The sequence below is a fragment of the Aplidium turbinatum genome, chromosome 5 (assembly GCF_918807975.1).
Source record: "Aplidium turbinatum chromosome 5, kaAplTurb1.1, whole genome shotgun sequence".
In the NCBI taxonomy this organism is placed as follows: domain Eukaryota; kingdom Metazoa; phylum Chordata; class Ascidiacea; order Aplousobranchia; family Polyclinidae; genus Aplidium; species Aplidium turbinatum.
In genome coordinates this window covers 24,451,078-24,513,248 of record NC_137476.1, presented here as the reverse complement: position 1 = coordinate 24,513,248, position 62,171 = coordinate 24,451,078, and the positions used below count along the sequence as shown (strand labels likewise).

General features: G+C 37.4%; 4 protein-coding genes across 4 annotated transcripts in view; 3 read left to right on the top strand and 1 right to left on the bottom strand.

Moving 5' to 3' along the window:
- Positions 1-4,716: 4,716 nt before the first annotated feature.
- LOC145771357 (palmitoleoyl-protein carboxylesterase notum1-like) lies at positions 4,717-17,131 on the top strand. Its single transcript, XM_082583111.1, has 10 exons — positions 4,717-4,849; positions 8,679-8,963; positions 9,469-9,617; positions 11,384-11,444; positions 12,839-12,903; positions 13,172-13,410; positions 14,647-14,848; positions 15,177-15,330; positions 16,233-16,280; positions 16,483-17,131. The coding sequence occupies exons 2-10, from the start codon at positions 8,695-8,697 to the stop codon at positions 16,988-16,990; spliced, it is 1,695 nt and encodes a 564-aa protein (XP_082439237.1). The 5' UTR covers positions 4,717-4,849; positions 8,679-8,694; the 3' UTR covers positions 16,991-17,131.
- Positions 17,132-19,497: 2,366 nt separating this feature from the next.
- LOC145770535 (uncharacterized) lies at positions 19,498-30,871 on the bottom strand. The gene is made up of 8 exons (XM_082582208.1): positions 30,740-30,871; positions 30,411-30,506; positions 29,743-30,231; positions 27,856-28,022; positions 23,251-23,394; positions 22,405-22,602; positions 21,438-21,612; positions 19,498-20,985 (listed from the first exon to the last, which is right to left on the bottom strand). Exons 3-8 carry the CDS (start codon positions 30,200-30,202, stop codon positions 20,567-20,569), a joined length of 1,563 nt encoding a protein of 520 aa, XP_082438334.1. The 5' UTR covers positions 30,203-30,231; positions 30,411-30,506; positions 30,740-30,871; the 3' UTR covers positions 19,498-20,566.
- A 19,604-nt stretch (positions 30,872-50,475) lies between these two features.
- Positions 50,476-56,271, top strand: LOC145771054 (uncharacterized). The gene has a single exon (XM_082582798.1). It carries the CDS (start codon positions 50,476-50,478, stop codon positions 56,269-56,271), a length of 5,796 nt encoding a protein of 1,931 aa, XP_082438924.1.
- Positions 56,272-61,896: 5,625 nt separating this feature from the next.
- Positions 61,897-62,171, top strand: part of LOC145771053 (zinc finger MYM-type protein 6-like) — a 1,023-nt gene continuing 748 nt past the window's right edge. The window contains exon 1 of the mRNA XM_082582796.1: positions 61,897-62,171. This exon is cut by the window's right edge and continues 748 nt beyond it. Within this exon, the coding sequence (XP_082438922.1) occupies positions 61,897-62,171 (275 nt within the window).

Genomic DNA, 62,171 nt, shown 5'->3' with positions numbered 1-62,171 from the left:
TTTGATTTGTACAGAGATTGGCCGTAACAACAGTTTATCCGAAGTTTCTAAACGGCAGTTCGTCAAGCCACGCTTCAGGAAAAGATAAATAACCGAATGACACGCCATGGAAGGGTCACGTGCAAATAGTTAATTGTGATGTCAGTGACATCTCGCCCCATTATGTTTTGAATGAAAATTTTAAAAAACGCATACTGTAGGTCTTTGAATACACTGTTGTATCCTAAAAGCAGAGTTAAAGTTTAAATTAAAATTAACCGCACCTCTGACCCCGTACTACGCCAAACCTTATTCCAACTCTGACGTACCGTCGCAATACAGTAGGCTACTTCAAGTTTTATAATAAAAAAAGAAAATGCATCAGCATTATGTAGTACGTCATAATCAGCATCAATTCAACAAAGTGCAATTCACAGAAGGCGGAATGCTGTCCGGTTCCCCTTCCCCAAGAAAGTGAACTTTAAAAACTAAAGACTTCCTTTTATGGTGTATTTTGCGTCAAAAATACGACATAGGATCAGAAGTGTGGTTAATGGCCTGGCTTTCCTGGCCCTTTTCAGCTACATCACCTTAACACGAACCTAGAGTTACTTCACTGCATTTCATTGATGTTTCATATTTAAAAACTGTGAGATGCCAAGAGCTTGGTTAAAAACCGACATGAAGTGTTTTAAGTCAGGGTGACTACTTTTGATAACTAAGACATCCCAGTATTTTCGGCATTTTTCTTTGAACTTTGAAATTAAAAGATGCCGCTTTGATGCTAGCGGTGAGAGTAATATACTTGTCTGGCTCATAAGTCTTATTAAAGCCGTCACTGTACGATCAAGATTCAAGAATGTGTTGCTAGTAGTTTTGCAAGAATATCTCCATCTTTTATGTAAAAACAGAAGATTATTGTGATTTCCACTTGGCGATTTAATGTGCCCGTAGATTTCGTTTCATGTATTTGCAAACCTTGAATGAAATAATGGTGAAGTATATCTCAGGAGTGCTAATGGTAACAAGTTCTTTTGAACTTGTTAATCTTCACAATAAAAACACTTGTTTCATGAAAGCACTCCCTCTTAAATCGATTTCAATATCTCAGTTAATCACACTATAATTGCAACAACTACCTAAAGCAATCAGAAATGTTTATTTAAGTTTTGCTTGCTCTGCATGAACGTAAAATACACTAGATGTAATCGCCCTTGTAGCAGCTATTGTGTTGTTGAGAAGTAACATAGCCTACAGTACAACGGATGGTCCAAGTTGAAAGGTTCACATTTAGAAAAAAAGAGCATCGAGTTGAAGCTGGAATAGAAACCAGCTCATCTGAGGTGCATCAACACACCAAGACGAAAAATGGTAAAAATTCAACAGGAAAAAATCGCCCGGAAAATGTTGCCTTGGACAAAATTCATTCCGCAAAACATCTACACGAAAAAAATCTACTCTGGTAATGTCTATACTCCATAGGAAGAATTTTTACCTGGAGAGATATTCCAGACAACCACTTTATGTGGTCCAGATCGGGTACGATTTGACCAGATTTTTACTAGATTTGAACCAGATAAAGTGGTTGTCTAGATATGTACACTGTAGTGAATTATTTCCGGTGGAAAAATTTACCTACATTCCATCAAGACAAACCAAATGCAGTAAGATAAAACTTCGACATGGTTCAGTTTTAGCTGAGTCAGAATAAATGTATTCACTAATCAAATCAAAAATAACGTAACAATTGGATAGTAAAAACAGAGAGAGACTGTTCACCAGGCATTTTATAATAAAAGTAATTTGCGTTCTTCTGGTGACTATTTACTAGGTTACCTCCTGATGTTAAAGATGATAACTAGCTTTTTTATTTCCGACGTTTCGTCAGTCAGCACGACTGACTTTATCAAGGTGGCTAAAACAGGTTAACACAACCTGTTCAGCAACGATGGCACAACACAAAAACGTACTGATAAAATGAATAAAGTAAGCAGCAAGAATCAGAATTAAAACACGCAACAAGATACCTAGAGGTTAAACTGAATGCAGTGAATGCAGTGAATTGGATACTTGTTGCAAACGGTAATCGGTAAAAATCACCCGAAAAAATCCAATCTGATAAATTTCTCTCTAAATAGTTTCAATTTTTACTGAGAGAGAGGAGATATTTACCAGCTGAATTTTATATGGCGACATATGTATCAGGGTGGATTTTTTTGGGGGATATTTTTACCAATAATAATAATAATGCTTGTTTTTATACAGCGCTGTATCCATCGCAGAAGGCGTTGCTCCTCAGCGCTTTACAAAGCAGACAGTGTCAATGCAGTGTCAATGCAGCCGTATAGAATCCATTCCATTGCTCAGTGCCAAGCAGGAATTAGATTCAGTGCCATTTTAAAAGTCTTTGGTATGACCTAACAAGGTATCGAACCCATGCCTATCGATTTAGAGGCGGAGGTAATAACCATTAAGCCGCCGAGCCTAAGCCAACTAACATGATTTTGTTCGGGTAGATACGTATTTACCTACATTTGTTGCAAACTCATCAAAAAGTAAACGTAAAATATACCTAGACACAATAAACAAATAGAAAGTGAAAACAACTAATAGCCTGCGTCACCAGAGAAAACAGGACTGACCGGTAACATGAATGAAATGCGACATGCAATCGACTGATTGGATCAAACGTCTGAACCTTTTTGTTTCATGCTCATCGTACTTCAAGAAATGACGTCATCAATGAACTGGCTTGACAAGCCTATGTGTAAACAAACTTAGAACAAAAACAACCTTATCTAGATCTCAGTGTAGAGATACTTGAAACAGATGCTTGCCGCGCTGCACACTTGCACAGGGTTGTGGAGAGGAAAATGTGGGGCCGGTACCACTGAGATCCAAAGGCACTAAGTAAAAACACCTTTACAAATACACAAGAGTCCTTTTCAAAAAGGCAAACTAAATGGATAACACTAACAATCATCGAGATAATTTTTTCTTAAAAAGTGGAAGGTTGTTTCCAGAAAACAAATGGATTAGATCGAGCCATGGATTATATGAAAAACACAGCATTTCTAAAGAATACGCTGTAGATTCATTAAGTCTTTAGGTCTTTTGTAATCATTGCGGGCCCAGGTCTAAAAGTACTTTCCGGATCACCTCGTCAATGCCACTGGTAGCAGCTCTGGAACGTGCTTACATCTATTGCAACCCACTCCATAAGCACAACGAACGAGATGAACACGTCTCAGGTATGAAAGTCCTGTGGCTCACAAATCTTCTCATCATTTATTAAAACAATTATTACGCTATGTTCATTCAGGATTTGCTCAGTTTCTTAAATCAATAGACCTTGAACCACGCCGAAGCAAAGCATAGCCTTCTAAGAATTCGCTGAATCATCTTTACAACCATAGACCTTTGTCACAGAAAATTGAATCAAGTACACAAGCATTGTTCTTGTCTCAGAGGTTATTTTTAGTTCATAAACATCAGCTAAATTTAGAGTTAACAAACAAGTTTTTGTTTCAGCTTATTCCAAGCGACCAAATGCAAGAGAAACTAATGACTGTTTTTGGTCAATTAAACTTCATGAAAAGATGCCCTAAACATCGGTAATCGCATCAACACAAATGCATTTTCGCCTTTATATTGTGCCCTATTCAAAGTACTCATGGTGGATTTTAAATCGGGTAAACATATGCCTGTTACCTGTGTTCAATCATGCGTGTCGTGAGATCAAAGAAGTCCGCCATTGTGGTGACGTAGCGATTACTTTCATGTAACTCTTTGATGAAACCGCTACTTCAAAGACATATGGCTTCGTCGTAGGTGGCAGGGTCTGCGAAAGTTCCTTATGCTAAAACTGGATTTCAGTTGCAACAACAGCAAAAAAATTGCCTTTTTCTAGTTTTTAAATCGGAAAAAAGAGCTCGATGACGGAAGTTTTGTTGTTTCATAAATACTACTCACGCTTAGTCAGAATTATAGTATCCTGATTTTGATCTTACGTAGCTAAACCAGTCAGCAAAAGATCCAAAATTCTACAGAAGTTGGTTCAAACAAATTCACAGAATCGTTGTTTTTCTAGCTGGTTAATGAGGTCTTGTCTTGTGTTCCCTGCTCAAAGAAAGATAGTCTGGCGTCTTCCAGCTTTCCTAATGCGCCGTTTGAAGAAGAAACTTAAAAAGTGTGCGGCTCTGAGTAAACTTTGCAAAAATGTCTGAACTACCGCCGCTGGTCAAGTCTAACTTGCATCTAACAACCTTTTAAAAACAACAGACCCACCGGACTTGCAAATTTGTTTCCTCAGTTTGATGGAGTGGCAGATTTGTTTTTCATGTTCTTTAAATTTCACAGTAAAGTCATCAAAAAATCTGTTGGTGGAGTACAAGATAGATTTGGAACTCCAGCTTCTTAGCTGATGATATTTCGAGCAGCACAAAATCGAAACGTAATTTTTTCAAGGTTAATATCAGACAGCCTACAAAGGTATTTAATAAGGAAAGTCTTTATTTCCCAAGAAAGCATGAAATAAAGAAGTAGACAGATACTCAAAATCTGTATCCCCTGAATTTAATCGATGCAGTCAATAGCCTACGTTCAAAACTGAAATATGCATTGCACTTTATTGTTTGAGATTTTTTTAAATACAAATTTCGTTTTTTAAAGCAGTGAAATTTTTTGTAGACGTAGCGCTACTAAAATTAATATTTTCGTACTTTTTTTCAGTTAAAATATCGTTCTTTTGCTGTTATTATTTGTTATTTTTGTTAAACGCTTATTTTTATAAGATTTTTTGTCTAAACAAGAGATAGCCTACAGCAAAATATTGTTCTTTCTTTAAAAGAAGTTTTCTGCAAAATTGGTGGTAAGATTTTTTATTAATTCATCATTAACTTTTTTATTGTTACTTTTTGTAATTACAAAGCAAAAGTATGTTTGTAAATCCATTCACGGGTTAAACTAATTAAGAAGCTGCGTAGTATTGAAAAAGGAATGTTTGAAGACCTGTCGTTTTTAGTCTATTATATTTTAAATATGCATATACGCAGATAAATTGATATTTTGGTATTTCAAACTTGTTGCCAGACCAGGCAGTCAATCAATTCTTTTTTACATTAATTTAACGCATGCAATGGGAAAAAAATAGTGATTTCTACCTGGAAGGGTACTATCTCGGACAAGTCTTGTTCGAGTTGGCAAAGTGTGCAATTTCTAATTAAATCGAGTTCTTTATTTTGATTTTCAAGTACGAGCTACAGCTTTCAAATTTCATCTTTTGCATGCGTGATTTCGTTAGACTTTCATTGTGTTCAAACGTCTTTTTAACAATTCCTTGTTTGTTTATCTTTATCCTGCATTGCGGGAAAGCGGACGTGAGCGCTATGCATCGGTGTATGCCTTCCGACGTACACCTGACCCACGCTGTAGCCGACGGCAATGTCTGTTTCCGGTTGTCTACTCTACTTATGACTTAAATTTGGTACTACCCATTACTCGAAATCGATCACTGGGTAGAGGCAATTATCGTAAAGTTTCTTGCCCAGAGAAACAACAGCAAGTGCTATTTTGCCTGCAGTCACTTTCACTGTAGCTAACTAAGTTTAAGAAATTAATTTTTTATTAAGGACTTATTGTAGCCTAGTGTAACATCGTTCAATAACATAAAAATAACAACATGCCTCAATGTAAAAAACGGCAATGATACATTGATTTTTGTAATTTCAAACAACAAAAATGAAATAATTTCTTGAAGATTTCCTAAATTTGCAATCGCATTTAAACAAAGAAGCTCTCTTGTGGTTCGAATCGTTGATAACTTGCGGATACAAGAAGCCACACAAAGGGCATTTTGTCAACTTTCAGCCAAAAAGCGGTTTTCCTTGTACCTGGGTTACAACTGTTTATCTCAATAGATGGATAGGCTCCACGGCTTAAAGACTTAGCTTGACAAGTTGCACGTGTGCTCATTGGCAAAGAAATTAGTTGTTCAAACAAACTCGCGCTCCCGATGTCGCGTCATTCAAAGCAAACCGCAGCATCTGTAAACGTGATTAGATTGTTATGTTGGCTTCTGTTATTTGCTTTGTTTGAACCTGCTGCTTTGAGTGGCGTGGGATTGAAGTTTTGCAACAGGAATGGAAGCACCATAAATCGGATTAATTTAGAAATGAAAGAGACTCGCCGTCTCAGGATTGATTCGTTTTGTCATTGCCGTCATAATCCAATAGAAATTACATCAAAAATGAGAAATTTAAAAAGTTGCAATAAGTACGAAGTAAAAAAAGTTTGAAATATTTTTTTTTGTTTCATTTTCTCAACAACGGAATTAATTTAGAAAAACTCCTTACAATATATCTGGACTAAAATAAGTTTGCAGACAAGTGCTTTTAAATAGAATAATAGGTTTTGGAAAATTGTTTAAAAATTCAAAATATTATGTGACAAAAATATATAGCACTCGAGTTGGAAAGCATATGGTTAAAAAACATGAGGGCTGTTCGAAACGAACGCTTTTATGTCGACAAAGCGACATCCTTAAAGATGTCTTTTCCGAAACAAAATTACGAAATCAAGACAAATAATTTTAGGTCGAAACGAAATATTTCGTAATTTCAAAACGAAACAAAATATTTTACAGCCATCAGGCCATTGCTTCAGAAGACAACAGGAAATTTTAAACATCCTTTTTTGGACACAAAAGTGTAGCATCAGGAAAAGAGGTCGACAGCCAACGTCCTTTCTCCGCCAAGCAAAACAACACCACGGTGGCCACTTTAACAAGAAAAAATTCTGCCACTGAAACCTTGATCCAACAATCATAAGCTACGTTTTCCGTAGGTAAAAAGCAGATGATATAAAGCAAACTAAGTGATGTAGTCCCCGTCAGCTGTTTGGCTTAGGTGTTAGGGTAAGGGATAAAAAGTAGTAATTTTGATGATGTGGGTTCGATTCCCACCTCTACTATTACTCCTGTTTCTAATTACCGAATAAAGTTCAAAACAAGGATTAACTCTCTGGCTGAGTGCTAAAAGGGCCACAATTGGACGGTAGTCTCTTATAAAATGTTCTGATTGGTAGTTTTTTAAATTAAACAAAACTTTCACTTCATACAAAAACGATGCAGTAGCCTACAAACAAGAAAAAGAATGGGTGCAGTCAACGGAGGTTATAAAATCGTGCAAAAAAGGCACCTGGCCGATGGAGTTCCTGATCGTCGCTATGAGAAATGACATGTCACAAACCCTTGATATGTTCAGGGTGCTCGATTTGGTACCACAATGTTACCAGCAGCAGACCACAAACGCTCGCTTGTAGTGGAAGTGGTTAGTATAAGCAACAAAATCTGTGCCAATTAAGCCACCATTGGAAAGTGAGCTTGATCTATTGGTTTGATGCACTTTCCGCCATTGTAGTGGACTCTCGTTTGTTTGTATCCACTCGCGTTTCCAAAACCGTTGCAATTCGCTTTCCAACTAATGGCACACCAACACCAACAGCGCGTAGATGACTACGCAGTTTTTATTAGTCGCTTTTGTGATAGAAATATTAATTAAACAACATTATCTACCAATATCCAACGTACCGACCCCAAAGACACGCGGACCTCACAACGCTGAATGAACGCACAATTCACTGGCCAGGGTAGCCAGATCCAAAATAATTCTATAGCAAACTATAACTAAAAGCTAGCCAAACACGGTAAAAAGTAGCTAAATGTTAGAGGGTACAACACAAAAAATTTTTTGATCTTTTTAATTGATTTATTCAAATATTTATTGCATAAATCTTTCCAGATTTAGAAACTTGTTTAACTCAAAGTTTTTCTTCTTTAATGACCTTAAAGTTTGTCCAAATTTTTCTAAATCGAAGATAACATTCTTTATTTGACAACACTAATGGAATATTGATACCGGTCTGAGGCAAATATAATAATGAAAAAGGAGTACCTCGTAAGCTTCCATTTCTCGCTTTGTGAGTTGCGATTATTGTCAAACCTTCAAAAAACATGAGGGAACTCAGTTGACTTTTTAAATTCTCAAATTCTTGTTATCGTTTCGAATGCAGAACGAAACGAAATGGCTTGGACTTCGAAATGAAACGAAATTCTTCACTCAGAAATTATTTTGAAACGAAACAAAATTAAGACAAGGAATTTCGAAACGAAATGTTTCGAAATATTTTTGTCTCGAACAACCCTAAAAAAAATCCGGTGATTAGTTTGAGGTTAAATAAAAAAATGGCCAAGCCCGATTAATACGTCTTAGCAGACTTATGCCTTATAAGAAGGGTCCAGACCCAAGCAACAAATCAACCTCTTATTGGCATTAATTTAACGTCTGCAAAAGTTGAATCAAAGTAACAAAGGGTTGATTTGCTGGCTGGAGAACCACTGGTTTATTGACTTACTTTTGCGTTATTTTCATTCGGTTTTGATTTCGACACAAGATGTTAAACTCAATAGCCTAACAGCACAATGAATAACTTATTTAAATCAATTCCAAATTTGAGACAGTTCAAGGTTAAAATGAGAAAACTTTTTTTCATGTAGTCTTATTTTTGCAGACAGAAAATTGCCTCACAAAAAGAAAGAAACAGGCAAACAGAGAAGAAAAACTAATATCTCAATGGATCAAATTTCTTCATTTCTTTTAGGTAGCCAGGAGTTTGTTTAACGTGACGAACTATTTTTTAAGATTTCATCTTGTCATCATGAATTACGTCATCGCCGTCATCGTGACGTCAGCAGTTATTTTATCCGCGTCATCACTCCCCTCCAAGCACACCAGGAGGTCAGCGATCTCGTTCAATAACCTGCAATCGCGCTCTGAGATACCAGTTGGGATCCCTCTCAGAGAAGAACAAGTGATCACAGAACGGGAGCTGGGATCTCATTGCATCAATAACTCTTGGGCTCCGATGGGACTCTTCAGGCTCGGAGGAAGAGATGCAGCGACGTGTAATGATGGCAGTGAATCCGGGTAGGCATCTAACTAGAAATCGAACAGACCTAACTTATGAGATCGTCATTCCATATTCGTGGATGCTCATTTGAAACTTACACGGTATGATTGAAGTAAAACACACCTGGTTAGTTTCAAAATAATCTTGAGTCTTTATTAAAATTCTACTTCATGATTTTGGTCTTTTTCTTATATCGAGTCTTCTAAATTTGGTTGATACACCACAGATTGATGCATTGACACATTGTTTTGCGACGGAGTTGTATAGTGAAAGATCCTATACGTTCTGCAGTGGTGGCATTTGAGGGCACACAAAAAGATGGTGCGTTGTTTGGAGTTTGGTAGCACAAATAATGCTGGGTCCGTGTTGTGACCCCATTTCACCATTGTAGACTTGGTACAGTCAACACCGGTTCGTAGTCGATTCAAGGTTTTCAACTTTGCCCAAAGGGTGTTTGCTATGATTTTGGTGACAAACGTTCATTTTATTTGTAACTGTCTATTCACAATATTTTTCACTTAGGTATTATCTTCTTCGGCAACCTGAGAGCAAGAAATGGGTGATATACCTAGAAGGGGGCTGGTACTGTGCGAACGAAGTTACCTGTAAAATAAGAAAATTCAAAGAACCCCAATTGACCTCATCGAGGGACTGGAGCTTATGTAAACAGAGTAAGTTGTTTTCGTGGTAACTGTAGCTTGCATATCGCATCGTTTCGAATTCGCTCGGTGAACGATCCTTGAAAACTATAGGACGGAATTAGGCGAATGAAATAGTGACATGAAAATTTGTAACTCCACGAAATTCACAGTCCAATTATTTCCTCTTCTACAAAGTTTCTGTCATATATTTGTATGTTGCATCTTTATCACAGCCACTTTTACACGTTCATGTCCCTTTTGAACTAAATCGTAATTTTTTTTAAAGAAACGATTTGAACAGTCACCTCCAAGGAAACACAATTTTGAGATTTTACGTTGATCCAATATTACAAAACGTTGTTCTAACAGTTACATAGATCTGATGGGCAGTTGGTTTATCATCGGATCTACTTCTTTTAGGTGATGATTTCCAGTTGTTATGAGAATTTGTCATATATTTACGTCATAATGTGACGCAAATAAATGGTAAAATTATTCTGACATTACGGACATCTGCAATCCGCGAAAATATCTTTGATCGTTACGCACGTCCTGAGCCTGTTTTTGCTTAATTTCACTTCAAGAAACATTTTAAATGTGAGAAGACATTTTTAAATTTGTGCCATCTGCTAGCACAGCAAGATATTTTCGTAATAGCCGATTGCGCTACTTACGAGATACAAAAATAGTCTAAGTTACATGACTGGTTAGGTTACACTTTACCCAATAATCATAGACCGTTTAAATCTAATAAGAACGCAATTACATAGAATTATTTTTATCTGCTCGACATAGTTCTGTTATTTCAAGTCTATAAACCAAAGACTACCCAATTTGTGTTCTTAGGGTTTTTTTTATATATTTTTACCCTTTATTTCCTGTTTACTTGTTAGTGGCCACATTTTCAAAACACTATTACTGGTTACGACTTTTGCTTTCACACACCCCTAATAAAGTTTAAATGTATTTTTTAAGACAGGGAAAATTATAGTAAAGAGCATTTCTTTGCATTAATGACAAAGGCGCAACAGGGAATTTGCCGTAATTTTTTACAATCAGACACAGCTGTAGTTAGTAAGATTTTGCAACTACATGATGCTATATTTGCATGATTTCAAGTTTTAACATTAAAACTGAAAAAAGGGAAGGATGCAAAATGAATATTCTGACAGTATTGGGATGGCAAGCAGATACTTTTAATTCAGTACCCTGTTTGTGTTACAAAGAACACTTAAAACTATCGTTTCATTTATTTCTCGTTTGAATCGGTTTTGAAAGTATCGGCCGAGTGTGTTTAGTTTTGGTTTCTTTGGCCACTATTCGAGTTTTGTGACATGACATGAATCTAATTTTGTAAAACCTTGTGAGATCGAAAAATGGCTATAACTAAATAACTCCACTTTTATTAGAATGAATGAAAAGAGTATTTCTAAAATGTACTGCAAGTTAAAAATTTTCTTCGAAAGTGATTTAATCGTTGTATGCTGCACGTCAAAAAAGAAAAGTCTTCATTGATGCTGATAGGTAGCGATGAATCTTCAAACTCTGCAGTTTTTTTCTTGCCACTGTTGCAGATCGACCAGGCTCAGACTTAGCTTGGTAAACAAAATGGACAAATGTGACTACGAATTTTGCAGATGTAGCACATCAAAACCAATCTACTTATTCGTTCTGTTCAGCACGCAAATAAATTTTTGAGCCTACCGAAAAGTTGAAGTCATAGTTCACCTCACTCATAGTTGTAATTTGAACAACTTTATTCTTGACATATATAATTCAGGAATTTTTTATTTTAGGTGACGGCATATTTTCTGACTCGCAGTCTAACAACCCTCATCTTTTCGACTCCAACATGGTGTAAGTTGAAATAAAAACAAGACGTTTGTAAAAGGATCTTAAACTTGCGCTTACAAGAAAACAAACAAGTTATTTTATCTTTTTACGATTGATAAAGCTTTGGTAGAGAGCTCGCTTTGTTAAACCATAAATAGACAAAACAAAATAACTTTAACGGATTTAACATAATGTATCGCACACAAAAAAATATAACATAATTAAAATAAACTCTAGCCACTGTCTATATGTATAATCGTACATTGCAGATTTGTAATTCCTGATGAGGACACAAGTACGTGTCGAAAACGTTAGAGCTTATTTTAATTATGTTAAAAAAATTTTGTGTAATATATTATGTTGAATCCGTTAAAGTTAGCCTACTTTGTTTTGTCTTTTCACGATTATTTTCAAAATTCTATGATTTTTTAGCTGAAAATAAGTCAAAAGTAGAGTTTTGATTATTTTGAGGCGAAAAGGCATAAATTAGATTTTTTAAGAAACTAAACTACATGATTTGTATAACCACGAAATGCATACATACAACCGAAATTGTTGGTTGAGACATGGACGATTGATTTTTCCAATATAAACCCTTTATGACACTCACGTTTGGTAGACTGTGGCCGAGTGGTTAGCACGTTGGGTTCGCAGTCGAGAGCCTGTATGTTCGACTCCAGCCATCCGCACTTGCTGTTGTTTCTCTGGCAAGAAACTTTACGATAATCGCCTCTACCCAGTGATCGATTTCGAGTAATGGGTAGTACCAAATTTACGTCATAAGTAGAGTAGACAACCTGAAACAGACATTGCCGTCGGCTGCAGCATGGGTCAGGTGTACGTCGGAAAGCGCACACCGATGCATAGCGCTCAAGTCCGCTTTCCCGCAATGCAGGATAAAGATATAAAAAAAAATGTGAGCTTTGACAAAAAGATTGAACTGGCAACATAAATGGCCAACGGCCACTGGATTCTTAATAACTGATGTAGTTGTGATTGTAGCTTGAAACTCTTAGATACAACGACATGCACAGCTTAAAATGTACGATTTCAGCACTTCGTCCAGCTTTTACAAACTAGCTGACTTTAAACTCATAGACATGACATGCTACAATAAAAACACCTACGGTATTTGAATTGAAACAGAGTAAGTGATATGCAGCGTCGCAGCTAAAGATTCTGTTTGGGTCCCCGATGGCAATGTGTGAGCCGCAAAGCATGATGATGCTTTCGTGGAAATTTTCGGATTTTTAAAAACAATTAATTTAACTCGTCTTCACACTATTTTTTTTTTCACACTGTGTTCATGAACAATATGTTCTAACTACGCTACTGTCTATATGCAATTATGCTAAGCCTACTATATTAAATAGCTTTGGAAGTTTTGTGACACAGCAGTAATACAGAATTACTTTTAGGTATATTCCATATTGCTCCAGTGACGTGTGGTCCGGAACAGCTCGAAAGCGTAGGCTGGGTGATGGTAAGTATCGCATCATTCAACATTAACAAACATCTATTCAACTTACAGTTCCAGATTATGTTAAACCACAAGTCAGCATTGTACCACAACTACGGGTTAGAACTTCTATGGCGTCTTGCCATGAGAAATAACATTGAATTGAATAAATACATCACACTTAATTATAACTGTCGTATCAGCTGCAAAGAAATATGGTTGCGTGGAGTTGCTTGAAGTTTTGATATACCACAATACCACATGTTTAATCTGATATTTATTTTTGATGTAGAAACTTTCAGTTTTATGGGATCCGTTATAATCGAGCAAGTGATCATGAAACTGATTGAAAATCACGGCATGCAAAGCGCTTCGACCGTTCTCTTGGCCGGCAGCAGTGCCGGAGGAACGGGAGTGCTCATGAATATTGACCGGGTTAAAAGCATTCTTGAACGGGAAAGTGTTTCTGCAAACGTCCGAGGTATCGTTGACTCGGCTTGGTATCTCAAGCGACCTGCAATGGATACTGATGTGAGTTGCGTTAATTTGCTCAAGTAAAACATTATTTACTGTTCAATTTAAATGTTCAGCATTTGGCGTATAAAAACTTGGACGTAGTGTAATGATTAGACCAATGTTGTGCTTCGAAAAAACACCGAGTTAAGCAAAATCTTTACTTTTTATTGGAAAATATATTTAAATAATAAGAAAATTAAAATCTTTAGTTTTTGACTTCTTTTATGAGGCCTATAGAAAATTTATGCATACCAGCAAGTGGAAGTGGTATGACTAAGGTAACAAGTTCATAATTAATTACTCTTAAAAACACAGAATCTTTTATAAATCATGCCCTTCACTCAAATGCATCATGTTGTCAACAACTTGTATGACTTTTGCTCATATTGTTACCGATTTGTTGTTGAACATGAAAGGCTAAAAAACTTGGAAAACGATGACATCATCAAGTGTCTCGTTTACTATTGCAGTGACGTAGAAAACAACAACCCATGATTCTATAGCGTCACAAAAATAAACAAATAAACATGGTTTTAGTAGAAATTATCAATATAGTAAAACATTTAAGCTGATTTTGCACTTGTACTGGCGCGCCACATCAAAGCTAGGTATTAGTAGAATAATGGATGACCCAGCAGATGTAAAAAGTTCAAAACACGGACAATTTCAAACAGAAATTCTGGGCTGTCATCACTTGAATACAAGTGTCATGTTGTGTTAAAATCTCATTCCCGGTATTGGCTCTCTGTAGCTGCTGTTCAAGATTGTTGAAAGTAATATCTCCAGCTCTTGTAGCCTCGTTTCTTACGCCCGGTTGTCTGCAGGAGTTAGCGAGCTGTCTTTATTACATCACACATGAAAGTGTTCGCTTGAGGCCGATCAATTTAACTACTGTTTGTGATGAACAATGCTGGCCTGTTCTACGGAATAATTTTCCGCTTTCTTGAACAAACAAGGGATTTTGCTTCTACAATGAAGTCTTTATTCATATTTTAAAGAAAAATGTATTTCTTAACTTAAAACACAGCATTTTGTTTGAAGTTGAACCCAGTTTTTTTTTCTTGGGGCTAATATGAGGTTAATCATAGCATTTTGTAGAGATAAAACAGTAAAACTTTGTATAAACTACTTGAAAGCAAGCATAAGCATATAAAATCTTTTGATGGACGAACAAAAAAGTTCAAATTTTTTTAATTAAAGCACCTTCTTTGAAATTTTTAAAATTTTTGACAATATGATTTTGCCCACTAGAGGCAATGCCGATTTCCTCATGGCTGCTCTCCTGTTGCAATGATCAAACTCGGAGTGTCTCTATGGCAACCAAACATCCCCGAAAGATGCTTGCGAGCAACCAGAAACGAACGATACAATTCAATTAATTCGCCTCGACGGTTTTCACGAGATGAAAGATGGAAGTGCTTTTTTGGACCTGTTGTTCATCCACATCTGCAAGGTACAGCCATGACACAGCCTACGTAGTTCGCAAGTTTTTAATGTGATGACGATGATCACTGAAGCAATGTGCAAATAAAACGAGATAATTATTACTGTATGCGTTATAAATAATGTTTTGCCATCTTCTAGTGACTGCAGATTGGACTACCACAAGATGTTTTAAATGATAAGCAACTTCATCTTGTGATAGCCTAGCTGCAGTCACCAGAATACAAGAGATTATTTTTTAAATGAAATATCTGATGAATATTTTTTATTTACTGTATTATGCATGATGTATTATTTTGCTCAATTAGCAATGTAAAAAACTGTATTTTATTTATTAGCTGAAGTGTTCGTCATTCAATGGCTTTTTGACAAAGTACAATTGCATTCTGATAACATCAATTTAATGGGGGGGTATCGTCGCTCGTCAAACCAACTTCTGAAATATATTGAAGAATTGTACGAAGAACTGAAAGCATCTTTCAAAAATGTCAAGTAAGTCCGCTTGAACCACAACGGGTTTTGTGATTTTTTTATCCCGACGACAACTCTTAACTGACACGATCGCTTGATTTCACTGTAGTCTACTGCCTTGACAAAAATGTGACAAACGTCTACGAAAAAAGTCTTTAAGCTTGCATTGACTTCAATAATCTTCATATATTTGCTTTATGCAATAAATTACAGCATGTCGTTTGTGAAAAAATACGGTGTATGTATTATATTTAGTGGAATTTGCTGACGGATGGTTTTAGTGCGTCTTCGGTGCTTAGAAACTAGGTTTGGAGGTATGGGCAGTAACGTTGATAAAGGGGGCACTTTTAGACCCGGCCTGGGATAATTTTAAGGGTCTGTCCTCTTTCAAAAGGGGCCGAGAACATGAAAAGATCACCACGTATTCTTTGGATAGCCTACAGTACGTTTGGCTTAGAAGTGTCTTGATTTGGACTTGTAGAGCCTAAGGATTTCTGTTGTACTGGGCCCAAATTATCCACTGTTAGGCCCTGTTAGTATGGAATATATTGGTAAATACATTTCCACAATTGTTTCTTAATGTTGCACGTTCTCTAAAACTTCGTAATAAAACTCTTCGAATTACGAATAACTTCGTTTTGGCCAAATCAAGCTGAATGATGTTGTTCCGAGCGAAAATGCAACGCGATTGGTAACAGACATGCCATGGTAACAGACAATGCTTTGTAGTTTGCAGATATTTTGACCTCGCATCACCACCATTGAAACGTGAAATATGTTCAAATTCTATGAAATTAATGTGAGGTTTTGTTGATTGGTTTTCATCCTTAGTTTTTTTTATGTTTTGGAAAGATTGTTTAATAACTGATGCTGAAATGAAATTAAACGTCAACAAGTGTTACGGTTAGTTTTTCTTCTTTCAGGGGAGTTTTTGCCACATCCTGTCTTTCTCACGGTGTATTGGACAGGAGGTAAGTAATCTAGTAACAAATAGGTTAGTTGGTAATTCTATAGAACTTTTCAAATAACTTATTCAATATTGTTGATTCATAAGAAAACATAACGCTGTTGCATTTGTATGTCTTTTGTTAGGCTGAAGTTTACGGATCAACTTGTACAATGGTAGGCTACAGTTCAATCTGAAAGACAATCTTTAAAAAATATTTTTTTCAGCGACTGGAACACTGTGTCAGTATCTCGAGTATTGCTCCCGGACGCCATCCAGTGTTGGGAAATCAACCTTGACTCGACCAACGATCAGCCTCACAGCAGTGACGTCGAAGCAAGTCATTCGAATTACGTCAGTGTTCAAAGACGTCACCATCACAATAGGGCAGAACTTTACAACAATGATATCAGCGAAGAACGAAGCGCGGAGTTTCCGACTGAATTAGTTCCGGACGATGATGATGACTACGCAGATGGGTACTATACCAGTAACTATCTTTCTGACACACCAGAGCCACCAGTTTTGGAACCGACCCAGTGCACCCCGAAAGCCATCGATCCGTGCCCACTGCCCCAATGCAACCCAACTTGTCCGACGTTGTACGATCAGACTACCCATTCATTTATCAATGCGATTGACTTCCTAAAACTTCTTGGAGTCGACATTCAATCGATGGCATCACAAAAAGGCTCCAACGCTGCGCAGTTGCTGAAAGACTTGAGTCACGGTTGAAAACAAACTTTTAATACTTTGTAGAATCTACCTCATTGTTAGCTTCCCAGGATGTTCACTCAGGATAAAGTTAAGGATCCCATAATAATTGCAGGATAAACTAGAGATCAAAAACTTTGCGACATTGTCAATCGCCAAGTGAGCGAGACGTAATTGTAGGCTACTGTAATTACTAAGAAAACAAATCAATAGCCTAGCTTTTTTCAAGTCTCAACCTTGAAACAGCTAGGCTATTGGTTTGTTTTCTTAGTGATTGCTTTCTGTGTTAGGTAGATCGCCCATTTGAGGAAGTGTCATCGTACCAGATCACCTTTCCAGTTAGTTTTTCCCACTTTTGTACTGTAACTGCATTAATTTTGTGATAAAGAAAGACATAAAAAACGTTTCGGAAATAAGCCAAATTTGCAGAATAAGGAAATTTCATACCTTTGTAATTTTTATTTTGTTGTAAGCTCACAAGAAAAGTATTATTTCTCTAGTAAAATCGCTTGCAATAGCATCTCTGTCCACGGTAATTTTGTTGCATAAAGCTGTGCGAAGACTGCTTTCAAAATACAATTTTTTGCAGTCAGACTTAGGCTACCACTTTACCTAATTATTGCAAAAGACTGAATAATGGACTAAAGTTAAACATTGAAATTCATACTTGTTCGGTAGGGGTATTGTTTGTTAAGTCCAGTTTTCTGAAAAGCTTATGTTCTTACCTTGACTGCAGTGTTCGCGACGCAGCCGGTCATTGCAGACAAGACCACAAGTTGAAATCGATAAAAATAATTCATGAAGTGTAGCCTAATTGTTTAAATAACCACTTTAAACCTCATCTTTTTAATATGACTCAACTAAAATTTCGTTTTAATGCTGAACACAATACTTATTGCACGTCATTTCAGTCGACCTCAAAATGTTATCATAACAAGCAACAAAATTGGACCGTTTAGTGATGGGTCTATTTATTTACTGCATTCATTTTTAGATTCCCTTTTTGGTCCACGCCTTTCCTTTTCACCACATAAGTGTCACATAACCACGCCTAATCAGCAGTTATATGCTGTCTCATGGTTATCGATAGATACAAAGCTTTGTGATTCAGAGAAATTATTGTCTTGGTCGTTCTATCTTGCATTGATGAGAAACCGTGTTTACCTAGATGAGGAAACATGCCCTCATCCTGCCGATATTAATTTTTTTCTTTTTTGTTTTGAATGGTTAGAAAAAAATGATCACTGACGTAATTACAATTAAATACCTGACAGAAATTCCTCGGTTCACTCGGTCTGTAACCTATGTAAGAACATAAAGAACAGTTTGTTTTAGATTGATTTAGGGCTAGGCTTTCTTTCATGCATAACTTGCTTAATTCTTTCGTCATTTGTAAAGCAATTATATTTTGTTTATTCATTATCATCCATTGAGGCGCGCCTGGAAATTCTGTTTATTATTTTTGTATTTTCTTATCGTTCTATTTAATGTCAGTCTACCTAAAAAAGAAAAACTGTTGAGTTTAACTTTAGAATAAAATCGATTGCAAAGTACAGTAAAGAGCAATCTCGATAGGCTATAAAATAGAGATAGACTTTCACTATCTCAAGGAATGTGGTGGATTATTGCAATGTAAGACGAAACTGTTAATTTTTTTTGCATTTTTGTGTATGGATTTACATACTTTTTAGATTCTTTGTGGGTTTATCGTGTAAAACAAAATACATACAAAATTGTTAAATTCTCGTGAGACCAATTGATGTCTTTCCAACTTGTGAGTGAACGACGGACAAGAAGCAGTGAAGAGGTTATGTTAAACAGAATGCGGTAAAAATTTAAGTCGCTTGTGGAACAATTGAAACCACCATTATTACTTCAAACTATTGTACCTTCAATACTCGATCAATAAGGAAAATTTTCAAACTACTTTGGAGTAAAAAAAATAACAACGACTTCCTGAACCTTCTTGCGTGGGAGGTGGTAGGAGTCACATTTTTGGGTTCAGGCGCTGCAGTCATTGGAATGCGTTGAATTGTTGATACCAATAAGCGTTGTAAAATTAGAATATCGTATGAATTCTCTTCACCACTCCAAGGACAGGACCATGTGAGAGGGCAACTTGGGCCAATAAATAGTGGTAGCAATCCAGACAAGATGTTTAATTAATGTCTTCAGCGTGCTATTTTCAACTGCGTTTGTGTCTAAAACGACACATCGCAATTATTTTACGAAAATACCTGATTTTGAAAAAAATAGATATGGCATAATTTTTGCCTCAATCTTGTTAGTTCATCTTGATTTGTAGGCTGCCTCTATCAGAAAGTAGGCTCATTTACTCCTGAATAAACAAATGAGCTAGGTCATATATTATCTCCACCTACTTTGCCATTTGCTCTAGCAGCATTAGCATTACCGAACATTTTTAAGTGTTCACATGTACTGTACTTTTTTCAAAATGGTTAGTAATAATATAGGTTAGAAACAACAAGTGAAGGATGAATTTAAAAAAGTCGGACTGAAGGAGGAAGATGCAAGGGACAGGGTTAAATGGAGAAAAGGAATTAAACAATCGCTGCGCGGAAACAATCGGCCACCACCACTAGTGGGGAACAAACCGACGATGGATTATGATGATGATGATAGAAACATGAAATTATCTACTAGTTTGTCATGATGGCTGTTCGATGGAAACGAGGCTTGAGACGAGTAGTAGTGTACAAGGGCGACAGCCCCATTAAGTGGTATAAGTTAGGTGTTACATTTGTGAGGTGTTGCATTAGTTAGGTTTTACATGCTTTGTGCCGCCAAAGTGCTAATAATAAAATAAACAAAATATGGTCAAAATGTATTTTATTCTTGAAATGTGATACGAAAAAGTAACGAGCAATAAACGTTGTGAATCATGGAGATTGAGAAACTGAAAGATTTAGATGTGGAGAAGGATAAAGAATAACACTTGGAAACAGATTTCCCGCATTGAATGAAACGCGGATGTTGCATAAAACCGTTTGGTACCCTAAAAGAAAGTGAAATACATTTGCCAGTTTTGATGTAGAAAAGACGTCTGCAAGATATCATCAACGAAAATATTCAAAAGGGAGAAACAAGTGTTGCGTAGTTGGACGAACTGCAAAAAATGAAGTTGTCAAGTTAAAAGAATGTTATAAGTTTCATTTATTTAGTATCTTTTGGAAATAAATCGCATGAAAGAGAGAATATAGTGACGAAGTTAAAATCAGGGTTGTCGGAGTCGTGGAGTTGAAGGGATTTTGGCGTGTGCAGATTCAGAGGCGGCTGGTTATAAATTGAGGAGTCGAAGTCGTCTACTTTTCGTCCGATTTCACAGTCTTATCAGACTGTAGAGTCGAAACTGCAAGGCTTTTGGAGTGTCCGGAGCTGGGGTCGGCCAGTTATAAACTGAGGAGTCTTATGTTTTTTGCCCGACTGCACAGGCCCTGGGTAAAACTCAATGATCCGATTCTCTTTTTCTGGTGTTGGAAATAAGCGGTTACAGGTAGGCTAACACAACACCATTAACAAGTAAGAATACTAACAATAAGCAGCAATAATAACATAACAATTCTCTATATAAATGCTTTATAAACGGCGACACTCCGGACTGAACCCTTTTTCATCATTTTTGGGACCAATCGGATAACGGATAATATTGAGTGGAATTCTTCCTTTCCGTAAAATAGTCTCCGCACAGCCGTTTTCGGCAGCATGACTGCTCAATGGGTTTTCAGTCGTTGGTTTCGGTACCTCCATGAAATCCTTTTTTCTCAAATCGTTAATTGATATTTTCTCGACACTGCTTGATGATATCGCAAGCCCACTGTCGGACTCTACACATTTTGCATTGGTTGAAAACATTGGATCTTTTCTGTAGAAAGTCATGTCGGACTCTGAACCAGACCCACTGGCGTCATACTCTCGACTTTGCTCAAAGGCTGAAGCAGTGTTTTCAGTGGAATAATTGGAAACCGTTTCGAATCGATCGGAGAAATCCTCACCTCCTAAAAGCAGATTTGTTTTACTTACTAATGTGCTTTATTTTTTTGATACACAAATATTATTAGTATAATTTCGGGAGAGAATTTGCTTTTTGATACCAAAGACAGGCAAGGCACAACAACACAAAAGGACTGAACAGTGTTACGAGAATATACTTACACAGGTATTTACGAACAGCTTAACAGTCGAGCGTTTTTAGCTTAACCTAAAGCCCTCATTGCAAATACAAAATATTTGTAAGAAATGCAATAATTTTAACTTTTTAGGAAATTCAATTATTGCATTTCTTATCGAAAGAAGGCATCCGTGTATTTTGAAGCATTGGTTTACACGGATTATTCTATGACAAAACCAACCGGCAAGTATAAAAATTTCTAAAACATTGTTTTCGTTCTTTAATTTTACTATTTTGTAGAAACAATTCGCAAGCAGCTTTCCCAAGATGAAGAGTCACCTTTGTACTTTCTATAAAGCGTCCTCCGCAGTCTAGCTCCAGGTTTGAGAAGAGCAACTCTCAAGCTGTCGGAGGATCTGTTTCTCATGTTGATTTCTCTGCAAGCTCTCTGCGCCTCATCCTGATTTTCAAATTCAACCAGAGCGCAGTAGTTTTTTCCTAAGTCAGGTATCCACTGTAAAAATATAATTACATCAAATTTAGTTACTAGTTTACTAAAACCAGAGAACCAAGTAGGCTACCATTCCATACCGATTAAAACTTTTAAAGGTGTTTTGGTTGTTATTAAAACATCGTTTAGGTATGACTTCTGCCTCATCAGAATCAGGCTACGCATCTTTTAAAACACGAGAGCATTTCAAAATGCAAGTCGCTGAGTAATGCCCGATTTGTCTTCAAATCAACATTCTTTACCAACGGAGAAAAATTTCTCCACCGCATAACTAGAAGGAATGGGGGTTTTGTATTTAATAAAGAAACGTTGTAAACCGGCATCAGAAAACCTGAAGGACTTGATTCTATTTGGAAAAAAGGCCTCTGTATTTAATTTTTCTTTCCGTACCGACGTTTCATGCGATGACACCAACACACTAAAAAATTCATTCTCGGAATGTGACTGGTGTTAGTGTCACTCTTGTCGGTATCAACGTGGCTTTGTGTTTCCGGCATTAGTCAAATGATTTCTGCTTTATTTTTTCACACTTAGTTTTCATGAAAAATCTCCTAAAATAAGCCTGTTTTTAATTTAAATTGGAAAGTAGCGGATAGCGGGAGTGCAACTGAAGAAAATGTAGCGCCTTTTTGCTACCGCTACATTGAAGAAAGTAGCGCTGCTGCTGCAGCTATAACTCCAGCAAAAAAGTAGCGCACTACTGCCCACTTCTGTAAATGACACTTACGGGACACTAAGAAACATAATTCAATTACGAGCATAAAATACAAAAATAGATTATGTAAACCACTCAACTGCTTGATAAGCTTTTAGGTAAGTCGGAAGTTTCTTTCCAGGTTTCAAAACACGAACTTGAGTAAGATCGCCGTATGAGACGAATAGAGAAGTGACAGTTTCGATTGAAGGGTTTTCCATCGGTAAGTTGATGGCGATAACACTTCGTATAAAGCGAGGAGACTCCATGTTAACTGGTAAAGGACATTTTCTCCGTACCTGAGAACATGATAGTTTAGTAACTTTTTGCAGACTACAATAAATCAAAACTCTTTTAGTGGGGTATTTTTTATTTATAATTAAAGTAGTAGCAAGCACTGTAGCATTGCTAGGTTTCATACGTTTGTGACAAGAATTCTATTAAACTTTAATCTACCTGAAATCAAATATCTAAAGTCGTTCCGGTAGCCAACTCGCTCTGCATGGAGAAGATGTTCATCTAATTTACATCACGAAAATAAGTTACAATTTTTTAAAAAAAAGGTCATTCAGGAAATGCCTATCCCCTTCAAGACATATAAACTGCGAAGCCCATTTGACGTGTATTGTCATGAGCTGTTGGTGTAGCAACCATGCAAATAATGTGTTCAATAGCAGGTGCAGGGAAAGTAGACAGCATTACACAGTGGTCGTTTGCTATATGTACTGGTGAATACTCAATTTTTGTGATGATAATAAAACTTTTTTCTGCAGTGTAAATAATTATGTTAAATTTTAAGTTTTTTAGTAATTTTAGTCAATTATTTTTTTATTAAAATAGTTTTTGATATTTTTCACCTAGTCTGGTCGAGTTGATTCTAAATTTCCAATAATGTAAGATTTATAATATGCTACGCAAATATACGAGTGATCGCAAGAACATGTTACCATGGTTCCATCTTCACTGAGCTCAAGTTTTCGAGATTGACGAATGCTTTGCGCCACCGTGCGTTCATCTCGAGTAATTGCTTTTATCCGTTTGAGAGCAGCAATGCACTTCAAACTCACAAAACCGCTTTCCTGTTGTGATACCTAACAATCAGCAATAACAATCATAAATCATCATGTGTCGTCTCAATATGAGTTAACTACACCAAACTACCAAATGTCCTAATAGTCTGAATAAAGGCAACAATCATTTAAACCAAAACTTGTAAATAATTAATGACTTTATCACTGCAGACTTGGTGAAATCAATACAGTTAATAAATCGATAAAATGAAGCAAATAGTCTACTACACGGAAGTCAGTCTGCCTGCATGACCAGATCAGTGACTCGAAACAGCGCAGGGTTGTTTCTTTTGCTCATTTTTTATAACACCAACGCTTCCGTGTAGTACACAAAATATACGTCATTTGCGATTACAGTAACGTTTTTATATGCAATAGCAACGTATTGAGATGCTGTGTATGAGTTTGTTGCAGTTTAATAACAGTCTTTCTAAGCGACAAGGATAAATAAAAATACGAATAACACATTTGCAGTCTTGTGTTCATCTGGAGCTTAGATAAAGTTGTTTACAAGCAGTTGTACCATAAGCTATTTCTATCATACTCCTTATGCAGAACTCCTTATGCAGAACAAGTTCCAGCAAGCAACTTTGTGGGGGGGGCGATTTTCACCAAACACAATGATATGTAGGTCTACATTAATTCGACCTTGCAAATACACCGTGAATAAAGTTACTCGTCTGTGTTTTAGGGTGGTGGAATGATTGCCCCAATCGCCTTCCCCGCTGACGCCAAAGACATTTAAATATACGACTGAGAGTCGAAACACGGCACATAGCTTTCATACTGGCTATTAGACCACTTGTCTGGTAAAATTGCTGTATATTTGAAATAAAACATAGGCAACTTTGACTTGCCAATGAAATTAACTGAGCCTGTGAAGAATGGTGCAACATACCCCAACACTAGTATGGCCTGCTGCACTGTAGGCCGACGCACGTAACACGTTTTCGCCTCTGACAAAACGGACAAGGAGACAAAAAGCTTGGATGACATTTGAACGCGCTTCAGTTTGCTTGATAACCGGGTGTCCCTCAAGATAAGTCGAATTATCAGTATCTTTTTGTTTGTCGTGACAACACAAAATTGCAATATTATTGCTTGGAATAGACGCTGTGTTTGTGATCGATTTGCTATATCATCTAAAAAAGCTTTGTGTCACGTATGTATTCAACGTATAGTATGGAGATAAACCTTCTCCATTTCTTTTACCACTGCTTAGAGCTAAAGTAGGCTATAGCCTATGACTTTGGTTTAATTAAAATGCGTAGGTTACAATGCGTACATTCTGAGGAACCTTACCGCTATCGCACCCGAAACGTCAGTAAAGCATTAAAATGCAGTGACGTAGCCTACTTTGTATTTTATTGGTTTCACTGTTCACATCAGGACAACTAAAAAGTGAAATAACAAGTAAACGACAGAACTGAGGCTGAGATCTTTCAAACTGAGGATCTTTCAAACTGAGGCTGAGATCTTTCAAGATTCTGTCATTTTAAAAGCACAAAGTTTTGTAACTACAGAATAGGCAGTGGCGCCGGCAGGGGGGGGGGGCAGGCGGGGCAGCTGCCCCCCCAATGTTTTGGGCATCATTTTTTTAATTTTTTTATACGTATTAATATTATTTTTTTAATATTTGGATGCCAACCTCAAGTAAGTCAACTCAAGTTGCAAGGGGAGGGGGGGGGGGTAAAAGCTCTCTCTTTAAAAAAAAGTATGGAAAACCTTGATGACTAAATTGTACAGTAGATAAAAAGATTTTCTACAGAAGCAAAGATATAGACTTTTTAAAGTTTTAACTAACGTCACATTGATGTAGAAAAATAACAACCTGTTAAATTTTTGATACCTCACACTCCCATGACTTCTTCCGCGCGCATTTTGGCATTGGTTGTACAAAATGTTTTGTTTCAGCAGTTTTGAGTTGTTCAATTCTTAAGTTTTAAAGGAGACTCAATTTCTCCAATATTTATCATTTATCTTTCTTCTTTAATCTCAGCAGAGTATAAGACTTGTAAAAGTTTTTTATCCATACGACGTCATAAATGAAATTATATCTCAAATCGGCGTAATGACGTGACATCATCTAAACATTTTACCGAATAATAAATTAACAAATTCGATCGTCAAAAGTGGTTTGGTGGTGGTAAATATTACGTAATGAAAAAAATGTGATAAGGTTGGAAGACATTACGTCATGTATTTTCAATACAAATTGAAGTTTAAAATTTATGCTTTTGTTCATAGTCGTAACTCGTAATCCACCTTCAAAGCGGTACTACAAAGAACAATTTTCGATAAGGAGGCATCAAGCATAAGTCGACATGACTTTTAACCCTTAAAAGGTTGGGCTCCTGGAGTCTTGCTCAGTTTGGGGGGGGGGCTGTCGATTCGTCTTATGCTTTAGGAGTGATATCTCTGTTATTTTGGCAAGGTTTCAAAATTTGGGATTCACTTTGTAAAATTATTCACGCTGAGCATATCCGAAAATTAAAACTATGTAAATTTTAGAACTGCTCATATACGAATATTGAAATGTTGAGGTCACTTATGAGTGTAATTTGTAGCGTGAGTTTACACATTATTTTTTGGTAGAGTAATGAAGAACGTGCATTGTAATGTTCTGATTAATTTTTTTTTACATTAATTTACATACAGCCAATGCCCTTCACGCTGTGAAACAGTTAGGATTAACTAGACATGGGCCAAATTAATTACTTTCATCCAGCTGGTGGAAAAACGTTTCACAGTAGAATATGAAATATTTCAGAGGATGTGCTGAGAAATGCCTTATATCTTTCAATTATAACCTTTATTCGCTCAAAATTTCAGCTCAATAGAGGTGAATAAAAGTTAGGAAAAGTCAAGAAATCTCGTAGTCGCAGCCTCAGTGGTTTTAGAGATACAACTGTTGATACAAAAAAGTTGAATTGACAGGCCCCCCCCCAACCTTCAAAGGGTTTGCTTTGAGTCAACAGATCTATGCCTTAAGGTTTACGTCAGCTCCGGAGATCAGTAAAATATAAGGTTGTCATCTTCGGTGCAACAAGACCATTGATTGATTGGTTTAGTGAGGATTCGTAGTCCCATTGCTTTCATTTTGAGTGATCATACTGATTTTCAATTTATTCCTACAAGACGTTACGTAATGAAAAAATATATAACTAAGGTTGGAAGACATTACGTCATGTCTTTTCAATTCAAAATGATGTTTAAAATTTATTCTTTTGTTCATAGTCGTAACTCATAATCCTCCTTCAAAGCGGTATCACAAAGAACAATTTTCGATAAGGAGGGCATCAAGAATATGTCGACATGACTTTTAAGGTTTACGTCAGCCCCCGAGGTCAGTAAAATATAAGGTTCTCATTATCGTGATTGTAAGCCGTGGGAAATTTTTTCTCTAAAAAACAGATTCCCGGGAAGCTAAACATTTTTTCCAGCCCTGGTAGAAAACAAGAGAAATTAAATAATATACCACTGTCTTGCATGTCTTGCACCAGTAGCGTAGCCAAGGGAGGGGGGTTCGGGGGTTTCAACCTTTCAAATTGAATTTACGGGTGTTAATACATTATTTACAAGAAAAGCTTTAGCCTATGATGTAATTTCTCGTCAAACTTTGTAAGGATGCAAGCCATCTGTAACTGCTGAGATCGCTTGTTCGATCTAGATTAACATCTAAACAGCTATTCGTTATGCAAAACTTGAATATATCAGAAATAGCCTAAAGTAACCATTGTCTCAAAGCTTTTTGTTTGACACTCATCAAGATGTATGACCTTTATGACGTTACATTTTCTAAACTTTGGGTTTACTTCAGAGCATAAAAGTTAGTGACTTACCTGAATAAGATCGCTTTTTGAATCAACCAAGGAGAAAATTGATAAATAATAAAACTGTAATAATCGCGCAAAAAAAAAGCAATCAACCTACGTCTCTAAAACACAGTTTACCTAATTTTAAACGAAACTGCATTAAAAGAGCGAGTTTTGCCAATACCAAATATTCAAATATCTCAGTCTGGAATTAGTAACAAGAAAACATAGAGACTTAGCTTTATTTCCGAAAAATGCCGAAGAAAACGTGATCTTATCCTTTTGCCACGCCACCGGACAGCACCATTTTACAGAAATATTCATACCCACAATTTTGTTGAAAATGCTCTCAGAATGCACCAAACTGAAAGTAATTTTTCAAAATTTTCTGGAGGAGGCCGCCCAGACCCCCCTCCGCTAAGTGTCGCCTTCGGCGAACACCCCATCGGGCTGCGCCCGCCGGCTGTCAACACCCCCCCTTTTCAAAAATTTTGACTACGCTACTGTCTTGCACTGTCAATATTTTGCCCCCCCATTGTTGAAGGTCTGGCGACGCCACTGAGAATAGGCTATACGTGTTAGCACAAATAAGTTATTACTTATTAGTAAACAATAAGGTTTTTGTTAATTTCTAACAAAAATTGATTTCCGTCTTCACTATATTTACCTGTTTCAGTAAATAAGCGTTTTTCGACAAACTTTCGTCTGATAAACAGTATTCAGCAATTTCCATGATTGCAGCGTCACGTGATTTTACAAACGAGCTCTCATTGGATAACTGACCTTCGTAGCCAACGACGTCATCACGCATGGATGGTTTCTTGATTGGAGTTACTTCAAACAATGTAAAATCAAGCATTAACCATGATGCATTTGCAACTAAATAAAATCGCAAAACAAAAAGTTTTCGCTTCAAAATAGATCAACAAAAAACAACTAGTCTACCAACCACGATTGTTTAGGATCACTTGATAAAGCCAGTCGTGCTGACTGACGAGACATCGGAAATAAAAGCTAGGCATCACCTTAACATCACATGGTAGCCTAAAACAATGACCAGAAGAACGCAAGTCATTTTATAACCTGTTTATAACGTTATGTGACCAACAGACGACGTTAAGGATTGTGAATGGGAATGAGGCAAGAATCAGATTTTGTTTGCTCTTGGGTTGATGTCATTAGAGTCGATTCATGAGTAGATCCAGGGATAGTCGATGTCATACGTATCGGCAAGTGTGATACTTTGTGTTATAATTTCGTTACAATCAAAATTGACAACCTATTCTTTTTGCTCTCAATATCAATACTCCAATCAAAAAACTGCTTGTTCGAAAAAGTTTACCACAACCCTACCTCAATTCTACCCAATCCTGGACAGTTGTCAGATAAGCTCATACAAGCGCACATAATCGGGAACGGTAATAAATTGTTCATTGAATCAGCGCAAGTTTCAAGCATCCAAACGTAGCTTCTTATTACACGTAACGATGTATTTTCATTTAATGGTTGTGAATAGCGATAGTTAAATCACGCATGAAAGCAATTTGCAGGCTACGTTCTATGCCGGAAAAAGTTTTCTAAATTGTAAAGCACCAGCTACAATTCATAGTAAACAAATTTATAACATGCATGACACGTACCCTTATGTCGATGCGATGTGTGATGTTTTATAAACGCAAACAGTATGATGACTCATACGGGTGTGACGTAACAATTGCAACTCTTGTCATTAAATTCAAAAACGGAAGCCACAGCTTTTTAGGATGTTATGAAAAGTTGTTTTCAATTTCAAATCGATTGACAGTTTTTAATACGTTTTGATCAAATTGGTTAGACTCATCCCAGGGCTAACAAAAACAATTTGCAGCGTTTTGCAAAAGGAAACAAAATTTTGGTTTTTCTTTCCACAAAGAACTTCTTGGCTTTGGTTTCGTTTTGAATTTCAATGGTTTCGCTACGTGGTTGGCTAGAAACAAAACAGGGACGCACGAGAATGTTGCTACGCCAGAAAGTGACGTAAAAGTGACAACAGAAAGTGACAACAAATATTTAATGATTTGTGTCCTCAACAAAAAAATATTTCTTGAGGTTAAAACCTCTATTTTTTTGATTTTGTTTCCAATTCAATATATATTTGAATTTTTTTTTCGTTTAATTTTGGTCTGAGAACGTTTGTTTCAAATTTTCCTTCGTAATAGACAATCTAAGAACAGGCCAGACAATTCAAAATAAAATTTAGAAACTTTAATACAATAAGAGACTTTACAAAACATAGCAGGCTATCACACAAATCTTAATATTTGTCTGGTTTTATTTTAAAACACTTAACAATTTCGATTGGTTTTTCTCGATTTTTGGTGGTCGTCTTTCATTATGTTGCATTCTATCTGTTCAAATGAGTGCTCAACGGTTTACGCGACCGAAACGATATTTTTACGGTAAAATTCTACTTAGTAGTACAAAAATAATAACCTTTCTCAAAGTTTAGCATTGAAATGTAAAGTAAGCCGAAATACTATGCAGTGGTGGCAGTTAGGCTACTCAGTTGACTCACGGATACTGTATTCCTCGCTGGGTCTTCTGGAAGCCGTTGAACTCCCTCTAAGAGTCCTCCCGCTTGAGTTAGCACATATCCCTACACTTGGCCTTCCTGGAACTAAAATAGGCCGCGGAGGCAAAGATTCGGTGACCTCCCTCATATTTAAATGACCCCCTTCTAGCGCAACTGCTGGTCCACTGTTTAAGTTTAAGGCCACTTGAGGTTGAAAAGCAACGTATTGAAGTGGTTGGGGTAAATATGCTGGTTGGGATTCTTGAGAAATTCCCTGAACAACCCAACCGTCATTGACGATCAGTGGGATTCGGAAAAGACCTTCAACAGGAGGGGGTTGCTGCAGAATAACTCCATGAGGCGGGACGGCAGTGATGTAGTGTTCTGGCGGCTTCATCACGTGCTTTGAGGATGATGACACGACCTGTTGCCATAACGTTTGTTGAGGAAAGGGCGCTTGCATCTTCGTTAATTGGCTTACGTAAGATCCGACTGAAAAGAAATTGGAATTAGAAAAACTTCGTCATGTTTGTAGTTTAACTACGTTCTGCCTCACAGGCACTTCACAATGCAAAGGCTTTATTCGACCGAAAGTTCATAAATTATTAATGCATTGAAAGGGAATAAATCACCAAAAATTTTCGAGCCATAATTATGCATTCTCCATTTACCTGTGTAAGTAGTTGAAATCGCGTGTCCGTCAATTCATCAACTGCTCGTATCTCTTGTTTTTCTCCTCACAAATATTACTTTCAAATATGTCCATGCTGTAAACATCAAATTTCACTTACGTTTTTGTAGCACAAGGTTAGATAAATAATGTACACACATCAGACTTCGGTCTTACAACTATTGCCCTCCTTTGATTGAAATTATTTTGACCAAGTCGCTAAGTATTACAAACTTGCAACTAATAAAATATATCTGTAAATCTGGGACAAATTATCAAAACACCAAAAAAAAGTAGTTTAAAATCTCTACTCTGTTTTCTTTAATTTACCTTCAAATCACTTTCTATCACCATACACGCAGTGATGCAGTGATAAGTTTGAAAATCTAAACTCATATTTTCTTGTCTACAGCTGCGTGAAATCAATGTTTCTGCTTTCGATAAGCTATTAATATAGTTGGACGTGTGTAGACTACATTTAGTAAAGCTTTTCCTTCAGGTAATAATTTACAAATATGAAAAAGCAAACAAAACTTTGATAACTCTCCAAAAGCTAGAGTAGGCCCACTCAAAAGCTTTTGTCTTCGCTTCTTCTGATCAATTTGATTGACTGAGGTAAATTAAGACGAAGCTGAGCTCGGGTTTATAATTGACTGAAAGCATTTTTACGTCCTTTTTTCACCATTTGATGTCAATTTGGGGAAAACGAACTTGGCTTGCAAATATGGAAGCTGGCATCTGCACAAATTAATTTTTTTATTGAGTTAATGCTTTTGGCTCCATAACTTAACCTTTCGTTTTAAGAATTCTCAATAATAATATAAAAGGCGAGCTCGTAGACTTTGCTTAAATGATGAAGAAAACCTTAACAAATCCGTATATCAGGGTAGAGATAGGTTAATTAACTTATTTACACAACTCGGCTGCTGTTGATCGACTAAATAGAGATAAAGCGGATTTTAGATAAACAAAATACTCTTTCAGTTTGCTGCTACCAAATCGCTCGCAAAAGACATTTAACTCTGTCTAACACTATACTAAAAATGTGGCAGTCTTTCCGACAACAATTCCTTATTTCAGAAATGGCAACCCTCTCCTACTCTTGCGATTAACTTGTTTCCTCATCGAACTTTCCTTTGGGGTGAGGAATAATACATTTCAAGTTCTTTTGACTGTCGTTCAACGCAAAAGTTTGGCAGATAAATGTTGATTTCGACATCGCAAAGCAAAACCTTCCTCAAGCTGTGCAATTTTTCACATTTAACATTCCTAGCAGAGAGCTGGATATACGTATTGAATGTAACACAGTCTTATGGCAGTAGTTGAAAATTATAATGCCAACATCAGCTTCACGTTGATCCATCTTAAAATAACGTCAAAAGCTTTTTTTGTTGGCAGCCTACGCCAAAAGGAAGCATTTCAGCCTCGCATGTCACGTGCGTTGGTTATGGGTTGAACCGCCTCGGTTGAACACTGGATTTCATAACTTAATAGAACAATATCTTTCGTTTCAATTTTTTTCTTTTCAATTTCTAGTTACTAAATGAAAAGGGTGACATTGTTAGAACGGCCTTTAATGTTGAATAAAAGAAAACCTAAATAAATCACCACACACTTACATTCGAGGCCTTCTAAAATTTCAAAAACCTGTTCCTTTTTGCCTCTCTGGCATTTACATGCTTTCTAATGCCTGGCTAAAATAGGAATCGTACGTGGACGTTTTCTCTGTATTGAACAACTACTCTGCATAATTAAAATTTATTAGACAGCTAATTGTGTTAATTTTAAGTCTATTTTACGACATGCAATGTTACATTAATGAAAAGGCTTTAAAGAACATTGTTCATTAGAAACTATCAGTTCAATTCCTTGCACATAGAAAGTTCGTGAACTTGAATTTTAGAAACATTCATAGGAAAAGATTTATTTAAATAATTTTAGAACTAGTCATCAAAATAAAACCTTTTAACAAGATTGCCTATAAACAAATAAAAAACGTCGAAGTAATTTTTCTATTGTCTAGAGCAGGGCTTCCCAAACTGGGGGTCGCAACCCCGCAAGGGGTCGCAAAGAGTGTACCAATTTTACTCAAAGTACTGAATATTAACACTTCTGTGCAAGTTATTAACTGTATTGAGAGTCGAACATTCAGTACGCCCATTTTTGCAAATTGATGTGGTAAAACGGAATGGAAATTTAACACCCTTTTATTGCAATGTGAAGTAACATGGCTTTTAAAAGTTGAAGCTAAAAAGATTATTATAGTGTTGAAAATTGAAGTCGTGATTTTTCTAACGAAAAAATCCAGACTTTGCCCATCATTTTCGCAATGACATGTGGTTCTCGAAATTATATTATTTATCAGATTTGCTTAAAAAAGTGAACGAGCTTAAGTTGTCCCTCCATAGAGAAAACATTTATGTTTTTACATTGAAATCTAAAATTAAAGCGTTCATCTACAAATTAAACGTCTGGAACCAAAAAGTTGAAAATGATTCATTTGAAATGTTCTCCTCTACTGAAAAGTTTTTATGTTATTAAGCCTTTGGTTATTAAACGTTTTGGTGTCACTGTTTGGTCACCATTTGGTGTCACTGCGCAAGAAACTGACATCCCGCGCTGCACTACTGAAGCGCCTGGCAGACTCTAGCTGGGGGGCGAGGGCTGACACTTTGCGAATAGCAACCTTAACCCTTATCTACTCTTCTGCAGAGTACTGTGCACCTGTCTGGTGCCGCAGTGCTCACTGCCACAACATCGACACTGCCATAAACAGCACCCTGCGCACAGCGACCGGATGCCTGCGTCCCACACCATTGGATCATTCGCAATTTCTCCCCATTCTCGCTGGCATCCAACCTGCTGAGCTTCGTCGCGAAGAAGCCACTCTGTCCCTCGATCGACGGGCACTGGAGCCTAACCATCTTCTCCACCACAAGATCTCTGCCTTCCCAAACGGGCACTCCCGCCGACTGAAATCAAGACACCCATTTGTGCCAGCCGCTCGGCTTCTGATCAACGAAGCTGATGAACAAGACATAGCTGATGAACAAGACAACGAAGCTGATGAACAATCGGCAGCCGTGGCCGAGTGGTTAGCGCGTTGGGCTCGCAGTCGAGAGCCTGCATTTTCGACTCCAACCACCGCACTTGCTGTTGTTTCTCTGGGCAAGAAACTTTACGATAATTGCCTCTACCTAGTGATCGATTTCGAGTAATGGGTAGTACCAAATTTAAGTCATAAGTATAGTAGACAACCGGAAACAAACATTGCCGTCGGCTGCAGCGTGGGTCAGGTGTATGTCGGAAGGCCTACATCGATGCATAGCGCTCAAGTCCGCTTTCCCGCAATGCAGGAAAAAGATAAACAAACAAACAAAACATCTCTGCGGCTACTTGGGCGGACCATAAATGGAATTCTGAATGGAGGTCAAGCACCACCAGACTCCATTCATTCATCCCCGACGCCGACACACGCCCCATCGGCCTGACACTACAGAGACAGGCATGGGTGCACCTCAACTTTTCTGCTCAACCATGCACCAATGGGGAATGGCTTCTTCCTCCTCCTGTGAATGTGGTGCCGAGGAACAGACCGCAGACCACATCATCAATGACTGTACCATCTTCAAGCCACCTAACGAAAACGAAGTGGAAGGTCTGCGCGTCATGGATGATGAAACTAAAGACTGGCTGCTCTCTAGCAGCCTTTCAGTGTAGTCCGGGAACATCGTGAATCTGGGCTGGTAAAAGGATAGACCCTCGGCCCCAGAAGCTCAGACGACGACGACGACGATTAAACGTTTGTCGAATCTGTTGAAACAGTTCCAAAAGTATTTTCTTCAAGAATTGGACTAGGCCTATACCAAATTATATTGAATTTAAAACCTACTTGCAACGCAAAAACAAAGCAGCCTTCACACTCTTTGGTTTAACATTAAAGCGGAATATATACCATTACCTGATTCAGCAGTAGGCCTAACCGCACTCCTGTCGTTTGTTTTGACGTAGCCTATTTGTTTGAAAATTTCCAGGAGAGGAAACTGAGGGAAATACTGGGTACTCGTTGAAAGGATCGTCTCACCAACGACGCAATTACAAATATCAGGTAAAGTTTTCCTCAACCCAGCAAACATTGATCTAAAATCGTGAGAACAACTTGCCAGTAATAGGTCAGTCTGGAGGAAGAGAACGAGGGAAGGCACAAAACTTAAAAAAAAAAACAGGATACAAAAGGCTCAGAAAAAATAAAACATTAGACAAAAAGCTAATACAACTACATTCCCAACTCTCCATACAATGTGATTTCTGCCCACGTTTTTTTCATTATCATGGACTAGGCCTCCAAAGTTACATCCGACTGGAAAATAAAACCAATGCTCGGACACGAGCTGGAGCCTACGACGACAATTTGTGCAAGTCAGCTTTTTCAACGTTGATGAACAGACACCATCAAAACTACGCAACTTTGAAACCGCCTCGGAACCAGCATTAAGCCGCGGCTGGACTTGCTCTGTAGCAAAAAGCGGTCGCATTCATCACATTCACATCCATCTGAATAAATGTGTTTGGTTCTTTGTTGTGTTTCCAGTAGACTACGTGTCAACTGTAAAGTGGCAGTCTTTGAGTACCGTTAGCTCGTTTTAAATTCTCATTCTAATTAAACGTTTCCATCAATATCACAAATGTAGGTTATATTTCGCACTGTTCATTATTTGAACCGTGGAGGGTCGCGGAAAATTTTAGGAGATTAAAAGGGGTCGCGAGCAAAAAAGTTTGGGAAGCCCTGGTCTAGAGCAGGGGTCGGCAACATGTGGCCCTTTTCCACTTTTGTGTGGTTCTTTCTTTTCTTCCCACTATTTTTCAATAAGGTTATGTGAAGTGTTCATAAAGTTGGAATTTTTGTATTTCAGTTTTCTTTTCAAACACAATGACATACTTCGCACTTCTCATTAACTTCAATTTGAACAGTTGCATGTGTAGCTATGTATTTGCAATGATATTTCATGTAGGCCTATGCACACACTTACAGTGCTTTTCCAACAAAAGCTGAAAAATATTTTTTACATAGCAGAGTGGTGAGAGCCTTGATGCGACGATCGAAAAGGCGCCGGTTCGACACTGCTCAAGGGCATGTGTCTTCGTCTGTGGCAAGACACTTAAAAGCATGCTTGAAAGCGATACAGATTGGCTTCCTTGCCTTCCCGTCCATTGAATCTACGTCTTTAATGACCGGGCATAAGCCCAGGGGCGCCGGAACGACTTTTGACTGGGGGGGGGGGGGGCAGGATTATAAAAAAAAGGGCACTTTTATTGCTGAAAGGCCATTTTTTTAAGTTATAAGATATAGCTATAATGCTCATTTATCAGCTCATTATTGAGTAGCCTAATGATACAAGTGTCCGTTATACAAAGAACAATGGCACGGAAGGGTATCAAACTATGTTATAATGATGTAACCTACTGTGATACAGAATTTTGTGTCGTAATATTCTTTTAAGGCAAAAATGAAAGATTATAATTAGGCTAAAAGCGAATTGCAGAAATTGTTATATTGCAAAATGTGCAGTAGCTTACATGACCTTAAAGGGCACCATTGCCCCCCTACTCGCATCCACAGAAAAATTGAGGGCAGGTGAGCATCCGCCCCCTCCGCTTCCGGCGCCCCATGCATAAGCCTGGATACAAAAAACTCAAAATAAAATAGCCTACAGTGTTTATTGTCAGTCCGACCCCTCCCCAAGTAGCCTAAATATTACAGTTTTATATCTGCTATTTGTTTTAAAAACGCTGCCCACCCCTGCTCCAGCACCTCAATCAGTGTCGCAAAGCTGTAGCCTACACTAATGAGCCATGAGAAACCTTCAAGCGTGCCAGGAAACTGTTCGGATAATTTGAAAATAGCCTATTTGTAAAGCCTTCAGTAATTATTAGATGCCCATTGCACTCTAATTGATAAGACACTGACATGGGTTCTTAACCAGGGGTGCATGCACCAATAGGCTAATGGTGTGAGATCTGTTCCCATGGGGCGTGAATGCTGAATCAATGGGGGTAGTCATAGCCCACAATGATGCAAGAAACTATGCTTGTTTATTGGCCTTTTAAACAAAATTCTGAATGTGGGTGACTATTATTTTTGAGGTGTTTTAGGAGGGGTGCCAAAACTAACTTAATTGGTGATTTTAAGGTTGTGCCAACAAGGAAAAAGTTTAAGAACCACTGTATGTTACCGAAGAATTTCCTATTGCCTTGTCGACGTAATACTGGTGATGATACCATTCGAAATAAATTTATATGTAACCTGTCAGAGGCGTCCTATCAGTCCGAGGATAAAGTTCCTCCTGATCAGAATTTGTATCCTATAGGTAAGCTATCTCGTGCAGTAGCCTATCAAGAGTAAATTCAAGACGATTTATGAACCAATTAGCCTACAGCGTAGGTCTATGACTATATGAACTAGCCTAAGCAGTAAGCACCCTTTGTAATTGGCCGTATAAAAGCCAGGTATATGTAGAACAACTGTTGTTCTAGATATCCCTAGAACTAGTTGTTCTAGATATCCCTGATAAAAGCCTAACGATCTCTTTTTGTGCAATGGATCATCATCTGCTTTATTCTGATCTAAAAACTCTGCTGCTCTAACGCCTTCAGATCTGATTATTGCCAGTGATGGCACCAAATAGATAGCCTGTCAAATAGGGTAGCCGACAGATAAAAGTAGCTTAGCTTTTACAAATCGGGGGCCGCAAATAGTAGGGCTACATTAAAAGCCAAATAGGTGACCTCGGTCATATTTTTAGTGGTAGGCCTGTACCGACTGGTACAGGCCTATTTTATTTGTCACAGTCATTGTTAATATAGAAAAGTTTCCTGATCCATCGTTTCGTTTTTATACAACACATTTATCAGCACAGTCATATTGGGTCAACCAGCCAACAACAGCAGCTGCTTACTTTTTTATTCGTGGACTTATAGTGTAGCTAACTTTGTTCCGTTTGCAAAGTTTATTGATGATGGAAACCGGAAACGTTTGATTTACCGAAATGTTGTAGTGAACTAAAATAATAGGCTACTAAATTATGTGGTAGTAGGCCTACCGGTAACTGGTTTTATTTAGGCTATGATTAGCCTACGAAACAATGCTGTCACTCTGTAGCCTACTCACAAGTAGCTAAAAATAATAGTGTTGCCTAATTTTGGAGGGGTTCATTGCGATTTACGCAAGACAAACCACGCAAGACAATCCCCAAACAATTGAGTTTCTGTGAGGCTGTGCTTACAAGCACGGTGCATAAACTGCATCAGCCTACCAATGAAAAAATTCTGAGGCCATTCAAGAAAACAGTTTAGTTTCTTGCAATAGCCTACCCACATAGGCTACTTTACGTTTGTAAACCAGCTCGTAAGCCAAGTGAATAAAGTGCACGTTGTTGAATGGACAGATAGCAGTTTCACACGGTAGGCACTTTAACATGCAGATATCCAATCCAGCACGAACCAACCAATCAGAAGCTACGCTTTTCATGACGTCATCAAGATTTTGTTTGGGACGAACACTTTAAGTTTTGCGATGGTCATCAAATCAAGACAACATTGTTCAGTAGGCTAGTTGGGATTGAAAGATTTTGTGTAGGGAAAGATGTTTGAAACCAGAGTTTTATGCCTGGTTATAAAGCGACTGAGTCGGAGTTTAATTTCAGGTCTAGTCTACCAAAGACTTAAGAGCCCAGCTACAGTGAAATTTACCAGAACGTCTTTGCTTTAATTGATCAATTGTTTTCAGCCCTGGCAAATTTCTATCGTTTTTGTATATTCTACTTCCTTTAATTTTCCATGGATTAGCTTAGCCTACTCTAACTTACTAATCTACTCAACTTGTTGTCTTTTTAAACGTCTAAATTCTTTGATGGGTGATGATCGTTGTTTGCGGACTTGATTCACAGCATTATTGATTGTAGCAGACGCATAGGTAGGTTCCACGCGTGAGATCCCAAACAACCGATTCGTTTTTTTTTTAAACGTAGACGTTCATAGTAGCCTAAGTTAATAGAAGACACAGAAATCTCCCTACGCAACATCGACCAAAGATGACCTCGTTCTAAAATTACCCTTAGAGATTTCTCAGGGGCCTCTAGAAACACTACGGGCCATAAAAAATATTCCAGGTCCGCCCAAAAGCACCCTCTGTGAACGCTACTGGATCTGTGCAACATACAGACGTCATTTAAATATAATTTTCTAATTGAGAGCAAAAATAAAAGCACATCAAAGTAAGATAGTAGCCTACAACAAAGTTTTTCAGAAATTATAATTTAGTGAATATTTAAATGCGTAGTAGCACATCAGAAGTGTCTTACTAGATGTCTGGTGCAGTATTTACGAATCACAATGTAGACGCAATGCGCATCGTAATCAAGGAAAATTACAACTACTTTGTGCTTAATTTTGCATCTCAATTGCGGCATTGGATCAATGGACGAAACGGTAGCCTACAAATAATATGATTTCTATATCCTACGAAATTTGACAAAGAGCATTGTTTTGAAAGGAAAGCAATTTTATCAAACCAGCATTGCGATTAACATACTTACCTTTCAATTTAAAATTTGTGCATATAGCCTAAAGCAAGGTAAAAAATGTTGCATCGACAAAAAACAAGCAATGTCAAACTAATTGACCTAACAGGGTTGCTTCTTGGGTAAAAATTAGATTACAATAAAATATAAAAGCATTCATAAAGCTGCGTTTTACTACAACAAAACGTGATATAGGAGCAAATTGAAACTGATTTCGCTGAGTTAAAGGTGTTTGTTGATGCGGATTTCTTGATCTTTGACAGTAATAATGTAGGAAGATGTTATCAAGTGCACATTGTAATTACCACCATGACAATAAGAGTGTTCAGAGCGAAAAAGGTCAGTTCAAAACAGGTTCGATTTACAGTAAAGTTAATTAAATGACTATAGTATATACACCTTTAAACTACGAAAATCTTCTCGGAAGGTCTACTTTCTCAAAGAGAAAATGACAAAGTCAACAGAAAATGAGTCGACTCTCAGTGGATGCAGCTTTAAATAAATCTTTCTATGTGAAAGCACGTAGAACTAAGAAGATTTGTACCATTGACGCATAACGATCAGGGAGATTGCAATTTAAAGCTTTCGCTTGTAGTTTTACGTGAAATATTCTATCCATCATGAACCGAGCTACTTAACTGCATGGGCCAGGGATGGAAATATCGTTTCATGAGCTTGCCATTTTTTGTATACAAAGCCTGGTGACGTATATATTCCAATATGGGAATCATATTAAAATTTGTACCGGATAGTTGTAACTTAGCGTAAATTTTGAAGGTATCCAGCAATATGACGCAGTTAATTGCCAATTCAAACATAGTCCACTACAGCTGGATCAAGAGCACTGCATTACCTCTATGTATATTTATAGCAAAGCCAAAACCTCATAGAAGAGAGCGATTATATTCAACTTCTATGAAGACAATATTAAGCGATTTTGAAATTTTAACAAATATAATTTTTAAGTACAACCGACATTATAAAAACGTTTACAGATTTCCGCACAACGATTAACTTTGCAAAACAACGTAAAATAGCTAGACACAACAACTATTTTTTCTTTGTTTTCATTAAAGGAAGCAAGTACACTAGTATGAGGCAAGGAACAAGCCCGTTCTACCTCAGTGATTGATTTCAACTCACAAGAAACGTTTAGTTAAATTGCATGGTCGCAAAGATAAAAGTTTTATGATGTATCTCATTAGAGGTTTTGTCTTCAGAAAATTAGTGGTGGTGGGAATCTTTACCTTCACACTGAGAAAACTGCTTTGCGAGCTTAATCAAGGCAGTTTCGAATACTTGTAGAGGTTTCGAGCCACTGACGCAGGCGCGGTCACGGAGATTGACAGCGTGAATTTTCCGCTTTGGGGAGCAGTCCTTAAAATGCGTTGCTAAACGTATACCCGACAGTCGAACCAGCGTTACTTCATCTTGTGGTTTCTTCGTGACTTCAAGTCGGGCGTTTAACCAACTGAGCTATTGGGGCAGACATTACGCACAGTGGTTCAATAGCCCTTGCAAGGGATTCACTTGCCTTTCAAAATCAGTCTCTGAGAAAGATGTGGCCTGCTTCATGTCAGGTAAAATGTCAATAAATAAACAATTAATACATTATGGATTTTGCACTAAGAATATAGCTGCTTCAATTAGTATCCACTATAACTTCTTTGAATATAGCACAGTCTACCAAACTAGTGGATAATATTAATACGCACAAAACAAAACTAGCGCATTGCTATGTTACATTTACGTAAACATCAAGACTTAGTTCGTTGAGAAAGTATGTCGCAAATCAAAACATTGTCAAGGTATTTTTGGTACAAAAAGTTTAAGCTTAGTATATTATAACTTCTATCTATCATCACAAGATGTTAAAATGTTACTTTTGCATATAAATCACTAGTATTATAGACAGCACAAAATCGCAATTGATAGAAGATTGTCAAAAAAAGTTGTCAAAAAAACCATGAGACTCAAAGTTTACGGTTTAACCATCTTTCGCACAACGTCAAATTCGCTTGCACTTTTCAATCATGCAGTCGGAAAATAGCAATGCTGTGATACAATTAAGCGTAGATGAACCGTAGCATAGTTTGCAACCGATTAATATACAGAATATTGTACTTGTTCCATGAGATAAAAACTTAAAACAATAACTAATAAAGCTTGAAAATTAAAAGCCGTTGCGTTCATATAGCACATAGAATAAACTCAAGCATTCAGTTCCAGAAAAGTTCATCACAGCAAAATCAGTAACCACACAATAATATGAAACTTTTGTTGGCATGCATTTCAATTGCATGTAATGTATGTTGGAACATGCAATCCTACATAGCCTACCAAATGCTTACATGTTACCAGTCAGGTTACTGATGTATCAAGTTAGTAAACTGCTCGTACGGACGTCATACTTTTCTGTTTGTATCATATATTTTTCTTTTATGTTTACCTGTGAATTATTTTTTAAACTGTTCGTTTAACGTTTAAAAATTTGTGTGTTTTTATACAAGAAGCACTTTGACTAAAAAACAACACAAGATTGGTTTGTGCTTTTTGCCTAATATGTTTGTTCATTATTGCATTTGATTTCTAAGGTAAATAATCTCTCTCTCAGGAATTTCTACAAACCTAGAATTTTATAACCTAGCAATTTGGGATGTAGGCTTCAACCATATTTTTCGCGTTTTTAAATGCTGATAGTAAGTTGTGTGACTTAGACCGAAACTTGGGTTGCAGCACATAGCCATAGTAAAAAGTTACCACCGATGTCGACTCCTTCGTAGGTTGAGAATACTTAGTGCAGTAGTTCTCAAACTGTGCGTCGCGACGCCCTGGTGCGTCGTTTCACTTTTCCAAGGGCGTCACAGAATAGTTTAGTTTTGTGGCTGAACTCGGTTTATTTTATAAAAATTAAGTTAACCCTTTGAGGACTGCTGGAACACATGTGTCCCATGCACTAAGCCGATTACACCGCAATTAACTAAAAAAATGCCACTGCTGATACCCTATAAAGGTAGTATTGGATGTCTAATTTTGTCTATCCTTCAAAATAAATAATAAAAAAACTGGAAACTCTGAATCATTTTTTTTTTTCGGTGTTATTTGAGTTTGAAAACAGTGAAGAGTTGAGGTTGCAAGTACATTTTTTCCCTTCAAATTTGCGAAGCATATTTGGGCAACATTTGTCCAAGCTCCAATCAAAATTTGCAAAATACTTTCCGGAAATTTTTTCAAACTACGAATGGATTCGTGATCTTTTCGTAGTAGGAAATCCGCAAATTTTTGGATTCAATGAATGACGATTATCCAGGTTTGGTGAAAGAAAGCACTGCGAACTATTATCCCATTCGCCACGTCGTATTTATGTGAAACAAGAGTTTCTGCCTTGGCGGTGATAAAAAGCAAATATCAATCACGAATAAACAGTGAAAGAGAAATGCGGGTGGCAATTTCAAAAATTCTCCCAAAATTCAATGAACTTTGTGAAAATAAAAAAGCCCACACGTCACATTAAATAATATGCATTGATTTTTGTTGTTGTATCAATAAACAAAACTTTAATCATAAGTTTCTTCATTTACTTTTATTTGCTGGTGCGTCGCAAGTCCAAAAAATTTTTCCAGAGGCGTCGCAACAAAAAAAAGTTTGAGAACCACTGACTTAGTGTATGAGATTTTACGTGATTTATTTTTGTGATTGTATTATTATTAATTTATTATTGTTATTTCTTAGTTGCGGTTACCACATTTCAGTTATCATGAAGTCATATTCTGCTGCGTGACTTTCCGAAATTGACCATGGCAGAATTGTTTTCAAGCAACAAGCAAGTTGCCAAGTGTTTTATGTGCGGCTTTTTATCAGTAAATATCAGCAGCCGATTAGATGTACTACTAAAGAGATTCTTCAGTTTTTTAGTGAACATGTACAGTAGTTTTTGTTGGTGAAATCCATGTGTGTCCGGCTTCATTGCACTGTACAATTAGTTATTTTGTATTCATGTTTTGCAAGACAATTAGAATGTGAATTGTGATGGATTCTTTAGTGAATTCTCGTGACATCATATGCTAAGAAACATGTAAAGTTTATGAAAGTTTGGTAAGTGTACTGGTATGTTTGCTGGTAACCGCTTAGTTCGTTACTTCATGTATTTATGTTCTTTGTACTATTATTCCACAGCAAACCGTCCAGAAAAATTGCTGAAATTGTGCCTGAAAATGAAATTGTGCTCATTAAATAAGTCCAACGTAATTAATTTCCCTGTGCTTCAAATACTTCACAAACAACAAATGTAAGTGCTCAAGCAAAGAAATCTGATGCTTTGTGCAAGCTTGATCCGGTTTTGGTTGAAGTAGTCCTGAGAGTAGATGGAAAAATGGACAACGCCAACATGTACTACGAAATACGATGCAAAGCATCCTATGATAGTGATACAGGACTCGCATGTGACTAGATTATTAGTTGACCATTATTCCCCCCGCAGTGTTGGACCCAGAGGCGTCACTTCTACATTAAATGCTGTGTGTCAGCATTACTGGTGTGTGAACTCTGGAGTAACAATTTACCGTTCTACAAGTATATGTGTTTCCTGTTTGAAGAGAGATGCAAGATTAAGTCTACAAGTTATGGCTATTACTCTATCTAGTATCTACACTATAGAATGAAAAAGATTATTATGCTAGGGAAAGATTCCGTGTCAGTCAGTACCATGGTCAATACGGTATCTTGCTGATCAGTTTGAGATAAGTATCTACAGGAATACCTCCACACTATTATGACTCGCCAAAATTAGCACATAATATCAAAGTGGGAGACATGTTTTATTTGCTAGTGGGTATTCATCTAGGTGTGATTGGACCCTGAGAAAAGAAATCATCTGTGGGACAGAAGAATGTGCTGAATGTAACCAGTGGAAAAAGCATAGGAAGGCATTCCATAGTGACTAGAACTGCCTATAAAGTAGACAAGGAAGCAGTTTGTAAAATTAAAAATGAACTGTACTTGTCATCAGATCTGCAAAAAATAATATTACTTCCGCGTCTCCCAGGGTTCAATTCAAACTCAACCTGTTCACAAAAATGTTGGTGGTAATGAACCAAACTTTTGCTCCACTGTCGTGTGTTTCTGAGCACGGCGCTCTGCCCTCAAGCTTTCTACTAAGTTAATTATTGCCTTGTTTTCTACACGCCTTGGTCATTCATTCAGTTCTGTTGTTGCAGCATTGTATACGTTCGGAAGCAGTTATTTATGTATCCTTTTATTTGCAGATGTAGTTGCTTTCTATTTTATTAAAGCCTTTGCAAGGTTGTTGTACAAGTGAATTAAGTTTACTTCAAAACAAAACGAATGTAAGCTCAAAGAAAGCTCTTGCAGTGCTAAGGCATGAAGGCATTTCAGGGAGAAAAGATGAAGACGTTACCAACGCCATCCTTAAAGCAATGGGAAGTACCCATTTTCGTGATTTTACTGACATAACTATATGGGTTGATAACTGCTCTAGTCAAAACAAGTGTTGGACTTGGACTTTGTATAATCTATATCTTCCCAGTTTGGAAATATGAAGTAGAAATCTACATGCTAGCCAGGGGTAAGTGTAACAAAAGTCAGAAAGTCCAAAGAGCCACAACACTTAACTGTGGAGGTCCTGATATAATTAAAGTTGCTAAGCAATTTACTTACTTAAATGAAGACAAAAAAATCCACAAGTCCTGCAAGATAAGCTACAAAACTTCTAACTGCAAACAGAAAGCAAACTCAACTCATGCACACACAAAGATTCTAGGAAATTAAAGAAGTAAACCCTTTGAATGTTTTCATTAACAGAATTGCGGAAGAAAGCAACTTTATGCAACTTTGCCAACTTTACCAAACGTATGATTCGTGATAAAATCGGAATATCAGTATGTGAGAAGTTACAAAATATTTTAAATAGAGAAGAAAATAAGAATAATGAGATACTAACTGTGTAAATTCCACTTATGAACTAGAAATAAGCAAATTTATGTTCAAATTTTATAATAACAAACTACCGGAAAACTTCAAAACTTTCTTTACACATGTATCAACTATACATTCGTATAACACTCGACGCTCAAGCTCCAATTCTCTTTATACTCAACAGGCAAATACCCAATTATTTCAAAAAAGTTTAAAATGTGTGGGAATCAAGGTATGGAACAATTTATCCCAAACCATGAAAAAACATGAAAAAAGGCTACAAATTGTTCAGTAAAACTTATTTCAACGTAATTTTTGTTTTCTGCAAACGTTAAACGTGAATATATTAAATCTGATTATGTTACTCAGCTTTGTATGTCTATGATTTAACAAGATTGATCTCTTACGTATGAAGAAAGCTCGATTTGAGAAAGCTGGAACTTTACTGACGCATAGGTTTATCATAAAATCCAAAAGCCTTATCCCACAGCATCGTATAACAATGCTTATCGAATTGCCAAGCAAAAAAATCACATACGATTACACAAACCTTGATAAAACCATGTGCCCTAGAAATGGTCGAACTAGTTTGTGGCGTCAAAGGAGAAAACTTGAATCATAATAGTAACACACTGAGGATAAAATTTCTTATGCTATTACATCCATAATGCTGTTACATCCATCAACAAAGACTTGGTGATCAACAACAAAGATGTATTCTTTCAAAAACATCAACTGAACAAAAAGAATCAAGTGATATTGACGATAATGATGATTCAGATATGGATCCTATTTCTGTGCCACCTTCAAAGCCTCATAATTATTAATCATGCTGTTATTGATGTAGAAGTTACTGACAATATCAACACAAAAAAGAGGAAGTGTTTGTTTGTGAAAGTGGACAACCTTTATTTAAAGCTAAGACAGATGAAAGAGATGGTGGTACAGTTCACGGAGTACAAGTTCAGTCCTTTGAAAGGCGATATTTCATTACAAAAGCGCTAAGTGATGCATATTTGTGGGAACGTTTTAATGAGGATGTACACTGCAAGGGAAGTGCGATACTTTGGAATGATAATGCTGTTTCAGAAGGTGGTTTGAAGTATGGAGTTAGATTACGGTAGATGATCTAATAATTAGATGCTAATATGTTACCAACGCAATACGCCTTTAATTAGCCGAACGAAATATATTGTAGCCTACTTGTTCAAAGAACCTTATGACTCTGTTACTTTGTTGTGTAGATTTGTTCGACAAGAGTACCGGTACTACAACAATGAAGCTGTATCACTCTCCAGCAGTTTGTTTTGAAATTCTTTAAAAAAAATCCAAAAAACTCTATCCCTCGCCGTCACCAAAGTCACCCGCATGCCATCGATACTATTCTCATCATCTTCACTTCGTTTTTCCTCATTATTGATCATCACTTTAATTATGGTTAAATAATAATTACTGTAAATTCCTAAACCCATCAGTTCTCGATTCCTATTTTAAAACCATATCACTATTGCTGCAAAAACTTCAATTCATTTTATTTAAAAAACGAAAGACTGTACATAATTTTGTATTATAAGCTCAAACGTTTATTTTCAGTTGCTTTAGGTATGTAGAGCCAACTAGTTATTTCAACTAATAATTCATCTATTTTTAACTGTTAGGTTTGGTGGCGGTGCTTAATTTACTTTCATCTACGTAATCTTTAGATCTGCATTGCATGCACGCATTAAACTTCTGTGGTTTTACCACCTTTTTCTTTTGTTGGGTTTGTTCCCGTGCACTGTTTGTAACTTTATCATTGCTGTTGTTTTCCGACAAAGAAAAATAAATTAAATTAAATAACCTTTTTCAATGGCAGATCTTCCAAGAAATGATAAATAGCTATGATTTTTTTTCTTCTGAGGCTCCTGCACCTTTTATGTCAAATAAATGTGTGTAAGAAACAAATACATTGAATACTCCTTGGCCACATCACTTTAGTCGTATGTAGTCATGAAGAGACTGTTGGAAAAACACATCAGTGCTTGATCAGCTTCAAGTCACACTAAACACTAAAGTACGCTTAGACATACCAAAAAAAGAATGGGTGACTCTAAATAGCTTCCGTAGTTGTGTTGGCAGCTTCAAACACAGCCTGTTTCACTTGAGTCTGTGTGACTCACCAGCCTGCGTCAGTGGCAAACCTCAAAACAGCACACCACATCACTGATGCAGTTTTTAGACCTACAGAAAATGTAGACCTCATGGACCAGGGAGTTTCTGGAGAATTTTGTTAACAATTTCTAAATTGAATACCGGTTGTTTATGCAAGGAAACTGAATAGGTCTATAACATGACTTGTTTGGTTTGTAGTGTTTTACCTGCGTTTATTCAAAACAGTAATTTCTATTCCGTTAGCATAACATAGTGGCCAACAGCAAATTCTACACCACCTCATAAGCTGACTTCTATATTCTTAGATGCTGTTATAACATGCGAAAGTAAAGGCGTTTACATAAATGCAGGTGTAGCAGATGAAGCTTCTACAAACAGAAATTTTTTTGAAATTTTCCATAGCAAGCCGTTAAGCATTAAATCTAGCTTACTTGCCCCAATCCTTGTCGTTTAGACCACACAATATACATATAGTGTTTGGACACCAGTCACTTGCTGAAGGTAAGTTTTGGTGACAGTAATGACGTTGCATTTTTAAAAACCTGAAAGTTACTGCATTACACTTTTTGTAACAAGATGACTAAAAGTTTGTGTATTAAGGCGCTGGAATGCATGTAATTTATGAGTTATATTGCATAACTTTCAGTGTGTTCGGAATGGTTTCTACAGCTTTAAGCCTAAATTAGCTTAAATCACTGAAGCAAAGGTTTCGTAATTCCAGGCGATCCATGGTGAGCAACCCTCATGTTGTTTCAATTAAAATAAAATACGGCTGCAAGACACAAAAGAAGCCCACCAGCTTACCCAACAGTTTGCAAGTGGTTTCTTTGAAGCGTCGAAACACAAAAGTAACCACGGTAAATATTCATTTGTCTTTTTGGAAATTGAAATATCTCTGGTAATTCAACAATTGATTGTTGTTGAAATATGTTGCATTTTCAGTACAGATGTGACTTATTGTCTCATGTGGTAAATATACGTGTCGTAACAGAATGAAGTGGGTGATGGTTGCGAAGATCATGTGAGCTTGTCAAAGCACATCCAAACTTTGAGCGAGGAGTGCAAGAAACGATCAAAAAACATGAATGTAATTGTGGACCGGATGGAACGCACGTTTTCAATACACCGCAAAGATGTTTGTGAAGAAGTGCTTGCAATCGAAGAACTGATTGAAAAATATCCTGCGTTGAAACTTCCAACATGTAAGTATTTAGGCTGGTTTGAAGCAACCATAAAATTTGGCGTTTATTGAAAAGTAAGATAGAATGCCTAAGTGCTATGTATCGAATTTTCTTGAATAAAAACCGCGGCTACTACTTTTTTTATATGAACGTTTTTGTTTTCTAATTGGTGCTCAGTGGGCATTCCAGTTTATCTACCATATCTATCGGTAACAAGAAAACGGAAACAATAAGTCACCTGCAATTTTATTGTCTCTTTTTGTAAAACCGCTAATCTGACAGCTGCTATGATTGTCACATCTGTGTAAAGCAAACAAAACCAAAAGGAAATACCGGTAGTGTTGATTAGGTGCCAATAAAATTCAATTGGTTCAAACTACCTATGAAATTTGGGGAAACTGCCAGGATTAAGTTCTCAAATCAGCCAGAAGATGATAAAGATTTCCTCATCAATCAAAATAGAAGTGCCTTTTCAATTTTAATTGGCACACTACACAACCTTTGCTGATTTGAATTATGCAGATATTGCTTAGTTAGGTTGGAAAGTTATTCTGTTGATTTTTCAGATATCCATCATCTCTTGAATGCCACAGAGCATGCATGGAACTGGTGAAAAAGTTTCCATGTTTGGGTGACAAAAACCCAATAAACCTTGAGGTGTGTAAAAGGTATAGTCTTGTTTTGTAGTGTTTAAGATGTAAACGACACTAAATCACTATATGACGGTTTCTGCTTTAATTCAGGATACATGGGTAAAATCACTGAGGCCAAGGTTTCGTGATTCCAGGCGATCCATGGTGAGTGTAACATCACTTTTGTGAATATAAAAGTTGTGTGAGCGAAATCAAAACTTTCCTATCTGGAAATTTGGTTGTCTGTTGGATTATAGAAACAACATTTAAATTCTCCCTTTGTCTGTAGCGTCCGGAAAAAACAAGTCTATTAACTATCTTAGATTCTGACAGTTTTCAGACTCAAAAGGAGTCTATGCCTCCTTTAGTCATATAGTGGCGCCCATATTTCTGAAATTGTGTTATTTTTATCTCTCAACGCATCAAAAATAGCCTGTGTTGTCGAATTCTTTTCAGTTGATTAATTATTGTGAGATTACATCTGTATATACATTGGCATAGCACAGTTTGACGTTGATTCTATGCTAAATGGGTTCGCTTGTTTCTAAACGTATTTCTTTGTGTCAATTTCTTAAAGATTCGTTGTATTGTGAAATACTCAGCATCAACGTCAACGAACGGCCTTTTTATGCAACTGTAACGTTTTTACATTCAGCATCAGGAATAGCCTTTTTCCTAATTCATGGCTTTAAATAGAAGAACTTTGCGTTATTTCTCTAATTCAGCAATAATAGCTCAGCTACGCGAACATTCCTTTGTGTCAATTTCACACGTATTAATGGATAGAATTGTTTAGCAGTTTAGAAATAGATTACTGTATTTGTTAACTGAGCTATTGAAATGAACTCTTGATCGTAATTTAAGAAAGGTTATATTAGACTTTCTGGAGTATTTGTTAACTATAATTCTATTCTATTTAGTCGTGATATAATGCTTAGGCGTATCACCTTGTAAATGCATTCTGGAAAAGGGGTTGTCAACAACCGGTAAATATGATTTTCATTTTATTCATAGTTTGTCTCATTTGTTAACCAGCCGTACATCTCTTATGAAGTTTAACATACCAAACGTATGATGTCTACTTGTATATTGTGGTAACTGTTTATTATTATTATACGTTTTCGTATTCGTAAAGTCACGGTTATTTTCCCCAGAGAAAAACCGCGACCTGACGAGGACAAATTGAGTGCTTCGAAGACAATTGCGCGTTTTTCCAACATAGAACAATCATCCCAGCTTGTTGGTGGTATGCGAGCAGACAAGTTCAAGTGGAATCACCTCAGTGTAGATCAGGTGTTTTAACATCAGACAACCCGCACCGCTATACGATCTTACATTGAAAGTTTTTCTCGGTTGACGGAGGTATCAACCGATTGATCCGGTCTTAAGTATAAACCGGTAGTGTACAGAATTATTTCTTTTAGTAAGAAATTTTCTGGTCGCAGAGTTGCGACTCGTTTGTCATCGTTCGAATAACGATTGGCAGTTCTCGTTGATCTCTTGAAGAAGTTTACTTAGTATTGTTATATCGCTTTTTCCTCTTTCTTAAAACTCTTTGAATGTTAAGAAGTGGGAAATTTTATAGCAAAATGGCCTGTGAAACTATTGAAACTGCTGTTAAAAATTTAAATGATTTCTATCTTGAAATCAATAACCTTATGAAGACTCCCCATTGCGCAAAAACGGTACGCGCTCGTCTTCCTGATTTAGATAATTTGTTCAGTTCTCTTATGGCACTTTGTGTTGACATTTCTGCTGATAAACCACTTCTGGAATCTTGTACTTTTAGTAAAGATGACTATTCTCGTGGTAAAGACGAATTCTTGACTTTTGTTGAAGGCTGGTTGCGAGAGCAGGATGATGAACACGAGAGTGGTCATACTCCTTCTATTGATATAATTCGTGTTTTGCAACGTTCCAAAAATGGCTCTAAAAGCGGTAGCCATATGACGACGACTTCGAGATCTTGCAGGAGTTCTAAACAAAAGACGCTGCAAGCCAAGTTGGAACTTGCGCAACTGGCGGTAAAACACAATCAACAACGTCGTCTGGAAGAAGAAAGGGAAGCTAAGTTGAAGGCCGAACGAGCTGCCGCTGAAGCTAAGTTGAAGGCCGAACTCGCCGCCGCTGAAGACCGTCGCGTTCTGGAAGCAGCCCGGTTAGAAGCCGAGGTCTGGGAGGTCAACTCCCAAGAAGGTTCTCTGCGAAACATTCGATCTCAACCCTTTGACCATCTCAACCCAAACAAGGTACAGTCAACAATGTTTCGTTCCAGTTCTTGTCATATAAATCCTGGGTGTTCTAGCTTTAATGCCGATGTGCCTAATCCCGGTGTTCCAGCACAGAACCTTCCCTTGCCAAATGTTAAAATTAACGAACAATTTTCTATGAAGAATGACTCTGCTATTCTAGCAGGAATAGTTACTGCCGTTAGCGCTGGCATGAATATGCCAAAATATGAATGCCCCAAATTTTCAGGGGATCCTAAAGACTATTTTACTTTCTTCCGTCATTTCGAAGAAACTATAAATTGCGCAGATATAAGCCCCAGCAAAAAACTGAGTTACTTACTTCTATACACAACTGGCAAAGCGCATAACTCGATTAGTCACTGTCCTTCACTTAAAACGCCTGAAGAAGGCTACAGTAAAGCGTTAACAATTTTGCATGACTTGTTTGGGCAGCCGCGCGTCATAGCAGAATCTTTTAAACGACAGTTGCTTAAAATCTCTGCAATCAAACATCTCGACAAAGAAGCAATGCATAGCTTCTCCACAGCTTTGAGAAAGTGTTACGAAACCTTAGATAGCCATGGACATTCTTACGAATTAAACTCTTACTTAGATGATCTTGCTGACAAGTTACCGCCGTGTATAAACAATTCTTGGAAGAGAAAGTACGCAAAAATTCAATGCAGACAACAAAGGGCTTCTACCTTTCGGGACTTCGTCGAATTCGTAGAAGATGAAGCAAAACTTTTAAATGCTTATCCTACTAAAATTGAAAGCGAAAGTTCTAAGCGCCACGTAAATTCTTTTGGTCGTAGTGGACAAAAAATCAGCAGTCAGCGAACTTGTGCTACGGTTTCAGCCACCCGTGGTAATCGTGCGTCACAATCCTTTGAAGGCAAAACACGACAAAGACAGCGATTTGCCGGTCGCCAGTGTTTCTTTTGCTCTGGAAATCATATACTTTATAAGTGTAATGAGTTTTCCAAAATTTCTTTACAGGATCGCCGAGATTTTCTAAACAAAGAGAGGCGTTGTTTTAATTGTTTCAATAAACATGCCACTTCAGATTGTAGGTTTGAGAGTACATGTACCGAAAAGGGTTGCAAAGGTCATCACCATTCTTTGATGCACTACGTCTCTAGTAAAGCGTCTCCTGATGTCACTCGAGTCAACACAGGTAAGTTGCTTTCAACTTCTGTTTCTTCCGATTCAGTGTTAGGTCATAAAAGTTTCTTTAACGTCGTTCCTATTAAAGCAAGGGCTAATGGGAAAGAAGTTAAAACTTACGCCTTTCTCGACACTGGATCGGATGCAACTTTCTGCGATCACAGTTTGATCGCGTCGCTTGACTTAGAGGGCGAGCCCAGCCAAATAAAGCTGAGCACTGTAAATAAAAGCTTAGATACTATTAAAAGTAAAAGAGTCAGTGTCTCAATTTCTTCTTTAGATGAAAAGGTCAACTTTGAAACAGTGCAAGCCTACGCCATAGACAAAATACCAGTGTCTCCAAATCCTAATCTTTCTTGCGACGATGTTTCCAAATTTCCTTATTTGAAAGATTTAAATTTTGAAACTTTAGAAAACGTCCATGTCTCAATCTTAATTGGCATCGATGTTTTAAAGGCTCATAAAGTTTTAGAGCAGAGAGAAGGAAACAATGGTGAACCCAGTGCAATAAAAACACCCTTAGGTTGGTCACTTTTGGGATCATCAAAAAATCAAAACAACATTCTATCTAATTTTATTCATTCAGATGAAAAATTGGACAATGCAATCCAACAGTCTTGGTTTGAAGATTTCAAACCGGAAGAGCTTTCTTTTCCATCGTCTGTGCAAGACAGACATGTTCTTAAAGTGCTACGTGAAGAGGTGTCACGCACTGATGGTCACTATTACGCACCGCTACCCTGGCGGAAGGACGTAAGTTTGCCTGAAAATAGTCGCTTGATGGCAACAAAGCGCTTAAATTCTTTGAAGAAACGCTTTGAACGTGACGATCAATTAAAGCAAAAATATGCGTCAAAAATGCAGGAGTATCTAGAAAACAACCATGCAGAGGTTGTAAACGAATCAAGTAGTGATGATGAACAAGGGCAAAAACGTGTTTGGTACTTGCCACATCATCCAGTGATTCATCCCTGCAAACCAGACAAAGTCAGAATAGTGTTTGACTGCGCTGCTCAGCACAGAGGGGTAGCTTTAAATGATGCCTTGCTACAAGGTCCTGATCTTGTAAATAGCCTTGTTAGTGTATTGACACGCTTTCGCAGAGAGCCAATTGCCTTGGTAGCAGATGTAGAAGCGATGTTTCATCAAGTTAAAATAAAAGAACATGACAAAGATGCATTTCGTTTTCTTTGGTGGCCTGGAGGAGATCTTTCTAAACCTCCCGTCAGCCATCGTATGCTGGTACACATCTTTGGTGCTACATCTTCGCCTTGTTGTGCGACCTTATGTCTGAGGCAAACTGAACAAGAGTTCGGTTCAAACTTCAACTCTGCTACATGTGATGTTGTTAAAAATGATTTTTATGTAGACGATTGTCTAACGTCTGCTAGTTCTGTAGATGACGCTGTTCTTTTAGTCAAACAGCTTAGAGAGTTGCTTCAAATTGGTGGCTTTAATCTTACAAAATGGATTTCAACGAGTCAGGAAGTTCTTAAAACTATTCCTGAAAATGATAGAGCGAAATCTGTTGTGAATGTTGATCTCAACAGTCCGTTGAAGGAACGTGTGCTAGGTGTTTCTTGGAACGTTTCCAATGACCAATTTGCGTTTCAGGTTTCAGACAATTTTGAGTTGAAAACGTTTACGAGACGTTCCATTCTATCTGCTGTTAATTCTCTGTATGACCCATTGGGTTTCATTGCTCCAGTCGTGCTGACTGCTAGAATTCTGCAGCAAAACATCATTCAGCAAAAACTTGGCTGGGATGATCAACTGCGGAATTCAGATGTGCTTGAGTGGCAAACATGGTTTAAGCAACTGCATGATCTTGGTGAGTTGAATTTATTTCGTTGTTTTAAACCTCTTAACTTTGGTAAAGTTGTTAGTCATCAACTTCATCACTTTTCGGATGCTTCTGTTCAAGGTTACGGGTTTGTATCTTACTTGCGCCTGGTCGACGATACGGGATCTATTCATTGTTCTTTTGTGTGTGGCAAAGCTAAAGTTACACCACCCAAATCAGAAAGTATTCCAAGACTGGAACTTGTAGCAGCGGTGTTGGCAGTTAAAGCCGACAAGTGGCTTCGTTCTCAACTTGATTATTCAAACTGTCAGTCAATCTTTTGGACTGACTCTAGTGCGGTAAGAAGGAGTATTAATAATGAAAACAAACGATTTAGGACCTTTGTGTCAAACCGTTTGGCAAAAATTCATCGACAAACTATGCCTTCCCAATGGAGGCACGTCAATTCTCATATCAATCCAGCCGACGATGCATCTCGCGGCCTATCTGTAATTCAGTTGTTGAAGTTTCGATGGCTAAAAGCTCCGAAGTTCTTGTGGAAAACAGAAGACTTCTGGCCTTCTATTCCCGCTTCAGAAGTAAATTTTGAGTCTCTTCCTTTAGATTTTCAGCCTCTTGAGCCTAATATTGTCTCTGCAGTTCAGGTAAGTCAGACAGTAGCCGTAGACAATCTAATTAGTTATTTTTCGACCTTGCACCGTTTAAAAAAGGCCACAGCATGGCTAAAACGGTTTTGCAAGTTTGTCCAAGACAGGTCTTCTGTAACTCCAGGACGTCTTACTGCTGATGAACTGTACATCGCTGAGTTATGTCTCATATCTTATGTACAGAAGCAAGTCTTTTCGCCTGTGTTTGTAATTCTTAAGAATTCTTCTTCTTCTTCTTCTAGCAAAGCACTCAAAAGGGAATTAAAGAGTCTTCCGAATCTTCGATGTGTTTCGAAGTTGAGTCCATGCCTGATGAGTGGTGTTCTTCGAGTTGGTGGACGGTTAGAAAATGCACCGATACTTTTCGAATCCAAACACCCAGCAATATTGCCCTATCAACATCATTTGACAACTTTGTTCATTCGAAACCACCATGTCTTGGTTGGCCATTCTGGTATGTCCCATACATGGACATCGCTTCGCCAACGTTTTTGGATCATAAAGGGTGGAGCTGCTGTCAGAAAAGAAATTAGTAAGTGTGTTCTGTGTCTCAAACGTAGCGCACTTGGTTCTCAGCAACTTATGTCAGCTCTTCCTCCTGCTCGTCTGAAACTGGATGAGCCTCCTTTCTCACATGTAGGAATAGATTATTTTGGTCCATTCTATACTAAACGTGCACGCAGTTTAGAAAAGCGTTACGGGTGTGTCTTTTCATGCCTCACCATGAGAGCTGTCCATGTTGAAGTTGCTCATGATCTTTCTACCGATTCCTTCATCAACGCTTTTCGCCGTTTTGTCAGCCGCAGAGGTAAACCCAAAGAAGTGTTTTCCGACAACGGTAGCAACTTTGTTGGAGCCGAGAGAATTTTGCGAGAATATCTTCAAGCTCTTAATCAAGAAAATATAGGAACGTTCTTTCAACAAGAACAAATAAAATGGAATTTTAACCCACCAACAGCTAGCCATATGGGGGGAGCTTGGGAAAGGATGATTCGTTCAATCCGCCGAATTTTTAATGCCCTGTTAAAGTCACAAACCCTTACAGATGATGTCTTGCACACCCTATTCCTTGAAGTTGAGAAAATTCTTAATTCTCGTCCTTTAGTTCCCGTCGCTATTGATCCAACCGCCGACGAGATACTTACGCCAAACCACTTGTTATTACTGAGACCTGAAAGCAATTTGCCGCCAGGCTTGTTTAACCAAAAAGATAATTACACAAGGCGTCGTTGGAGACAAGTTCAATACCTGGCAGATCAATTTTGGAAAAGGTGGTCTCGCGAGTACCTTCCAACCATTGCCTTACGCCAAAAGTGGCCAGACGTGAAACGTAACCTTCACCAAGACGATATCGTTCTTGTTGTTGACAACAATGTTCCTCGTGGAAGATGGAGAATGGGTCGCGTTACCAGATCCTTTCCTGACAAAAAAGGAGTCGTTCGAATTGTAGAAGTTCTCACGCAGTCGGGAAGTATTCAACGGCCTATAGCAAAACTGTGCCTCATCCAGGAAGCAGATGGTATCGCCTCGAAATAAGATGACATTACGGAAATAGTAAAAGAACAATGATCGACATTATGTTTGGTAGCATGCTTACAACGAGAGACACTAAATGAGTTGTATGCACATACGTAGGCCTAACTATGTACTGTATATGTAAAGGACACTTGTTTGTAGTAGTGTAACATAGAAGTAGTGATGTTTGTGTGTTTGTAAAATGTATCTCATCCATCGTTAGCATTTTAAGGGGGAGGATGTAACATCACTTTTGTGAATATAAAAGTTGTGTGAGCGAAATCAAAACTTTCCTATCTGGAAATTTGGTTGTCTGTTGGATTATAGAAACAACATTTAAATTCTCCCTTTGTCTGTAGCGTCCGGAAAAAACAAGTCTATTAACTATCTTAGATTCTGACAGTTTTCAGACTCAAAAGGAGTCTATGCCTCCTTTAGTCATATAGTGGCGCCCATATTTCTGAAATTGTGTTATTTTTATCTCTCAACGCATCAAAAATAGCCTGTGTTGTCGAATTCTTTTCAGTTGATTAATTATTGTGAGATTACATCTGTATATACATTGGCATAGCACAGTTTGACGTTGATTCTATGCTAAATGGGTTCGCTTGTTTCTAAACGTATTTCTTTGTGTCAATTTCTTAAAGATTTGTTGTATTGTGAAATACTCAGCATCAACGTCAACGAACGGCCTTTTTATGCAACTGTAACGTTTTTACATTCAGCATCAGGAATAGCCTTTTTCCTAATTCATGGCTTTAAATAGAAGAACTTTGCGTTATTTCTCTAATTCAGCAATAATAGCTCAGCTACGCGAACATTCCTTTGTGTCAATTTCACACGTATTAATGGATAGAATTGTTTAGCAGTTTAGAAATAGATTACTGTATTTGTTAACTGAGCTATTGAAATGAACTCTTGATCGTAATTTAAGAAAGGTTATATTAGACTTTCTGGAGTATTTGTTAACTATAATTCTATTCTATTTAGTCGTGATATAATGCTTAGGCGTATCACCTTGTAAATGCATTCTGGAAAAGGGGTTGTCAACAACCGGTAAATATGATTTTCATTTTATTCATAGTTTGTCTCATTTGTTAACCAGCCGTACATCTCTTATGAAGTTTAACATACCAAACGTATGATGTCTACTTGTATATTGTGGTAACTGTTTATTATTATTATACGTTTTCGTATTCGTAAAGTCACGGTTATTTTCCCCAGAGAAAAACCGCGACCTGACGAGGACAAATTGAGTGCTTCGAAGACAATTGCGCGTTTTTCCAACATAGAACAATCATCCCAGCTTGTTGGTGGTATGCGAGCAGACAAGTTCAAGTGGAATCACCTCAGTGTAGATCAGGTGTTTTAACATCAGACAACCCGCACCGCTATACGATCTTACAGTGAGCAACCCTCATGTTGCTTCAATGGAAACAAAATACGGCTGCAACACACAAAAGAAGCCCACCAGATTAACCGACAGTTTGCAAGTGGTTTCTTTGAAGCATCGAAACACAAAAGTGACCACGGTAAATATTCATTTGTCTTTTTGGAGATTGAAATATCTCTGGTAATTCAGCAATCGATTGTTGCTAAACTTTGTTGTACTTTCAGCACAGATGTGACTTATTGTCTCATGTGGTAAAAGTACGTGTCGTAACAGAATGAAGTGGGTGATGGTTGCGAGGATCATGTAAGCTTGTCAAAGCACATCCAAACTTTGAGCAAGGAGTGCAAGAAATGATCAAAAAACATGAATGTAATTGTGAACCGGATGGAACGCACGTTTTCAATACGCCACAAAGACGTTTGTGAGAGAATGCTTGCAATCGAAGAACTGATTGAAAAATATCCTGCGTTGAAACTTCCAACATGTATAAGTATTTAAGGTGGTTTGAAGCAACCGTAAAATTTGACGTTTATTGAAAAGTAAGATAGAATGCCTAAGTGCTATGTACCGAATTTTCTTGAATAGAAACCACGGCTACTACTTTTTATTTTTAAATGTTTTGTGCGGCTTCTATTCGAAGGCGGCTTCTATTTTTTTGATACTTTTGCAGTGTCTAGTGGTGTGCAAATTAATTGATTCAAGTAATGTTTTTAGTGATTTTGATATGCACCTGAATTTAGCTTTTTTAAAAACAAACAAGCTTTGCTGTTTTTAAAGGGCGGGGAAACCCAAATTAACTTTGCGAGTTTTTTGTTTCAGCGTGATGTCATTGTGTACAACATGCGTTTTAGCAATAAAAAAATCCAAATTTTGTTGCCCTCGTCTCGCTAGGGCCGCTTTTGTTTGATACCCGTTTGCGAGGTCTCGTTGAGCATCAAGCTGTGATTCTGTTCGCTGTGACGTCACAAGGTACATATAGTTGTGGCCAAAAGTTTAAGACCAGACTTGATTTATGACGATTTTTGCATTACTTCAAAATACTGCATCAGATATAAGATGATGCATAAAGATGATGCAACTGAAACAATATATGATGCAGTATTTTGAAGTAATGCAAAAATCGTCATAAATCAAGTCTGGTCTTAAACTTTTGGCCACAACTATATGTACCTTGTGACGTCACAGCGAACAGAATCACAGCTTGATGCGCGCGAGACCTCGCAAACGGGTATCAAACAAAAGCGGCCTTAGCGAGACGAGGGAAACAAAATTTGGATTTTTTTATTGCTAAAACGCATGTTGTACACAATGACATCACGCTGAAACAAAAAACTCGCAAAAAGTGAATTTGGGTTTCCCCGCCCTTTAAATATACCTTGAGACAATTAAATTCTAGAATATACGATCGCATAATGCATAACAATATATTATGACGTCACAAATATTTCTTTTAATATATTTGTAACTGATTTTAGCTGTTTGTAACTTACTTGCTTGCTTTAAACTTGTTTAAAGTTTGATTTTAGTCAGGGTTGCCATAGGCAACCTATGGTTATTGTTCCATGACGAAAAAAGTCGGTTCCAATAAACTATTCAAATGAATTTTTAAGAAAATAGTTCAGCAATTCGTTTGCAAGTTAAAAGAATATTTTGCTAACATCCGCCCTACACCTCCACAGTGAAGTCACTTCATACGTGGACGAAAACCTTTCGACGTGTAAGTCTGTTTTAATCAAAAGACACCTGAATCATCGCTTTTTGATTTCGTGAAATTTGGGCTTGCTAAACCATTTCCAAAGTATTGTCGGAGCAAACAAACGAGTTCAACCAGGGTTCGATCTTAGCACTGGTCCTCTACCCAATGTCTAGTGCGAGTTCCCCGCGGACCAGTACAAATCGTTTCGCACTGGTCCAACTGTCCAGTGCGAAAATATCATCGTATTATGTCGTTTGATCGTTTAGAGTGCGTGGTTCTCGTTTGTGCTTCTCTTCAAACAACAAAACACGTGATCCGTGCGTGTTAAACCGTAAGAAAAAGGCAATTCATGTTTTAGGTGGGTTTTCTGCTGTCAGGTCGTTTCCACCTGACATTATGCATGACTGCTTTGAAGGTATGACATTATACATGACTGCAAAACAATGCAATGAGTCGTTGTGCAGTGGTGATGGGAATACTACAAGCAGCAAAATTCCAAATAATGATACAAAAGTGTTTCCAATCCTAATTGGTTGCCCTCGTACAACATTCCAGACTTTCCGCTATTTATAATGCAAAGTCTACAAAAGAGTGAAGACGAAAACACACCAGTTTCTCTTGCCTTGCGCAAAAAAGATTGGAAGAATATTATTTAATTCCATTTCTGCTATGACGTTGTCAGTGCAGATTAAATTTCATAAAGGGCCTACGAAGTTTTGACAAGTGTACTGTTAGTATCACCAAGTGATTTAAAAAGGCATTGCCTTAATGAAACGGTTTTTTTAAGACGGTGGTATCTATAACATTTTAAAACCACTTCTTTAACAGCTTTACTTCCATCATTAGCTTCAGAATAAGATAACTTTAAACGTGTAATAACAAGGACTGTAATAACAAGGTTTCGTGATTCCGGGCGATCCATGGTGAGCAACCCTGATGTTGCTTTAACAATGAAAATAAAATAGGGCTTCGAGACACAAAAGAAGCCCACCAGATTAACTGACAGTTCGCAAGTGGTTGCTTAGCAGCGTCGGAGTGCTTGCAATCGAAGAACTGATTAAAAAATATCCTGCGTTGAAACTTTCAACATGTATAAGTATTTAGGCTGGTTTGAAGCAACCATAAAATTTGACGTTTGTTGAAAAGTAAGATAGAATGCCTAAGTGCTATGTATTCAATTTTCTCGAATAGAAACCGTGGCTACTATTTTTTGTTTTTGAATATTTTGTGTGGCTTCTATTTTTTTTATATGAACGTTTTAGTGTCGAATGCAGAAAGGTGGCTCAAAACTAGTATTAAGCAAGCGGGGCTTGGATAGTGGCTTGAGCCGAGTTTTGCGCTGCAGAAACTATTCTTACTTTGAACCTAGCTTAACACTCGTTTCATTCCAGGTTTTGAGCCACCGATTTAAGTCACCAAAAATGGTGACTTAAGAGCGGCGGATCTTTACTTCAGAAGTTTTGCAAACTGGATTTCAAAGGTTTCCCGTGAAGTTGTGTGTTCGGTACCTCTAGAATATGTTCGGTATTCATTTTGTGAATGCAACTCTTGAGAATACAACTTCGCAATCTAACGAGTTACTAAACAAGATCGATGCTTGGGCAAACAATGGATCGACCATGCAGCATAATCAGTCCATCATGCAGGGCAGTTTTTGAAGCTTGCTAAAATGTGCATTCTCCGTCTGAAAGAACTGTAGGCCTTTTTGGAAATACTGAAGCTTACTAGCAGCATTTCATACGACCAGGTTAAAGAGAAAATTCTGACCAGATTTATTTGAATTACAGGTGGAATCAGGCGCGGATTTATGGGGGGGGCCCAGGGGGCCCGGCCCCCCCCCCCCGAAATTTTGTGAGGAATTGTTGAAACTGTATGTTTCTGCAATTCCGCATCAAATGGTTTGATATGCTTCTAAAACAGCTGATATTAGTCCCACGGCGGACTTAACTTATCCCTGGGGGGGGGGGGGGGATTACTTTTTGTTATTATTGTGGTTGGAATTATCCATCGATCAGACTCCGTTATTTTCTTTCATACAACTTTAAATACATTTTAATAGCAACGTTTGTTGGAGCTGACTCAGCTGAAACTAACGCTGAACCAAATGACGTCAGTTGAAACAATCTGAAACCTTGAAACTTGTCGATCACTTGTCAATGATGATTGTGATTTGTGGTTTGCAGTTTGTACTCTGTGCTGTTTTCAAGCTGAATACAGAACAAATTAACCAAAAATTGTACAACAGATTTACGCTAATTGCTGAGTTATACTACTCTAGTCCAGCGTTACCACATCTGATGTTTTAACATCAGATCTGATGTTTTGAGCAAACTGTCTGATGTCTGAATGTTGAAATCTGATGTTTTGATGTGTGATTTTTTTCTAGGGCAGAGTACTTTTATATATATGAAGTCGGTTTTTATTAGGGCAGAGTACTTCTATATAGCCTACATGAATACTGTAGGTTTGTGTTCTGATTAATGTATTTTGTATAACATAACTAGCCTTAGGCTTTATGTGTCCACACTCCACAGGCTATTTCTAAGGAACTATTCAGATGTCGAGTCCTAGTTATTCCGAAAGTGCTGGTGAACCAGTTACGAAAAAGAAAAAATTGGAATATTCCCAAAGTTTTAACGAGCGCTGGCTCGAAAATGAAGACCTAAAGGATTGGATAAGGAAAACAAATGATCCACTGAAGGCTTCTTGTCGCTTCTGCAACCTTACGTTCAAGACACCAAAAAAAGGAGATCTTTTACGTCACAAGGACAGCAAAGCACACGCAAAGAATGTTTCTGCAATGAAGAAATCCTCCCAGGTTACAAGTTTTTT

Coding starts and splice junctions, on each gene's coding strand:
- LOC145771357 (XM_082583111.1), top strand. CDS start 8,695: ATGAATTACGTCATCGCCGTCATCGTGACGTCAGCAGTTATTTTATCC. Junction 15,331..16,232: donor GCATCTTTCAAAAATGTCAA/GTAAGTCCGCTT, acceptor TTCTTCTTTCAG/GGGAGTTTTTGCCACATCCT. Junction 16,281..16,482: donor CACGGTGTATTGGACAGGAG/GTAAGTAATCTA, acceptor TATTTTTTTCAG/CGACTGGAACACTGTGTCAG.
- LOC145770535 (XM_082582208.1), bottom strand. CDS start 30,202: ATGCAAGCGCCCTTTCCTCAACAAACGTTATGGCAACAGGTCGTGTCA. Junction 23,395..27,855: donor ACGCTTATTTACTGAAACAG/GTAAATATAGTG, acceptor GCTGATTGTTAG/GTATCACAACAGGAAAGCGG. Junction 22,603..23,250: donor TCAGTGAAGATGGAACCATG/GTAACATGTTCT, acceptor TCATGTTCTCAG/GTACGGAGAAAATGTCCTTT.
- LOC145771054 (XM_082582798.1), top strand. CDS start 50,476: ATGGCCTGTGAAACTATTGAAACTGCTGTTAAAAATTTAAATGATTTC.